This window comes from Pinus tabuliformis, chromosome 4_1, assembly GCF_031772625.1.
Source record: "Pinus tabuliformis cultivar Carrire ecotype Pingquan chromosome 4_1, CPIR1, whole genome shotgun sequence".
NCBI classification, from domain to species: Eukaryota; Viridiplantae; Streptophyta; class Pinopsida; order Pinales; family Pinaceae; genus Pinus; species Pinus tabuliformis.
Window position 1 is genome coordinate 323,491,499 of NC_142303.1, and position 72,089 is coordinate 323,563,587.

The window sequence follows — 72,089 nt, forward strand, 5'->3', positions numbered from 1 at the left end:
AATATAAACAATATTAGTTAATCATATTTCTTAATTTTTCGTGATGGCATTCAACAATACAATATTTTATTAGTTGTTTTATTTTCATGTTTATTGTTTTTTAGTTTAATTAAGCTATATTTAAACCAAGCGACGCGTACTAGCTACTATGTAAGCCCCTTTTAAATGTGTATTTTATAACTATTTTATAATATATAGGAATATTTCTTTTATTGAAAGGTTAGGAGTTCCCCTAATCGGGGTGTGATGGGAGAAGGGATCCGAAAGTGGATCGTTGACATGGGAGAAGGAAAAATGGACAGGGTACATGGGCAGCCCATCCAAGGACCCCACACAAGTGCGACAGGAGGTACCGGGAGAGATAGGCAGGTGGAGGCAGCCTCGAGAAAACAAAAGGGTAGGTTGGTAAGTTTTCAAGGCAGAAAGGTGGTGAGGGCAGTTAGTGCATGCATGCAAGGATGGAGGAGGAAACAAGTGGTAGGTGACGAGACTGGAAGCCAAGAGGAGAACCAGGCCTGCGGGAGAAGGGATTGTCCTCTGCACCTGGAAATCACCTTCAACAACTTGGAAGGAGACTGATATGTAATTCAAGCCTACCTAAGTCTAGATATGGAATCAATGTTGCGAGAATGGAGGCTGGTCTAGCATCGAATGGTGGTGGTTTCGAATGTTTCGAGAGAATTCTGGTTCAGTCTTCTGCTGTTGATGTCTGGTTTTTTATTTGCTGCAATATATGGAAGACTGCGAGAATTTTGGTTCAATCTTCTGTTGTTAATGTCTGGTTTTTTATTTGCTACAATTTATGGAAGGTTGTGGGGGAAAGAGGGGATCCATGGAGGGTTAGGAGGGACTCTCGGATCCTGGGGAATGAAATTGGTAATGGCCACCATGAAAGCCCACAGATTGGGATATAGAAGGGGTCGAAGCTCCCCTGAGAGCCTGTGGCAGTCTGGTAGTCTCCAGAACCAGCGAGGGGTGCAAGGGGGGTATGGGAAGTGGAAGATATGCTTAGTCTGGTTAGTCTGGTTAGTGGGAGACATGCAAACCCAAGGGGGTAGGAAAGGGGTGTTGGGGAACCTTAATTGTGGTAAGCTCGACCAATTGGTCTCAACGTGGCTCCTGGGTAATCCGAAGAAGCAACAAGGCATCTATAGGGAGGTGGGGTCTGGAACCCTAGTGCGGCTGGTAATTACTCCATGGCAAACAAAATCCGGTGGAAATGGCGGTATGTTTGGGTAAAGGCCCGTAAATCTAATCGAGGGGGAGCTCTAGGTATGCTCTTAACATCTCTCTCTATCATTTTGGTTCAAGTCGGATTGCAGGGTAGCGTCAAAATCCTCAGGGATAGGAGGGAGGAGTCGGGACATCACGACTCAAGTGGGCTTACAATTTCAGCTAGAATCAAGCCAAACTCCTACATGTCTTGTTTTGGTTAGCCCAAACCTTGCTTGTCAGCAACCCCGAGTGTCATTGGACCTCAGCCTGGAACCTAGTTGGCCGACTCCAAGGGGGGCATTAGCGGTGGAGAGAAGAGAATCTCTTACTGTTGCGCACAATGAGGAGGAAGGAAAGTTGGGAAGGGACTGGGGGTATTCGGGTCATCTCCTGCAAATTCGAATTTGTTATTCTGTAAAGGTGATTTACATGGAAAGGCTAAATGCCACGAATGAAATATGGACTAGTTATTATGATTGTACTTATGTTACTCTTATAGGTTTATCTAACTCTTATGTCACTTTAACTCCAACGCTTCGATACCAGGAGCAGGAAAGAATGAGGGAGGGTTGGGGGCTAGAAGAATTACATAAGGAAAATAAATTGGTGAAGGTGGAAGCGAGGTCGGGAAGAAAAGGGGGTCGTTAAGCCAGCAAACAGGCAAAAAATAAAATGAAGGTGCCGGTGGCTTCGGCGAGCAAGACCCAACGAAAAGGGGTAGGAAAAATGGAGAGAAAAGCATGCAGAACCTAATGCATGCGTACCATGGAGGAACTCCAGTTCGGGTTAAAACCATAATTCAAGATGGAAGGCAAAGCTAAATGCCAAGCTGCCACAGAAGCGCTTCCAACGGAGGAATGGGATCCCCTTCTCATAGATCTAGGGCACACCAGAGGCCGACAAACATTGTTTAGATAGACAGTCCAGTTATACTAGGTCATGAAGAACCTGCTGGACATGGCCATGAAAACACACAGGGATCGGGAAGAACCAATGCAAGCTCTTCAAGAGGATCTAAGCCTAAAGGACATCCAAAAGGAGATTCAGGGGTTGCAGGTACAATAATATCATCAGAATGTCTGTTTTGGTCGAATTGAGAAACAAATTCAAACCTTGTTGCATGATGAAGTGCTCAGGTCGAGTGCAAAGGACCCATCCCCTATTGAGTAATCTAGTGATTGACATAAAGTAGCAGAAAGCAATTTTTTGGTTTTATGTCAGATATCATTTACTTTAAAAGTCGAAGGATTAAGCATACAGTAGATACAGTAGTATATTTAGCATGGAAGGAAATTCTTAAACTATTTAAATTTTGGATGGTATATGATGTCGATCAGTGGCCAACAAACTTGGTTTCCCTCGGGCAGGTTGAGGCCACCAGACATATTTTTTGTTACCTGCCTATATATAATTAATAGAAAAAGGAAGCACAACTAAGCTTACACAAAAAAAAGGTTAGGAGTTTTTTTTTAAGTTATAAATGTTATTTATTTTTCCAAATTTCTTTACGAGCTTAATTAGTTTTAATGATTTAAAATGATTACCTCAAAAGTTAATATAAAGAGTGAAAATTTTGTTAATTTTTTTTAATTAAAATAAAGAAAAAAATTAATTATAAGGTGGTTGACTTAGGAATCATATTGAATTTTGAAAGAAAAATGGAAATTAATTTTACTTGAAAGTTTGAAATATCTACAAACAATTAAATTAAGATTTATACTCTTTTGTAAAGTCTTTTCCTCACACAAGAATTTAATATAAAATCTTTGATCATCACAATTAAAGTGTCACTATCAAATGGATGGTTATGAAATTAACTTTGTCATATAGTAGTCCCATTTTGATAATCACTCAAACTAATGAGATTAATGTAGATTTTCATGTAGATTCATAAGCTCGTGCGATTTACTAAAGCACAGGACAAGAATGTACTTCTACTTTCAACCAGCGGAAGCTAATAGATCGATGAAAACAATATGAACAAGAAGAAGACAAATCAATGGCACATAACACAATAAGTTTTTCTGGGGAATCCACTTCTCAGAACCCCACCTATCTGTATTGCATTAATCAGAAATATGAGTGAAGATACAAAGCTTGTTCTCACTAGAATAATTCTGCACAAGTATGCTCAACTCATTGCCTCACAAACCGGCGCTTAGCCAACACTTATCCAATTTCAATTGCATGTCAAGCCCCTATTTCCTTGCACAATTCCTGGGATGATTAGCCTATGTTTAAAGGGAATTCATGCATCCAAAATTGCACAATCCTAATTAGGTCCTATTCTTGATTGCATGCATGATATTTACAACTCAGTAAATCATACAAATGATAGTACATTTTCCCTTCACTCTAGTCTCAACTGGGTCTTTCTTAGAACTGACATGCATAAGTTTCCAATGAGAGAATCTTCAGTTATCTGGAGTAGCACTTGTGGATGCACCAGTGCACTAACTGACTGCTAATCCTCTACTAGTTCAACAAACAGTTAGAACTAGTTTAACTAACTATAACTCAGTAAACTGAGTTATCTAATTACAAGTCAATGTAAACTCATACTGGACCCCTAAAATTTAGGGAGAACATGTACATGATTTCCAAAAGACTTCCGACTCAAAATTCCTTAGTTAATTAAGTTAATTAAAATTAATTAACTATTTATAAGTTTCTATGAGAATAGAATTCAATTTTAATTCACAGTTTAATTCAAGGACAAATTAAACTGGAATTTCTTGTTGTCATTTCTCAACACTCCCTCTCAACAAGAGAGAGATTATCTACTACCCTGATCCTGTCTATATGAAACTCGAATTTGCATCTTGATAATGCCTTTGTCAAAATGTCAGCATTTTTCTCCTCCGTGGGAATGTACTCTAACAACATGATTCACTTCAATACATAATCTCGTAGATGATGTGTTGAAGCCTCGAAAATTATTGCTACAACATGGGGGAAAACCACCCGGTCCGGGCCTTGGTTGGCAGCTCCTTTTCTGTTTGGTGTAGTGGCTTCAACTAGGGATAATGGGACCAGTTTCCCAAAAAGATATTTTGATAGTGTTGATGGGTTGATATATGATATATCGGGGGGATGATTAAACTAAGTGTAATCTAATATAAACTATTTGAACACATGCATATATCATAGTTTAAACACTAGTAAACTATAACTATGCCTGGGAATAAAATAAGGTATGCGATCTACAATAATTTCCTATATCAATTGGTAATAAAGATCATTCAACATAAGAAGTGAAATCATTTTAACAATAATCGTTTTGGATAAATAGTTAGCCAAAACGATTGTGAAAGATATATTGCATATAGAATCGTTCATATATTCAGTAGGAAATTAAAGCCAACACCATACAAAAGTGCAATAATGCTAACTGGAATTCAAACTTTCATACATAAAGAAATTGAAGAAAAGTTATTGCATGATACATAAATAAAACAAAATCACAAGATAAAATTACCATCTGTAATAAGTTCTGCTCATGTGTTTCAGCAATATCGATCTAATTCCAACCAATCCAACATCATCTAAGAGTGAAAAAGTGCAATTTTAGTAGAACGTGTCAGATATAAAAGAAAATAGATCATGTTCCATTCATTCCATCAGAACCTCCTCAAAGGTACAGAAGTGCATGTTTTGAAGAATGTTTCTAATAAAATTTATGGACCCCTCTCTAAATGCATGAGAGGGGTTTAAATACTAAAACTATAGGTCCTAAAATAGATTATTACAAAAATAGTTGAGGAGGTTTAAACGACCTTCCTCAGATTATGCGAAATGAAACTAAAATAGAAATAAAACAAGGTGACTAACTCCTTTGCATTTGATCCTTAAGATCGCAGATATCCGTCATTGGTTTGAGCTGTGTCGGTTGGCCGATCATAGATTTCAACTGTCCAGTAAATACGACATCCGTCAGTGCTGGCACCATTTTCTGTGTGGAAGTGGTTAGGCATCGCAGGGTCATCCACTAGTTGTATGGCTTGACTAAGAATTTCCAGTATGTTTCCCAATTCATCTTACTCGTTTGTCTAATCACATCCTCCCTTTCCTTTGTTGCTTGTCTCCATTGTTGCTACAGTTGATTGGCGTTTGGAAGAAATCATGGTATAGATTCTGCAACGAGGTTGGCGCCATGTATATTTTCGTTAATGGATTCAATGATGTTGTTTGTTGCTGTTGCCATGACTATTGTTGCCCTTTCTGCTTGCTTGAGCTGAGAATCTCAGTCTGCAAATAGAATTTCTTTATGTGATTCCTCTAGTTTTGGCAAATCAACCTTTCTCCCATCTTCTGATTCTTGCCAGGTGATAAAGTTAGAAATCCTTTTATGGATTTCGTCATACTCAAGCCTCATGTCGACAACTTGGCTTGTTAGCTTATCACTGATCTCACAATAAGGATTTATTTGCGAGATTTCCTGGCACAAAAGTTCCTTTTGTTGCATTAGTTGGGCGTTAAGGCTGAGTTCTTATTTTACGAACTAATCAATTTGTGGATTGTCTTTATACTTCTTTGTCATATCTTGAATCCATGCATCCTTTTCTGCTAGGCTGGCTTGATGTTGTATTTGCATCTGTTCAAACTCCTGCTGTAGTTTGGAAATTTGTAACTCTGCTTGTTGGTTAGATTTTTCTTGCTCTAATTGTTGTTCCAACAGCAGGATCCTTTGTTCCTTTTCTCTTAGCAGTATTTGGACCTCTGTTGCTTTATCAATAGTTGTTGTAGCATAGGCTCCTGCAAATTGCGACAGTCTCGTAAGGTTCTCAGATGGGTCCATGGGCGAATCTTTCTAGACAATATCCATTGGTTCATTGTCGGGAGTGGTAACAGCTGCAACATCCAACTTTCTTTTCTTCCTCTGCCTCTTGACGACAACTTTGTGGGTAGGGCTATAAAACACATCTAAGGGAGGAATTTCCTCAATTCTCAAAACAATTTTAGAAGTGGGGGTGGCAGGAATGAGCTCTACATCTTGAGTGCTTACAGTTTTCTCCACTGTAACTTCTTGAGTTGATCTGTGTTGTGGAGTCTGTACTTCAGATGTTTGTTCTTCTGTATGGATATTTTTATTAAAATGCTCCCATTCTTTTTCTAAATCAATAACTGGAGGTTTTGCCGACTGGGTGGAGGTAGAGTGAATTTCAGCCTGTTTCTGTTGAAAATAGCAACAAGAAATGTTAAAAATAGAAGTGATAAAAATAGCATTGCTATAAATAGCATATCGGGATACATTCCAATTTTAGTTAGTCCCTAAACTGAAATTGAGAATCAAAATTTGAATTTGATCTTAGCAGTTGTTTGTAAAATAATTAATTAATTCATCTTGAGTTAATTAGTTGGAGAAAATCAAACATGAAGTCTATGTGAAGACATGCAATAGTTTTCCCTTTGATTGAGGAAGTTATCCCTTGATTAAAGTAATCAGGATGCGTTGTACTTTGAGTTGTAATTAGTTAGCTCAGTTAACTAAGTTAAGTCCAGTTAGATTAGTTCCAACAGTTTGTTGAACTGATTGTGAGTTCAGTTAGTTAATGCATGCATGCATGTAACTGTTGCACTTCAGATAATTGAATATTCTCTCATAAATAACTCATGCATGTCAGTTCAGTCAGAGACCCAGTTGAGATCAGATGATGGGACAGTGTACTATCAGTTGCAGGAATATTCCATTGAGGATATCTCTTGCATGCAGAAGGAATTCATTCCTTGAGGATTGCGCAGTTATTTCTAAGTTTTGATGAGTGTGTGATGTGGGAATTCACACAGGTGGCAACATTGGACCCCAGGAAAAACTACGCAAGGAAATAGGAGGTTTGGAGGATTGGAGGAAGGCATGTGTTGTGTCTATTCAGTCTATGAGTTGTATTGAGGGATTGTACCGCGAGCTGGATAGCTTGTGAGCTAAAGCTTTGTGTAATCTGGACATATTTCCACTTGTATGATAATACAGAGATCAAAGTTTTTAGTTGAGGCTCTCCCCAGAGTATTCTTCTGTGCTTATGTGTGATTGATTTCTCATTCTCTATTATATGTGTTCTATTTGATCTTGCTCAAAATCGATTAAGATTTCGCAAGTTTATTTGTAGAAGTAGATCAAGTATTTTGCTTTAGTATATTGTATTATCAGGTGATCTACAGTGAGAATTTCTACAGTTTCTTCACCGAGGTTTGCTCGACTGCTTTCTCTGTAGTTCTGGTTGTGTCCCTTTCGGACTCTTTGTTTTTACTACCCCCATTTTAGGATTGTTGCTCTAAGTGCTTTGACTCATGGGTAGGCTTCTCCTGGGACTTTGCTCTGGAATTATATTTAGAATTTTCTCTGGAGCTTTCCTCTAAGCTTACACTGGGAGTTACCTCCCTTATTGGTTTAATATGTAGCAGGTCCAATGGGACCTGTAATAATCTCCTCTCTCTATATTCATGGAAGGCCTCAAGATCATCTAGGGAAAAAAGTAGTGATTCCATATGCTTTACTTCTGAGAATCTCTTTTTGTAGGAAGAGGTCATTGAATGCATCTTCCTCATGGGTGAATATTTTCACTTTCATCATAGTAGTGAAGTCTTTGGCGGTGCCATTTGGGTCATACTATCTTCCTAGGAATGTAGCCAATTTCAGAGATTTCATAATCTCTGCTTCCTTGCATGCATGTCCAAAATCGTGTAGTGCAAACGCACCACATTACAACGGAAATGTAGGCCAAATGGCCTTTTTCTGTTCCTTCAATCCTTTGCTCAGCCCACCTTCTCTTGTTGTTTGGTAGGCTATCTCCCTAGCCATTAACTTATCGAGGACATAGTATGGGAGGACATGCGGTGAAGCAATGCTCCCAAATACTCTAATATATGTAAATGTCTCCTCCCCAAACCATATGGCTATAGGTAGGATATCTACTTCAGCTTCTCTAGAAAACCTAGGGGCATTTTTGTTGTAGACTTGTTTATGGATAGGCAACATAACTCCATGACAAATTCTATAAAAATGGGGGTGAAACTGAGACTCCCACATATTCTTATGATATATATGAATGGGAAGTGGGTCTTTCACAGTCCACTTCCATCCCATGATAGGAAATTTGGAGCCAAAACAGATTGCATCCATTACATAGGCACTCATAAAAAATGGAGGGTAAACCCTTGAAGAGATACTCCTCTTTCTCCTATACTCCATTATAGCCTTCGCCAAATTATCAGACAAAATTTGGGCCCAATTCATTATTGTTGTGTTTACGGCTGCATCTATTAATGGCAACCATTCTGGGGAAAATTTGGTACTATCGGGCTTGCCAAACATTCTACATAGCATGGCTATTGCAAAACTATGAGGGGGAGATATAGATGTTGTAGAATACATACCCGTTTTATCCTTTTTTATCTTGCCTTCATTTTGCGTCCAAGTTCGCGTGACGTCTACTGGGTCTTCATTCTCCTTAGCAAATTTCTCAAGGAATGTTTGTTGTAGAACATCTGTGGCTCTGGCAAATTGTACATAAGCCGCAGGTTGTCTGGTGAAAAAGATCCCATAACCTCCTGCCTGTTATTCTTAAATTCTTTGTCTGAGACATCCACCTGATCAATTATCCACTTGACCATATCTGTATATGGAATTATCTTTGGTCTTGCGGCTATGCGGTGCAGAAATGAGCACGTCGTCTCGAAGATGGAGGTGTCTGAGGAAGCATGACCATCGGCTGTGGCCTTTGTTACTAGAGTTCTTGGTTCCTCTTCTTCTAATAAATCATGCATGGTTTCCCACGTAGAAGTCCCTCCATCTCTGTTGCATGTAGTATCAAAGAATAAAGGAGTCATTTCTGATTTCTCAGACACGGCTACCTTGCCCCTCTTTTAAATTGCTCCCAATGATTCTTTCTGTGGATTTTTCTGAAAATGGAGCAAAACAAAATGGAGCAAAACAAAAGCTATCAGATATATAGATATAATAATGAACATAAGCATGAATGATGCAGATAACTTTGAAAAGGTTACAAGAAAGGATTTTTTATTTGAACGCAAGTGAGAAGATATCGTATCACGTTGAATTTCCTTCCTTATCCTTAGCTTTATTGGTCATTAATGCTCTGCATCGTAAGTCGGGGAAGAAACTTTTTAGGGTGGTGAGCCTTTAAATTGCGAAAATTCTGATTTTGCGATTGCCATGCAATATCGCATTATCACATTATGGTTATGCGCTTTCTTTAACGTATCTTTAGTTTCTGCGGGATGCAAAATGTTGGCCGCTCATTATCGTTTTCAAAGCATATCTTATTTGTTGGGATTTTCTATGTAAATCCCTTTTTCTTAAGTAGTGGACTTGAGTGCTTGTTTATAACATATTTCCGAATCAGGTCCGGGTCTTCAATCGCATTTCGCAATCTCACATGGTGATAAGGTTCCAGGCTTCTCTTAAGTGTTCTTAATGTGATGCGATAAGGGAGATTGTGTCATTGCAATCTCGCATATCGCATGGTATAACATACTTTGTTAAGGTGCGCCCCTTGTAAGTGGTGATTTACGATGCAGGCCTTATTTTAATAAGAAATGCCTTAGAACTTAGTTGACATGGGAAACCTAATAGTTTTGAGGTTTAGCGCGATGTTCTCTTTTGATCGTTTTTCACTAGTTTTGATGGATAACAAGGCTTTTGACGCGCTTGATCGTGAGATATGAGAAAAGGTGAACATTTGCTATTTTTTTCAAAAGGTTTTATCTTGATATCTTGCTTTATTCCAAAAATTAACAAGAAAAATGCCTAAATGCTAAACTTATTTTTGGAAGGATTTTTTAAAGGGTCCCCATAATATTGACTATCACTATTAATAAATGGGGGCTTGTTGAATAGCACAACATGATGATACCAAATATCAATTTGCTTGGACCTATCATGAAAAACTGGATTTTCAAAGAGTTTGATACAACTTTGATTATTGCAGTAAATCACTGTCGGATCCATCTGCTGACCAAACAGACCAACCAGATCTTCCTCATCCAGATGGCCTCACATGCTGCCTGACTTGCAGCCATGTACTCTGTCGAACTAAGTGCAACCGATCTTTGTTTCCTTTGTACCAAGAAACACTGACCCAATACTGAAAATCCCTCCTAATGTGCTTTTCCAATTGGATGGACTCCCCGCCCAATCTTCATCCATGAAGCCTTGAAGCTTCGCTCCCTCTATCAGTCTGTACCATATTTCGTATTGAGTAGTGCCCCTGAGGTATCTCAATACATGCTTTGACGCCTTACAATACATCTTGGTAGGCCTAACCATCGCTTGACTCACTTGGTTAACTTCATAGCATAAATTCGGTCATGTGTTCACCAAGTACATGAGTGAGCCCACAAGCTTCCTGTAAACAGTAACTTCCACTACCTATCCCAAAGGAGCATCCTCCTTCCTCCAGTTACCAACTAGAGGAGTCTCCATAGGCTTACAGCTCTCCATGTGGAAACTCCTGAGTATCTCGTTGGCATACTTGTCTTAAGACACAAACAGTTCCCCATCACCCTACTATACTTCCATGCCTAGAAAGTAATGCATGAGCCCCAAGTCCTTCATCTCAAACTCTCTTGCAAGGTCCTCCTTACAATATTTGATCAGTTGATCATCACCTGTCAATATGAGATCATCAACATAAAGTACAATGATCAACAATTTACCTTCCACCACTATGTGGTACAGGTTCGCATCTGCTTCACTTTTCATGAAGCCGAACCTAGTGAAGTAACTATCTATCCTAGTGTACCAAGCATTAGGTGTTTGCTTAAGCCCATACAACGCTCTCTTGAGCCAACACACATGCGACTCACGGTCGAAGGTTTCAAAACCTTCAGGCTGCTCTATGTACACCTCTTCCTCAATTGTGCCATTAAGGAAGGTTGTCTTCACATCCATCTAATGTATCTTCCAACCCATCTGCACTGATAGTGCCAATATAGATCTGATCGACGAGTACCTTGCAACATGAGAAAAGGTATCATCATAGTCAATCCCCTCTACCTATGAAAAGCCATAGGCCACAAATCTAGCCTTGTGCTACTCCACACTATCTTCTGCAGCTTACTTTACCTTGTAAAGCCAGCAGGAGCTCACCACGGACTTATCCTCCGGTCTTGGAACCACATCCCAAACATTGTTACGAACTATGAAGTCATACTCCTCCACCATGGCATCAACCCAAATCGGTTGTTATACTGCTTCCTTAAAGGAAGATGGCTCTTTCACAACACATATGCTCATAAGAGCCATGTATCTAGTGTACCTGTCAGGTGACCTCCTCCGTCTGCATTGTGATGTGGGTGCTCCCACATTCTCTATAGCATCCGACAACAATCTATACACCTCTTTAGTGTGCTTTCTCCCATCTCTGGAATACTTTCCCTAAGTTGATGTCTCCACTCATGGGTCCTCTACATGTGGCTGTTACACATCAATCTGAGGTTCCTCAACCTTAGGAGCTAAAATCTCCTCAACCACATGTAGTTGAAGCTCCCTCTCAAGGTAAAATCACATGGCCTTCTCCTCATCAAATCTAACATCCCTGCGAACCATTTTCATCCTATTGGTCGACAAGTACACCCGATAGTTGTGAGATGTATCAGTGTACCCCACAAATATCCCCAACTCTATTGTTGGATCTATAGAAAATCTTGTAGATTCACAAGCTCATGTAATCTACTAAAACAAGAGACAAGAATCTACTTCTACTCTTTACAACGGAAGCCCATAAAGATCAAAGAAAACAATAATCGACAAGAGGAAGAACATCAATGGCACGTAACACAATAAATATCTGGGGAACGCCACAACTCAAAACCCCACTATCTGTATTGCATTAATCAAAAATCCAAGATGATAATACAATGCTTGTTCTCTCAAGAACAATCCCATCACTCAGTAAAATCAATCTCCAACTCACAAGCAAACTCTTGACCAACACTTAGCCAATTCTACAACTCTCCAAGTCCCTATTTCCTTTCACCCTTGGTCAAAGAATTTGGATGACTACAATATGCTTTGCTCAACCTTGAGCTTAACCTGCACAAGTATTTCCTATCCTCTGCTTGATGACTTCCTTTGGCCAATACTTAGCCAAATTTCCAAGCCACCAAGCTTCTAATTCTTTGCACAATTCCTGAGAGAATTAGCCTATATTTAAAGGGAAATTCCTCATCCATAATTGCACAATCCATTCTAGGTTCAGTTCCTGATTGCATGCACCATCTGTACAACTCAAAAAATTATACAACAAATAGTACATTGTCCCTGCACTCTAGTCTCAACTGGGTCTTTCTCATAATATACATGAATTAGTTTCTGATGATGGAATCTTCAGTTAACTAGAGTAGCACTAGTTGAGTGCACTAATGCATCAACTCACTGTTAACTCACTATTAGTTCCTTAAACAGTTTGGAACTAATTTAACTGGACTTAACTCAGTAAACTAAGTTAACTAATTACCACTCATACTTAACTCATCCTGGACCCCTATAATATAGGGAGAACATATACATGACTTTAGAAAGACTTCCAACTCAAAATTCCTAAGTTAACTAAGTCAACTCACTCTAATTAGCTATTATAAGTTACTATGAGAATAAAATTCGATTTTAATTCTCAATTTAATTCAAGGACAAATTAAATTGGAATTTCTGGATTCTATTTTTATCATTTCTTGCTGATATTTTCAACGCTCCCTCTCAACAAGAAAGGAATTCAACTCAATCCTGATCCTGAACCTTTGGAATGTTATGCATGCACACTTCTCTCTAGTCTCTGACTACAATTACCTCTGTCGACTGGAAACTTTGTGCCTTTGTTGACTCTGCCTTTCTGCACTATTGTCAACCCTCTCTACGCTCTTCAATATCTGACTACTCTAGCCTCTGTCACTTTGATCTCTGACTGCATCAATCCCACTGATTCCTCCCACTACTATGTACTTTGGGCTCCCATAGCAAGGTACAATCCATGAGATAAAACCACTCAAAAGACCTTGCCCAATTTCAGCCCTCTTGGGACTATCACTTCAAATCACCCCACCTCACACTTGGAAGTATGGTTGCATGTGATCCCTCTGCCCACTTGGCTCGAAATTCCCCCCTACTAGAGGTCTCTGCACGACTGGATGCCTCCACTCAGTCTCCTCTTGGCTTATCCAATTTTGGCTGCTCCATAATTGTCTGAGACTGCTTCTTCTCTGCTTGAGTGGATCTTTCCACTCGGTCTCCTTTCAGCTTCTCTAGTTGTGGAGCAGGTTGTGGCTGCTCCACAACTTCCTGAAGTTGCTTCAGAGGCTTCTTTTGGAGTTGCATGTTGATAGGTAATTTATTCTCCCTCTCAACCACAAAGTCTCTAACCTTTGCCTTGATCCTCAAGGATTGCATGCATCTTGAAACTCAAGAGCATACAAGTTCTTGGCTAGCATACCAATCTGTTTCATCTGTCCTGTTGTCACAAAATTTTCTAGAAAAAGAGTTGATTTTAAATCAACGATATCTCCCTCTGGTTTTTTTTTTAATTTGGGTATTTTTTCACAAAGAATCCAAATCTGCTATTTGTTTCTGAAAAAATTTCACAAAAAAATTTAGACCTTCTCTGCAAACTTGCGACCCAAAACTCAAAACTTCGAAATCTCCTCTAGTATATTGTTCTCGGCTCCAATACCATGTATAAAATCCTATAGATTCACAAGCTCATGTAATCTACTAAAATAAGAGACAAGAATATACTTCTACTCTTTACAGTGGAAGCCCATAAATATCGATAAAAACAATAATCGACAAGAGGAAGAACATCAATGGCACATAACACAATAAATATATGGGGAAAACCACAGCTCAAAACCCCACTATCTGTATTGCATTAATCAGAAATCCAAGATGATAATACAATGCTTGTTCTCACAAGAACAATCCCATCACTTAGTAAAATCAATCTCCAACTCACAAGCAAACTCTTGGCCAACACTTAGCCAATTCTGCAGCTCTCCAAGTCCCTATTTCCTTGCGCCCTTGGTCAAAGAATTTGGATGAATACAATATGCTTTGCTCAACCTTGAGCTTAACCTACGCAAGTATTTCCTATCCTCCGCCTGATGACTTCCTTTGGCCAATATTTATCCAAATTTCCAAGCATCCAAGCTTCTAATTATTTTCACAATTCCTAAGGGAATTAGCCCATTTTTGAAGGGAAATTCCTCATCCATAATTGTGCAATCCCTTTTAGGTTCAGTTCCTGATTACAAGCACCATCTGTACAACTCAAAAAATTATACAACAAATAATACATTGTCCCTGCACTCTAGTCTCAATTGGGTCTTTCTCAGAATCGACATGCATGAGTTTCTGATGAGGGAATCTTTAGTTAACTGGAGTAGCACTAGTTGAGTGCACTAATGCATCAACTGATTGTTAACTCACTATTAGTTCCTCAAATAGTTTGGAACTAATTTAACTGGACTTAACTCAGTAAACTGAGTTAACTAATTACCACTCATACTTAACTCATCTTGGACCCCTATAATATAGGGAGAACATATACATGACTTCAGAAAGACTTCCAACTCAAAATTCCTAAGTTAACTAAGTCAACTCACTCTAGTTAACTATTACAAGTTGCTATGAGAATAAAATTCGATTTTAATTCTCAATTTAATTCAAAGACAAATTAAACTGGAATTTCTGGATTCTATTTTTATCATTTCTTGTTGTTATTTTCAATAGGTCAAGCTTCTTCCATGCATCTTTGGTCACATGGCAATATACCGATGACCCAAAAATCTTGAAGTGACCAACATCTAGCCTCTTACTGGAGTAAGCCTCCTCTGGTGTCTTCATCCCAAGTATCCGATTTGGGCTACGATTTTGAACATAAATCGATGTGTTGCATGCCTTAGCCCACAAGTGTAGTGGGAGACCCTAATCATGCAACATCGCCCTCATTGCCCCTACTATGTTTTTGTTCTTCCTCTCGGCCACCCCATTTTGCTGAGGGTTATGGGGTGTCGCCAACTCCTGTTTAAGCCCTTATGTTGCACAAAAGTTCTTAAACACATTTGAGACATACTCAACATCATTATCACTCCATAGAGCTTTAACCTTCTTACCCGAATCTTTCTCCACTAATGCTTTAAACTCAAAAAACTTTGTGAAGGTTTGATCATTTTTTTTGCATGAAAAATATCTAGCATTTTCGAGAAAAGTCATCAACAAATATAACATAATACCTGTGTTTGGTTGTGGATGTTGTCGAGAATGGTCCACACACATCTGAATGGACTCACTCTAAAATATCCTTTTCTCGACTGTCTCTGTAGTGAAAGGAAAATTTGGTGTATTTACCCAAAGTACACCCCTTGCATGTATCAACTTGCTCTAGCATACCTTTGGGAAAATCGGTGGAGGTCTGTTGCATGATCTTCAAAGCCACATGATGCAAGTGGCCCAATCGCCTACGCCACAACTCGCCAACATCTCGGCTCTTCATCATCTCTACTTTCATTCTCAAAGCAGCACAATCCTCTACCTCCAACTTATAGAGATTATTCACCCGAATCCCTCTCTTCTTTACTTGACCCGTGGATATGTGTTGAAGGAACGCCTTTCCTTTCGAGAAGATCACATCATAGCCTCTATCCTCCAGCATGGCAATGGATACCAAGTTCTTCTTCAGCCCGGGCACATACACAATATTCTTTAAGGTGAGTGGAGCCCTATGCTCCCTCTGAAAAGTAATTGTGCCCAATCCAGTGGCACTATACCTCTTGTTGTCACCCATCTCGATATGCATATGGAGATCTTTCTCCTCCAGGTCATTGAATAACTCCTTGTCGCGAGTCATGTGGAATGAAGCTCCATTGTCTAAGTACCATGCACCTCCCATCATTGATGACACCATGCATGCAATGAGGGAAAAGTCCAATTCGAATTAAGAGGCCAAAGCCTCACCCACCGCTCCTCTTGAGGACTTCTTCTTGGACTTCTTAAGTGGAAAATTTGTAGCAAAATGGCTCAACCCATGAACATCGCTAATCGCTAAGGCACAATTCTCTTCATCATCAGTCTTTGATGAAGAGACATCCCTGGTGTTCCTCCTAATATCCTCCCGCATCAAATCCGACCATATTCGTTCCCAATCTGGCAGCTTCTCCCGACCATTGACAGAGCCCTGATAACTATGCCAACTCTTTGGTAGTCCCAGAAGAGAAAGACTCACCATATCATCCTCGCCAACTGTGATTCCAACACTTCCATGTTCATCATGACATTGAGTGAACTTGGTTAATTATTTTGGAATAGTCTCGCCTTTCTCCATTTTTATTTTTATCAGTTTATCCTTCAGTGCTAATTTCCTTTGGTCACTATTGTTCTCATACAAGTTTGTCAATGCTTTCCACATAGGATACATAGTTTCGTTGCCATGGAGACTCGAGACAATGTGGTCTTGAACTCCCTCAAGGATTATCCGCCTCTCCTTCCCCACACACTTCTTCCATTCAGCCAGATTATGTGCATCTGATGCTGCTGGCTTAGGAATGTCTTGATCAACGAATTCCTTCAAGCAATTATCCTCCAACACAACCTCCATTTTATGCTTCCAAGCTATATAATTTGAGCTATCATCCAAGGTATACTCGAGCCGCAAATAGTAGAACGCCATCTGCTGATCCTGAAGTATGTATTGCAAATTCAAATTTCACCTATAACCCAAAACTCAAAACTTTGAAATCTCCTCTATTATATTGTCTTGAGCTCCGATATCATGTAGATTCACAAGCTCGTGCAATTTACTAAAGCACGGGACAAGAATCTACTTCTGCTTTCAACCAACGGAAGCCAATAGATCGATGAAAACAATATGAACAAGAAGAAGACAAATAAATGGCACATAACACAATAAGTTTTTCTAGGGAAAGCCACTGCTCAAAACCCCACCTATCTATATTGCATTAATCAGAAATATGAGTGAAATTATGAGTATGTTCTCACTAGAACAATTATGCACAAGTATGCTCAACACACTGTCTCACAAGCCAACTCTTAGCCAACACTTAGCTAATTTCCACTGCCTGCCAAGCCTCTATTTCCTTACCCAATTCCTAGGATTTATAGCTCGTATTTAAAGGGAATTCATGCTTCCAAAATTGCGCAATCCTAATTAGGTCCTCTTCCTGATTGCATGCATGATATTTACAACTCAGTAAATCATACAACTAATAGTACATTGTCCCTACACTCTAGTCTCAACTGGGTCTTTCTTAGAACTGACATGCATGAGTTTTCGATGAGTGAATCTTCAGTTATCTGGAGTAGCACTTGTGGATGCACCAGTGCACTAACTGACTGTTAATCCTCTACTAGTTCAACAAACAGTTAGAACTAGTTTAACTGACTATAACTCAGTAAACTGAGTTATCTAATTACAACTCAATCTAAACTCATACTGGACCCCTAAAATTTAGGGAGAACATATACATGACTTCCAAAAGACTTCCAACTCAAAATTCCTAAGCTAATTAAGTTAATTAAACTTAATTAACTATTTACAAGTTGCTATGAGAATAGAATTCGATTTTAATTCACAGTTTAATTCAAGGACAAATTAAACTGGAATTTCTTGTTGTCGTTTCTCAACGATTAATAATATAAACATGGTCTTATACTTTTACGTTTTGAGATACTTTGAATTTCAAGCCAACTTGTTAGCTAATGAGTCCACCTCTCCCAATCAAATGGTCTTGAGAACAAATAGGGGATGATTTCATTATTTGATCTCTTGAGCAACCATGGGTTGTGATGTGTAGCAATGTTCCATCTCCATTAATTAACACATGTTTTATCATCTCTCATATCAATATTCAAGTTCCAAAAGGGGATATGCAAGGACACAACCCCATCTCATTTGCATGTGGGAATTAACCATTATCTATTCTTTGAGAATGCAAACTTTTGTGATTCATATTGTTTCCCACGACAGTTCTTCCAGTAAATCACATTTAAGATTAATGGGTCAACGTGTTTCAAACCACCAAGTATGGTTCATCATGAGGACTATGGTGAATGACTGATCAAACAAGTTGATATATACTTTAGAGATGCACAATAGTCTGAAAATGAACATTAGGGATAAATGAATAAAATAATCAAAATGAACGTTAGAGAATTTAGATTAGGTTATTGAGTTTAATAAAATTATTATTTAATGAGAAACTCTTAATATTGCCAAATAAGGAAAGAACTTCCCCTAACTACTTAAATATTTAATTAATAAAAATATTATTATTTTTCTATATTTATTATTATTAGAAGTAAATTCCAATGGAATGATGATTGAAAAAAGTCAATCATCATTCCATTGGAATTTACTTCTAATAATAATAAATATAGAAAAATAATAATATTTTTATTAATTAAATATTTAAGTAGTTAGGGGAAGTTCTTTCCTTATTTGGCAATATTAAGAGTTTCTCATTAAATAATATTTTTAGCAATATTTTATTAAACTCAGTAACCTAATCTAAATTCTCTAATGTTCATTTTAAGTATTTTATTCATTTATCTCCAACGTTCATTTTCGGACCGTTGTGAATCTCTATATAATATATCAGTTTGTATGACCAATCATTCATCATAGTCTTGATGATGAACCATACTTAGTGGTTTGAAACGTGTTGACCCATTAATCTGAAATGTGATTTACTAGAAGAACTGTCGTGGGAAACATTATCTATTCTCTTGAATTCTTGCTTATGGTTTCATGGTGGTGAGCTGGGACAATGAAGGAATCCTTTGGTGGAATTTGCAATGACTCCTAGACTCTCCTTAATCACACTCAACCCACTTAGTAAGAGTTATGCTTGATTTTTCCTTGTGATTTTTAGAAAATTGGTCTACAAGCTACATTTTTTGGTGCTTTTAGTGGATAATTTCTAGAGTGCTTTGGTTTTGGGATCACTTTTAAAATTTGGTATCTAGAATATGTCGTTGGGTTATGGTTCTAGTTCAAAGGAAGATTTCCATATAACATCATCTATTTGACTCTTTGGATTTCCCCAATACTTCGATGTTACTTTGTGCCCTAATCTTCAAATGTTTGAGATATGCTCTATTGATTTTACTTATGATTGGATGTGTTGTTATCATCAATTCAAATTTTAGAAATTTTAAGTAGTATAGTGTTATGGTTGTATTGCTTTTAGGATCATGTAGCAGAGGATTTTCTTTATGTGCTAGACATAGTTTTGATTAGAATAGTTCTAATTTGACTTGGTCATCTTTAGGCATCTTTGTTCTAGGTTCAAAAATCATGACATCCATTTCTTTGGCCCCATGAATCTCACAAATACTCGAATTTTGTTACTTTGTGCCTTGGTTTCAAATGTTTGGTGTATACCCTTGTGGTTTTACTTGTGATTAGATGTGTTGTTATCTTCAATTCAAATTTTAGAAATTTCAAGAAGTGTAGTGTTTAGTGTATTGGTTGTGTTGATTTTAGGATTACAAAGTAGATGATTTTCTTGGTCCAACAAAGGCAGAAAATGGATGTTTTCGAAGTTGAATGTAGTAAGATAAGGAACATGGTCGTTAACCTTAGCAAGGATTCTCACTCCAGAACTTTACATCATAGGTTATCAATCAACTCCATTCGTGTAGATCTCAAGGAGGAGATCGTACATTAGATGAAAGATGGCATGGACACTAGACATCATAATTCTCTTCCTTCTAATATAGGTTAGGAGGAGGTTAATAATCTCCACATGTTTTACTAATCCTCGTGTTTTTTTTAAGTAATTATAGTATCATATGTTTATTTGAAACAACATACTTGCGCAAGCAATTGGGATGCAATAATTGTAAACCTTTGCAAACTTTCTTTCATTGCTCATGAGCTTTGCCAATTTTGTAAGATACTCTGTAATAATATCACTTGCTTATTTGTTATTTAACTGTGCTATAACTTTTTTAATATAATATTTTCCAATTTCAATATTTATAAATAAAAATTAAAAAAGAAAAAAATATAATTAATTGAGAGGATTATCTAATATCTAAGATATTAGATATAACCATTACCACAAACATGAGAAAAAAGTAGGTGCAATTGCAACCGGATCTTATTAGATAATAATATAAGTAAGATCAATGCTCTAAGTCTAGGATACCATTCAAAAGTCGACTAAAATAATTTTGTTTGATTGAATTAGCCATACCATGAATAAAAACGAGGAAAATAATAAATAAACATTTCTAAACCAAAATCAAAGTGTAACATTGTTCATAAGGATAAAATATGGATTTTCGCAATTGCTAGATATCCTCTTTAGTTTTTCAATCAACAACAACTTTGTGATATACTAGGAACAAAATATATGGTAAAGCATGTGTTGGAATCAATAAATGAAATATTTATAACAATTATATTTGACAATTAAACATATGTATATATCAATCCATATATAATAGATTTTTTTGAGCAAATCCTCAATGATGGTATCGATAACCATTTTACACACTTGGGGATATTAGACCCATCATTGAGAGCATCACTGCATTGTAGATCGATCATTTTGTAGATTTATATAGATTCCCACCAAAAAAAAACCAAACTAAATATCTACTTATTTAATAACTTAGTACTTTTTTGAAAAGTAGTGTGTAGTAGTGAGAATGAAAATTTGTGTATATTTATGTTGATAGGCGTTTTCTTTATGGGCTAAGGGTGGGTAAACACTGTTCACCCCTGCCAATTCGAGAGCTTCATTTTCGTCCTCCTCGCCTATCCAAATTTGACATGTGGTTATTTTTCACTGTTCTTGTTTCTATTCGTCTTCTTCTCTCGCCCAAACCTGCTTGTTGCATTGACTTCAAGAATAAAGCCTATGTTAAATTCCATGGGCTTCCGCAACAGGCGATGTTGCACAACCTTCATGGATTGGGTGCCCCTTCCTTCACTCGACTGAGAAGGCAAGAAGACATGATCCTTGATGCTTGCATTGTTCTGGAACCTCTTGTCCAGATTTCAGAAAGGGAACCCGCCACCAGGGGGATGCCTGCGAGTTTGCTCACGATGTCTTTAAATTATGGCTTCATCTTACTCAATATCGGACCCAGAGGAGTTGTAAACGCAAATTCTGACCCATCCTTGTAAAGATGGGAGGAGTTATAAACACAGAGTCTGACCTTGGCTTGTAAAGATGAGAGGAGTTTTAAACACATAGTATGTTTCGTTGCTCATATTCTACAACAACTTTGCATGTTGTAAGGGTTTTGATCACCCAGCAACAATTCAAGAAGCAATATAGCATTGCATGTTGCCTCTACAATGAAAAACTATTCTATGTCGGCCTCAGCAGTAGCTTACGATGGATCGTCACTCTGACAGGCGCTGAAGGAGTCATGAGTTCAAATCATCCTGACAAATCTTTAATGTTTGCCCCAAATTAAACATTGGTGGGGAATTATCAGTCACCTCCCCCTCTGTCACCATCTACGCCTTCGCCTCTGTCCTTGAGCCTGGATTGTCTAATATGTACAAAGTCAGCCTTCAAAAGGTTTTTCTTAACAAACAAATCCCTGGATAACGTTGTTATGTAGTAATAATTCGTTCAATGCCCTCTAAAACCTCAATTGTTTTGGCAAGCCCAAGGCTTATGACTTTATCTGATACTATTGCTCAACAACAACCAATGGTGGAGATTATGAATTGCCTGCAAAATTTGAGGTTGAAGGAATCCTTTGTAGCTTCATGGGTGCAAATGCAATCCCAAATTGTCAATCAGGGTGATGGGCATGGATATCCAAGTGTTTCAAACCTGCGACATTATGTTGTTCAAAGCCTCCCCTACGCACCAACTCACTCAAATAACTTAGAAAACATTGATGATGGGGTGATTGGTTTGAAGAGCTTGTACAGTTGGGTGAATGAGCTTGTTGGTTTATGGATTCATGGTTGTAGGATCGTCTTTCGCATGTATTGATCCTATGATAAATTTGTAATTTTATTTTAATTATTTTTCATATTTGTATGATTTGGGGACTTCATTATAATTTCTATATTATCTAGCAATGGAAATAGTTTTGTCGAGTCGTCTAGCATCGTGCACAACTGTATGCCCAACAACAAAAACTCAAAATTCATCGATGCAAGCAACAAAGGCCTCTTCTCTATCTTCAGCCAACTCAGAGCTACTACCGGGTAGCGACTTCTCTTCTCTCAAGCTCTAGTGCCAAGGATGTCTGGAAATTCACATCTAGTTGTGTCTTGTCATGTGTGATAATTGAGATGTGCAGAGGGAGTTGGGAGATGGCACAATTGTGTTTAGCTTGAACAAAGGCATGGCCTTCAAAGTGGTATGCCATATTTATGATAAATATATTTATTTCTTTTTATTTTCATATGGTTACTTGTTTGATACAAATTTGAATTGGGTACCATTGAAATTTCAATTTAGATTTATTTTGATTGTATGTTTATTTGTTTCATTCAGAAGTGAATTGAGTACAAATGGAATTTCAATTTAGGATTTTCTTTATTAATTTTTTCTTTTATATTCATATATTGAATACGGATTAGATAGTACAATGGAGGAGATATAATTCCATAATCAGTGAATTCTTAGTCATTTAAGTTCTTCGTAGTCTTGCTTTCTCGTGATAGTACGATTATTCTTTTTCTCCCTAATTAATTTCCTTTACACTACAAATCTTGTGCTAAATATTTTGACAAAGTTTAGGGCTTAAATTTGTTGTGGGTTATGCAAAGGCGGAGATAGAGGCAATCAACAGAGTCAATGGTGATGTTTATTTAGCACGAAAGATCTATTTATTAATCTATTTGTTTATTTGTTACAATGAATGATTATTTCATTTGGGTTTATGGCCAATTTGATTTGGCCTCATATGAGCATTATTGTAATTTCAAATTGTGAATGGCATATTTATTTGTTATTTAAATATCCCAATACAATTTTCATAGAATGGCAAGGGATCACACATTGTTCATTTGATCATACTAACTGACACCCTTGTTTTCCAAGTAGCCAGGTACAGATCTAATGGTGCAGTAGCAAAAGCAATACTCTTGTTTCTATAGCAACTACCCGAAGAAAACAAAAATTGTCAAGCACCATTAGTGGTATTATGCAGGAGAATCCTAATAGATAGTAGCCATAAATTCCTAAGTTGCAATGCAACCAAATAGAGAGAACATAGTTTTGCCGACATAGAAGAATAACTATTTATATTTTATTAAGAACAACATATTTTGAGGAACTATTGAACTATTTTTTCTTATTAATAATAGTTAAGATATTTTCACCTATAGTAAAGAAAAATTCCTTAAACTACTACCCATAAATAAACAAGTACATGAGCATCATGGCCTTGGGAAAAAGAAACAGAGACAAATGAATCCTAATGAGGTTTGAGTTTGGATTGTATACAAGAAAAAGAGGGAGGCTATATCAAATTTTTTTCACTGTAACTCCGCAATTATTAGATACCTAATGGGCATGTAATCATACACATGAGTGGGAGTCATGGAAGTAAGAGTAGGTTACAAGGAGGCATAAAATTGTTTAGCATTGTCTTTTATATGATTTTCAGGAATGGGTTAAAGAATAGAAGTTTGAAGCTTGATTAACCAAGAAAATAGATTTGCGCATGATTAGATGCTTAGCTATATTTTTGTGTATGAAGTTTTTATTGTGAAAGAAAACAAGTAGGTATTGGAAAACAAAGAAGTCGCCATCAATGTTTATATATGAGAGTCACTACCAAGGCGATAAGTAGAGAAGTTGCCCATATATCAACATATCATTGGTGGTGTGGGTCAACTTTAAGAGGTGAGACCTTGTGAAGGGAGGTATCTATATATATTTTATTTTATTGTATGAGTTATCCTCAGTTGGTAATGTCTACTTGTTGCTTGTAGATTGTTAGGTTTTCGTCTGTGTTTCCATTTGGAATGCAAATGGAGACATGTCTTTTTTTAAGGTCATATTTAATTTGACTGTAAAGTCTGGAATATTTTATGTTTTTTATGGATATGATAAAAAAAATTAATTAATTTGATTGATGTATGTCAAATTACCAAAATATGGAATGTAATTAAACTTAAGTCCTTTTTAGTAATACACATGAACAATGAATGATTGATTATTATATTGGAAACTCCTAAAGAAAAACCCACGTGATGCATTAATGACTAACACATATAGACTCTTAAATCAAAACAATCACCAGAATAAAAGAAGTCTCGAGTAGAAATAAAATATTAGTTGAATGATCAAAACCAAGTCACAATAGATGTATTATTGAAGCATAGATCTTCAATTTAATATGCAGGGACACTGTAGAGTATGAATTATACTAAATAGATCCTCTTCCTGGATAAAACAAATCACAAACACATATTTGAAAAATCTAGGGTTTGCCTAGAGTGAAAAAACAATCATCTGAATTTTTCTTGATTATTGCCTTTTATACCCAATTTATTAAAATATTTGGTTATTGAGTGATTGCTCTCTTTGAGGCTGCCCTAATTTGAATGTAAGAAAGTATTTTTATTTTTGGGGATAAAGTTCTGCATATTTGTAACAATTGGGTTAGGGATGAATGATAGTGGTAGTTTTTGAAGAATCTATAATGTAGATGTCTATTCTATTGTGCATTGTTGCATTCCAGTTTTTATTAGAGAATAAAACAAGCTAGATAGATTGTGAATATGAACTCCATAACTTAATATAAATGTAATGTGCTACTCTTGTTGTTAAGAAAATTGTGATGCATGCATCACTCCCAAGATGTTAGGAGTGGTTACCATGAAATGTTTCCTACCATAAAATTTTAAGATGACAATACAAGACAAGAAATTGTGAACCAATATATTGTGTAAGTATATTTTGTATTCATGAACCAAACTTCTGCAATACTGGTAATTTTTTAGTTTGGGTTGTTTGAGAGATATATTCAATAAAACTTTTGAGGGTGAATATTTGTCCTTATGCATTGTTGCCTTCCATTATAAGCGTAGTCTAGACAATTTAGGAAGCTCTATTCCCTCACATTTTTCTTAAAAAGAAATTATCCAAATTTTAGTTGATTATTGCTTTCCACATTCCCCCACTCCTCCTATCGGCATTCCTTTGCACCTATCGGTGCAATTTCTAGTGTTTACTTTATTTTACACATAATGTTTAGGGAAGAGATGTCTAATGTTGTGCAAGGATCAATAGTTGTTATAGTACTAGTCCCACCATGCCACTAGAAATTGAGAGATTTGCAACCAATATTTAAACAAACAAAAAAATAACATTAAGTGCAAATATCTTTTAATTTATGTCCACAAATAGTCTTTTAAGTATCAAAAGTACAAATCATCTTGTCCCAACTAGAAAACAAATAAAACCATAAATCCTTCCAAATTGGTCTATTCCAGAAGTACAAAGTAGCAGTCACTTCAACCCCCATTGATTTGAACTGAAGTTATGTATCCCAAATGCATATTCATACCTGCACATAATAAAAGTTGATGTATGTCAACCATAACTACTATGTTATTCAACAATTAAACCCAATGTGCTCAATAAATGACACACAACCCATTAAATTCAATAAATGACACCCAACCCATTAAATTTCCCATTAAAACATATCAAAGCACATGGATCAACCATAACAAATTCCTAGCCATTGGATCACATCCAAATTAATCCAAATCACACATTCGAAATTGAGAGATTGGAATCCATGTCAATCCTTGCCACCAATTAAATTCAAGTGCAAAAAACTATAAAAGACGATCAACCTGTTATCACTCAGGTTGTCCCTGAAGGTTAAGAAAGGGATACGGCCGAGGTAACCACAAACCAACTTTGGACTGCAGGTTCTAGCCAACCTGCAATCAGAGAGGGCTCTCTCTTTTAGATTTAACTTTGTTTGAAGGGGGTGATTTTAGGCTAGATATGATGCACAGGGGTTTTGATTGAGTTTTGGTGGGAAAATTGATTCTTCAGGTGGAGAGGCAGTGCATAGTCTAAGTTTCTCGAACCATTGGGCGTGGAGTCAAGGAGGAGAAATGCTGTTATATTTCTTTAATCACAGTGAGGGAAGATGGAGCAAGATAGCTGAGGTCGAAGCAACTTTCAGGTTTTATGGACGGAAGAGGTGCCAAGCAATGAGAGGCAGTTAAGAATCTCCCAATCGGCTTAACAGAGGAGATGACAGAGCGCTACCTAGGGACAGTTAAGAATCCCTAGATATTGTTAAGAATCCCTAGATAATTGGCAAACACAGGTAAATTGGGGTAAATATGAGCCAGGAGGAATTCATATTCATAACCAATTCATTGAGATGAAAACACAGAGAAATAGCAGAAATTGAGCATAGAGAGTATTTAAACTAGTTCTAGGCTATTCCTTTTTTCTGCTATTTAGATAATGGAAAACACATAAACAGAGATAAGGGGCACTTGTTGCTTCAGGCCGCAGCGCAGGAATTCCATCCTCAACTCTTCAAAACATTCATCAACAACAGTCAGTTCATTCTCCGAGCTTTCAGCAATCTTTGATTATGGAAAAACTCAGGTACACAATGCGAGTCTCTAATGAAATTCTCAATTGACCAACCCTTAAAACTATACAGAGGGTGGTATATATAGGGCAAAACTCTCTGCAGAGTTCCTTTATTACATCTTGACCTAATTAGGTCATAAAAAATGACTACTTGACCTAATCCTATCCTAAAATAAATACAAAAAATATCTCGGGCCGTGCTCAGGGCCGATGTATCAAAACTGAATAAATGATGCTGTCCTTGGTGGCTTGCTGCAGTGTCCTCTGAAATAAATATGCATGGGTTCCTGTTCCTTGATGTCTGCCTGCATTTAAAGTTTAAGCTGTGATTTGAGTGTAGGAATGGGCTTTAGCTGCCTGATTTGACTTCCTGATGGGCTCATTAATTCTTAGCTGCTTCGAGCCACTAAAATATCTTCGGCTGATACTCTTTAGAGTTTTTTCCTTCTCTGATACTCTTTGACAAAATCTGGGCTGCTGATCTGATGTGCTGTGGGTCTAATCACAAATTAATGGCCGCTGTTCAGCCTCTGTACCTCTGAAATTGTTTTCTGATCCTTCCGGCATGCTCTATGAAGAAAACGGATCATTTCTGCGCCTTTTCGGGCTTCCTGGGGCCGTATGGTGTGAAGATTCCTTAAAGATTCCCTGAAGATTCTCCATTTCGGCCTAAAAATCCTGCGATGATCAAAAACTGCCTCAAAATTCGATTCCAGGGCTCCGAAGTGCGATTTTTGCGCCTCTGCGCCCAAAAAAGTGTTGATGACGTCAGCATTGTACGGCGGGTGACGTCAGCATGGCGACGTGGCGGGATGACGTCAGCATGACGTCATCACGTACGGTCGATGACGTGGCAGGTACGGTGGCGGGGACACGTGGCAGTGACGTGGCAGGAGGCCACGCAGGCAGGTGACTCATCGGGTGACTGGGCAGGGGGGTGACGTGGGCATGACTGTGCAGGGGGTGACGTGGGTGGTGACGTCACCGGGCGGGGCGGTAAGCGGTATGTGGCGCACCGCTTATGGGGGATGGCGGTTTCGGAGGGAGGGGCTCCACCACAGCCCTGCGCCTGACGCGTGGCGGGAGTACGGCTGCAAAACCGCCGAACTCCCGGACGTTAAAGGTCGGGCGCGTCGGGGATGAGGATGCCCGCCAGCCGTAGATCTGAGGGGCTATGGATCGGACGGCTGGCGGCGGACACGACGGGAGAGGGGGTTAACGGGCGGGAATATTTGCAGGAATATTCCGAATTTAATATGCGCGGCGGATGGGTTATGAACTTAGGAAAATGGGTTTACGGGGTTAAATAAAGGCGCGGGTTAATATTTATGCACAGGAACTTTGGGTTAGGGGCGGAATGTGGGTTTTTACAGCGGTGGGGTGAAATTTTACAAGGGGGAAAGGTGAAAACATGGGTTTTTTGGGGGTTTTTAGGGTTAAGGGAGAGGTTACTAGCTGACCAGATGTCAAACTAGTTCCTCAATGACTCGGATGGGCTAAAAACAGTCCCAGATGGACTGTGATTTCCCTGACTTAGTAGAATTATGGCTATAATGCCAGGGATGGGATATTTACATAGGGGAGTGTTATATACATGATTTTAATAGGGGAAAGGAAAACCGAAAGGGGGTTATATAATAAAGTTAAAAGTCAATATGGAGATGAAGAGAGGGTGCTAAGGTGTGAGACCTTATGCCATTTTTGGGAAAAGAAGGCTCACAGATGATGAGTGAGCAATCCTTGAGTGAAGGAGATCCTCACCAAGGCAAATGTCATGGGGATGAAGAAATTGAGAGGCTCAAGCAGATCTTGACCTCTTGGGGGATGTTAGTAAGTGACTTTGGGGGAAATGAGAAAAGGGGGATGTTAGAGAATTTCATCCTGAGTACCTTCATGAAACTGCAAAAACTGCCTAATAACAGTGATCAGAAGAGATAATACATTGTGGAATACAAAATTGATCACTAGTCATGATTCTGCCACACCAAAGCTACCTACCCAGCCTACTGTCCTAACATTTTTTCTTCTTTTTGTCTTGGGTGCACTTAGACTTGCACACCCGGATTCACAATTTTTCCTTTGAATTTTCCTATCTAGATCTGCACTTATTTCTGCCAGGGCCCAGATTAAACAGTTGGGTCCCTTTGATTCTCTACCTATCTACAAATCTGCCAAGATTAAACTGTTTGGACAGATGTCATTCTCTATATTCTAAAACAGGAAATTGAAACCTAGGGAAGCCAGGATTAGACTGTCTGGACCTCCCTTTAAGAACTTCTTCAAAACTGGTGGTTGAAGGGAAAGTACCCTAGGGTCCTTTGGGCTAAGACTCTACCAGACTGAAAATTGCTTATTCAAAGAAACACACACACACAGCCATCATTTTTACTTTTAAGCAAATGCTAACGTTAAGGGTACATACCTAAGGTCCTACGTTCGAGAAGACCTTAAGGGTCCAAACCCTTCTTGGAGTTCCCTTCTTCTTTCTTTGACCTGCAAGACAAACAAATCAAAGAACACAACAGTACATGTACAGATACTTATGTATAAATCATCTTTATGCTATAAATTTAGTTATAAAAAATCTTTAAGTAACCACTTTCATAAGAATTCAACACAAGAATCTCATACGCATAAAGAAAGATTATTCGGGAACAAAGACGTGTTTCTTTATATATAAAGGCAAATAAAGTACATATATCGGAAAGATATCACCTGAACACCTTCAGCAGGCTCCAAGCAAGCTTCCTCCCGGATTCGTTCCAGCCTCAAGCCTCCAACAAGAGCTCCTTCCAAGTCTTACTCAATGATGATATCAAGGATGAATGATCACCAATACACATGGAAACAAGGGTTTCCTATGCAAAAGGGGGAAAATGCAGAATGCACCAAGGACTTCAGACCTGGTCTAAGGGAAAAATCTCAGCATAATAATCTTGCTCTCCTCTCTCCCTCTCCTTGGCCTTCCCTTTGATGTCTTTTTATACCCTCTCCAAAGTAGTTTTTTAGTTAGGAGTTGGTTGGGAACAGTTGGGCCACGGGCACTAACAGGTGATCCAGCAGGTAAACCCGCGATCCCCACCCGAAAAAGAGGAATTTATTATTTTTTTAAGTGTTTTAATAGATACACGCGGGTTGGGTATAACAGACCCGCGTGTACACGCGTTTAACTCAGGGCAATGTCGCGTATAGGGAATAAAACACTGTTTTTTAAATTTTTGGACCAGGTCTGGAAGGAGGGGTTGCCCTAGGCCATAAGTGCAGCATCACAAACCATAAGAGTGAGATTTGGAGCTATAACATATGCCCCCTAATGTATGAGGTCAGAAGGGGAACATGATGGCCGAAATATATTAAGTAAGTACAAGGAAAGGAACTCTGCCGAAAAACCGAGGAGGACTTCACCAGAATTCAGCCTGCCAAGCCACCGAAAGGAGATCAGAAAGAAACACTGTTTGAGGCGGGCATACCCATGCTCAGGAAAAGTAAAGCATGTCCGCATATCAAGTACAAGCGGATCCACTAAGTATACAAGTATAAATGACTGGAAGATACATAATGGATCATCTGATCATAATGAGTAAGTACATGTCTGAATATCACATATAAAACTGTCAATGATGCTGAAAGATGCAACGGATCACTGATATCAAAGACTGATCCCAAAAAGGTACCAACTGAACATGATGGAATAGGATGGTACTACACTGCAAACTCAGGTGCCAGCATATAGAATGTCGCCGTGACTGACTGCAACATATAAGGTGGAGTGGTATCAACTAGCAGCAACAGGAGCAACTGTCAAGTGAACCAATGAATGCTGATACAACCTGAGGTCTTCACCGACTGCCGTGGTACATTTCTACACCATGGGAATAAATGATCTGAAGTCGACCATGTGAGAAATCGTTTGATTACCGGTCATTGATGTATACCGTTAACAAACGCGAGACTACTCACCGATAATGATAATGAGCGTCAAGGTACCCAGTACAATCTAACAAGTGTGAATAGATGAGCTGAAGTCGAACACCTGTAAGAATCTATCAATCAGGAGACAATGATGGTTTCCCACTGTCGATAGCGAGGAATCTGCCACCAATGACTGCAAACCCCAAGGTACTGCCAAATGGACTCTAGATCTTTGCCCAGAGCAATGAGTCGGAGTCGATAGGGAAAGATCTGCTAGAAGGAAGGCATTAAGGCATCCTTCATCAATCTAGCGCGAGTGTAACCCGTAGGCCAATAATGTGGAAGGAATCGGACGAAAAAGATGTAGTAACCCAACCGAAGTACGTTTCCGGCGTACACAAGATGTGGCTAGCGCACGGCAGAAACCCTCTGAACCAACCAATAATGAAAGCCGACACAGAGGCGAGGTATCCACCAATAGGGTCAAATGGAAACCAAGGTACTGCACGAATCCCAATGTGTGATAATGTATGCTGATGTCGAACACAAGGGAAACCACTCAGTCAAAGACCCATGATACTGATCGATGCTGAGCACAAGGTGACCTATCAATAATGAAAATAGGGCCAGGGTGCGGCTCTAGGCCGTCCTCAGAGCAAGGTGTCGTCGTCGATAAGGACAAGACCCGCCAGCAAGAAGTCAATGGGGACCTTCTCAAACCGGCACGAGTAAAGGACCAATATAACTGATGTGATGATATACATGACACTGACAACCAGGGATGGCCGACTGAAAAAAGAGTCAAGAGACACCGCAGAAAGGCCGACTCAGGCTAACTTCCCTTGAACAAAAGCACGACTCAATGTGACTATGTGGCAGCATATAATGAATCTGTATAAGTTCGTCATGTAGGAGGCATGAACGAACCCTCCATATGATTGGAAGAGATAACCAATCGGGGGAGGACTGACTCGATAAAAAGGTTATGGCATACCTAAGTCAAACTAAATCCCACCCACGCGGAGGAGACTTTGTTTTGAGTGCTTTGTTCAAGGGCGACACGACTGACTCTAGCTGCCAACAATAAATGGAAATAATGTCCCTGTTCCCGCTCTTTTTGGAATATTTAATTTTTTTTGTCTTTTTCTGATAAGCCGGAAAAAGAATAAAAGAATGCTATAGTACAGTGGAAAGAACGAGTGTCGGTGAAACAGATGATCTAGTTCCTGGGAAAGGAACGTTCCTATGCTCAATGCAGGGAGGTGAAAAACTGGTCAGTGACACTCAGAGGTAAGTTCCTTCCACGGATTTGGGTATGTCAAGCTGCAGAAGTCAAGGGTATGCAAGGTTGATTTTGCAGATGTCATGGTCAAAAGTTGGCTTAAACACGAGTCCAAGTGAAGCCGGCTATAGGCCAAAAGGTGCAAATGGTCAACATGCAATGCAGAAGTACAACTCAACACACATAGGAGCCTCTAGGGTATAAGGCCATAACGAAGCGAAGAAGCAAAGAAGAATGAGTCTTCAACGCATAAGTCATGGCGGGACTACAGAGGACTCCTGAACCTAAGGATGAAAAATCAGCATGAGTGCCAAGCGACAAAAAGGTACAAACTAGGGCACCCATGATAAGGTAGGCTCTACCACACAAGTCATGATACTTCTAAGTAATGAGAAGGTTTCGCACCATAACTTGGTGGGGTCGATCCTAAGGAAAAATGGGAAAGGAAACTGATAAATGCACAATGCAGGCGGAAAAACCTAACCTATATGCCAGTTTCGAGAACCAATACCCGTCAGAACGGACCAACCATAAACTTCCAAAGGAGAAATTTTCCAAGTTCTGTAAACATAAATAGGAACACTAGACACGAAGTTAATACATCCCACATATAAACTTCATATAAGATCTTTGTGTTATAGAATACAAAACTTGAAAATGCGTACCTCATATATACAATATGGTACAGGGAACCACGCAACCTTGCGGCTTACGCACAATAGTTCTGCTGGACAAACCCTTTGCAGGGATCGGACCAAGGACTCCTTTGGTAATCATAACTCATGGCTTCAAAGAGTTCCTCCTGTGAAGGCAAAACAAGATCTGAGAAATCATGAGAACTACAAGGATCAAAAGAGGGAATTAAAGGGTCCCATGTCCCTATAGGAAGAATCTCTCGGTCAACTGCCGGGACCAAGTCCCAAGAAGGAGAATAATAAGTCAAAGGATCCTTCTTAGAAGCAATTGAACATTGAGGATTCAACGCCACATAATTAACCCGTGGCGGGGTAGAGTCTACTTGAACACTTGGAACAAACCAAGGGGCATTCTGCAGTAAAGTCGAATTAGGGTGGTGATTATCAGATGCAAGATGATCAATAGTGACAATATTCCCGTTATGAGGAAAGCACATTACTCGAAAGAGTGAAGACACCACAGCATTCATAGCATAGACATAATCATGCCCAAGTAGCATATTAAATTCTAAAGGGCTATCAACCACCATCATATCGATTAAGACAGTCTTCCCACCTAAAGTGATAGGCAATTGAGGAAGAATACCCATAGATTCACCAGGCCTTCTATCATAAGCTAACAACTGACTCTGAGCTGTCAACAACTTTGGGGAACCCAAAGCTTTCCAAGTCAAAGAGGATATAATACTTGTAGAGGATCCTTCATCCACCATACATCGATAGACATTTGTGGAATTAACTCTGACCTTTATTTGGAAAGGTGCAGCGGAAGGAAGACGAGGCTCAACAAGACTATCCCAATCAAAGGAAACACTCTTAGAACTTGGAGGGGGAACATTTGAAGAAACCGGAATGCCCCCTATACTAGAAGACTCTGTACTAGAGATCAAACAGACTCTTTTGTTAGGCACTTCACCCCCCAAAAGAGGAGTGTAATCGGCCAGCGATTGCACTGGCTCTACCACATTTTCAACCAACGGTTGATGGGATTGATGAGAAACCATATCAGATCTAGGAGCAGAAGTACTTTCAGACTCGGACCATATCTTTTGAACCTCTGGAATACTAGGGCATAAATGAGTAAGATGGTCTCCCTTGCATATCTTACAAGGGAACTTAGGTTTAAAACTTCTACGTCCAGGTTTCTTATCAACCTCCATTCCGCCAACATGACTAGCAGTGGTTTGCGGAGAGTCCTGAACATGACTTGCAGAGGTCAGTGACTCTTTGCTAGTATGACTCGTAGTGACTAGACTCATGCCCCCAGCATGACTTGCAGCGTCTGAAGACTCATCTCCAACATGACTAGCAGAGGTTGAGGATGAAGTGCTAGTGTGACTTGCAGTGACTAGACTTGTGCCCCCAGCATGACTTGCAGCGGCTGAAGACTCATCTCCAACATGACTAGCAGAGGTTGAGGATGAAGTGCTAGTGTGACTTGCAGTGACTAGACTTGTGCCCCCAGCATGACTTGCAGCGGTTGAAGACTCATCTCCAACATGACTAGCAGAGGTTGAGGATGAAGTGCTAGAATTATTCTTCTTCTTTGACTTCCTCTTTCTCTTCTTTTTAGATTTCTTGTGACAAGAAGGAGGAGAAGAAGGAACCCCAGATTTCTCTTTGACAGAAGATGAACAATTAGCACCCATGTGATGCCCTTGAAATAAAGCATTCATCTGAGAAGCTTCAAAAGCATTTGGAATATTCGGAGTGGACCACAGCCAAACGGGTAGTCCAACATTCAACCCAGGAATATTCAAAGTGGCCATCAAGGGAGTACCAACGTTTCCAAAGAAAGGAAAAGCACAAGGATCCCCTTTTGGAAGGGTACCTTGGTTGGTTTCCCCAGGAATACTGGCCATATTAAATTGATCCAAACACCCTTTCCCTTGCGGGAATATAGAAATAACTCTTCAAAGAATATGGATAAGCAATCAAAACCTTTGCCCTTGAGGAGGCAACTCCACAACTTCCGAAAGAACGCCCTAAAGCCTTTCAAGATCGGTAGAGTGGTAAGCTAGTCACTCAAACCACAAAGTCCAAACGTGACTAGACAAAAATACCTAAAGCCAACTATATACAAGGAGCAAAGAGCACCCACTAGAAAGTCCCTAAAGATATCAGCCAGTCAAACAACTTCCAAGTATTTCCGCTCCGGGTGATGAGGACCGGACACCAAAATACAAGAAAGCGGAGTCAGGGGCCTTCCGAAGATAGTCTGGGATAATGACGGCCCAGTCCTATCAGCGAAGGTAACAGAGGAAGTTACGCTGACCTCCTAACAACAGCCTACGCCGGTGCAAGCCCCCAAGCTTCGCAAGGGTGCCCTCCAGTAGTACTGTCGAGAGTGATGCAACGTCAACCTCAGGTGCCACGAGATTCCCCTCCGCAGCCACCTATGTAGTTCCCTACGAAGAGCAACTATAGGTACCAACTCGTCGCAGAAGCCAGGCGGAACAGTCGTGAGGTAAGTTCGGACAAGTAGGAGAGGGGGTATCTCTCTTCCCTGTCTTCACAGACCCTCGTGCTTAACTCCCAGATCCGGAGCTTTCCTAGTCTTCCTAACGCTATTGGATTTACTCTCGTTAATCAGACTCTTATGTTTGACGTTTTATGTGGCCTTGGAGAGTTAACTCTCCACTCGCCTAATCCAAGGCCCTAAAATCCTAAACTTGTTGGTGTAATAACTAAAACAAAAAGTTCTAGTGGATTTTAATTAAGCGCTTGATTTTATTAGGCTGTTCTTTAAGTCAAAGGTAATGGAGGTGAAACTTGTGGTGTTTTTATGGACGCAAAAGAAATTAATAAAACTTAGCTACATGCACATGCACTTTTGTTTTCGATGAAGAGCAATTTCTATGAGGTTCAGAGGCACTTGTAATATAAACAATTTTTTTTCTTTTTTCTTTTCAGACTCCACACTCACAAAAACTAACAAAACTAAATATGCCTAAAAAGAGATGCAAATCTTACCCTAATGCAAGAACTATATGTGGATGCAAGATTCAAAGACTACTCTAAAAACAAAGAAGGAAAGTTGTTGTTTTACCAAATTTTGTCTTGCCACTAAAATGCTTAGATAGAAGATGATGTGTTACCAATCATTTCGTCCAAACAATAAAAACAAGTTTTAAGATAAAAACAAAGCACTTTCACTTCGCAAAAAGGAAATCAAATGAAAAGCAAGTTTGAGAAAGCGAAACTCAAAACTTTCAAAAGATTTTCTTTCAATCAAACCAAAAAGTCTTTTTCAAAGGAAAGCTCTCAAAAATACTGACACCAATGATTGATAAACAAGCAACCGAACACTTTTGTGAATTGACACCTTTTAACTGATGAAAACTCAACAAAAATAAAATGTGTTTGAAATCGCTTTTGACAATCAAAAGCAGCAATGAAAGTCCAAAATATCAAAAGACAAGTTTCAAGAAAATGGTAACAAACAAATTTCCCGAAACGAAGGAGCAAATGGTCATAAAAATGATTTCGTTAGGCAAACAAAAGTGTCATGAAAGCAAAAATGGACACAAAGATTGAACCCAATCTTCCCACTCTGCCGAAACAGAGCAATCAAGATTCTTAAACAGAAATCTTGTGTGTCAAAAATCAATGACGCTTGCAATCAACGAAAAACAAGACTAATACTCCTTATGACTAGGGAGAGTTCAGAACAAGATGCCCCCTGTTAAACAGAGAACTGTCACTAGGAATTGACTGCTTTAAACTGACCCAAACCACCAGACATACATTCAGCAAAAAGAAAAATTATAAATCTTGAAAATTATGGAATATACGCGCCTGCAATTATTTGCAGAATGCGTGTACACGCGACTGTAACTAAGGAAACTTGCGTATACGCGGGTTCACTTAGTGCAACTTGCGTATATACGCTTCTGTAATCCAGACAAAGAGCGTATCTGAAATCTTTCAAGAAAAATAAAAAAACACAGACTGAAAAACTGGAAAAGCTTGGATTTCAGGAAAAGATCAGACAGTCAGAGCCAACAAACAGAGGGGCTGAGCCTTGATTAGCTTGAGGACTACCCAAACTAGGAACAACAAGAGTGTTGTCCCCAGTGGAGTCGCCAATTCTGGTTGAAGGGAAAGTACCCCTAGGGTCCTTTGGGCTAAGACTCTACCAGACTGAAAATTGCTTATTCAAAGAAACACACACACACAGCCATCATTTTTACTTTTAAGCAAATGCTAACGTTAAGGGTACATACCTAAGGTCCTACGTTCGAGAAGACCTTAAGGGTCCAAACCCTTCTTGGAGTTCCCTTCTTCTTTCTTTGACCTGCAAGACAAATAAATCAAAGAACACAACAGTACATGTACAGATACTTATGTATAAATCATCTTTATGCTATAAATTTAGTTATAAAAAATCTTTAAGTAACCACTTTCATAAGAATTCAACACAAGAATCTCATACGCATAAAGAAAGATTATTCGGGAACAAAGACGTGTTTCTTTATATATAAAGGCAAATAAAGTACATATATTGGAAAGATATCACCTAAACACCTTCAGCAGGCTCCAAGCAAGCTTCCTCCCGGATTCGTTCCAGCCTCAAGCCTCCAACAAGAGCTCCTTCCAAGTCTTACTCAATGATGATATCAAGGATGAATGATCACCAATACACATGGAAACAAGGGTTTCCTATGCAAAAGGGGGAAAATGCAGAATGCACCAAGGACTTCAGACCTGGTCTAAGGGAAAAATCTCAGCATAATAATCTTGCTCTCCTCTCTCCCTCTCCTTGGCCTTCCCTTTGATGTCTTTTTATACCCTCTCCAAAGTAGTTTTTTAGTTAGGAGTTGGTTGGGAACAGTTGGGCCACGGGCACTAACAGGTGATCCAGCAGGTAAACCCGCGATCCCCGCCCGAAAAAGAGGAATTTATTATTTTTTTAAGTGTTTTAATAGATACACGCGGGTTGGGTATAACAGACCCGCGTGTACACGCGTTTAACTCAGGGCAATGTCGCGTATAGGGAATAAAACACTGTTTTTTAAATTTTTGGACCAGGTCTGGAAGGAGGGGTTGCCCTAGGCCATAAGTGCAGCATCACAAACCATAAGAGTGAGATTTGGAGCTATAACAACTAGAACAACTCATCAAAATTGGAAACAGCAGTGACATTTGAATTGGCACACTATGTTACTTCTTCTCTGGTTTTCTTCTCTGGAAATATGGAACCTTGTTGCAAGAAAGATGACATATTTGGCATGTAAAATGTCAATCATGAAAAATGATACCCTGTTGCAACAGGAGGCTAACAGTGGCTCCACTTGGGGATGGCTTTTCCTTGTGGAAAGTCAAGAACAGCAGGTCAGACTACCTTGATCTCTGTTGTCACTGTAAACTGAAAAACTTCTTTGCTCTGGCTGTGAGAAATATGAAACTTTGTGACAAAACGACCTTCTCCTCAATTGAATCCTTGTGAACTGCTCAGCAACGCCTGCTTTCTTCTGCGTGCTGGTATTATTATGTACAATGCTGTCTGAGAATATATCTTTGGAATCATGGATTGCAAATTGATGTATTTCCTTCAGATTTGGTGTGAAATAAATTGTTGAAATCTTTCTTCTTCTGTTAACCTTTTCTTGCCTGAAAATTGCAAGTGCAAAACAGCGTCTCTTTGACCCGAATTGCTGTTGTGACATTGTACCCTTGCTGCCTTGCTGAGATTGATACAGAGATAGGTCTTTAAAAACTGGACAATCAGCACCGGCTGTGCTTCCATGAATTTACTGTTGTTCCGTCAATGATCGGCCTACTTATCAAAATGAATTAGAAACAGTGCTCATATATACACAATATAACTGTACAAAGATATTTACAGGATTTTCATTGTTTTAACAACAAGGATCGTGATAATGTTTCAACATCCTGCCATTCACGGGGCCTTCTTCAACAGTATTGTCCTCCATAGATTTGAGAAAATAGGTGTTTTTTCCTTGAACAGTAGAAATAATAAATGGGCCTTTCCATAGGAAATCAAACTTTGCATGCTTGCCCTTGTCTTCTCTTCTTGAGTCCCACTTTAAAACTTTGTCATCAATTCTGAAGTCTTCAGCTTTAGCTCTCTTATCAAACATCTTTTTGAGCTTTTCTTGCAAAATCTGTGCTCTGTCATATACCTGTTCTCTGGTTTGCTGGAGATGGATCGTCTGATTAATTCTTCTTTGAATGTCATTTGGTTCCGCCTGAATCTCTTGTAACAGCTTGATGGTGGGAATGCCCAGGGATGAAGGAAATCTAGCCTCCATGCCATATACCAGCTCATAAGGGCTCATTCCAATTGATATTTTGCTTGAAAGTCTGTTTGCCCATAGGGCATTCACCAGCTTTTTGTGCCAGTTTTTCTTGTTTTCCTCTAGCATCTTCTTTATGATGTTGATGAGGCTCTTGTTAGATGATTCGGCCAATCCATTGCCTTGAGGGTAATATGCTGTAGAGTGGCCCAGGGTGATATGAAACTTATGGCAGAAACTGATCATCTTTTTGGACTTAAAGGCAACGGCATTATCAGTGATGATTTTCTCGAGGCAGCCAAATCTAGAGAGGATGTTGCATTCAAGGAATTGGATAATGATGGTATCATTGGCTTGTCTACAGGGAATGGCTTCAACACTTGGTGAAGTAATCGGTGGCTGTTAGGATCCATTTGTGTTGGCCTGAGGAAGAGGGATGGATTTCTCCAATGAAGTCAAGACCCCATTGTTGAAAAGGTTTTTCGGTGGAGATTGGTTTAAGGGGCGGGGGCAATAATTTTCTCTTTCCTTCGAAAATTTGGCACTTATGACATGTTGTGGAAAACTTTTTAACATCTGCAAAAAGAGTGGGCCAGTAGAAACCAGCCCTCAGGATTTTGTCTGCTGTGGACTTCCAGTAGAGATGTCCTCCACAATCACCTGCATGGAATTCTTTCATGACATTGTTGGTTTCATTCATGGTTAAGCAATTTAACAATATACCTTCATGATTTCTCCAAAATAATGCACCATCAACAACACAAAATCTCAACGCTTTCATTTTCAAAAATCTTTTCTTTGTTCTGGACAATCCTAGGGGAGCACACAGGTTTAACAATACAAAGCAAATATCAGTGTACCAGGGGCATTGCAGAAATATTTCACTGATCTGTGGAGTCGCCAGCTCCGGTTCATTGTCCAGCTGGTTAATGTCTAAGACCTGAAAGTTTGTTTCGGACATCAGTTTAGCTAAACCTTGTCCCTTTATCAGCTTGGTTGGTTTTATTTCAATGTCGTATTCGAGGATACTTGCAATCCACTTACCTATTTTGCCTTCTAATCCGTCTTGAGTCAGTATGTCTTTTATAGCAGCGTGTGGGACGTAGGCAATCACGTGTGAATAGAGTATGTACACTCTAAAATCCTTGATGGCCTTGATAAGCGCGTAGGCCTGTTTTTCCATTATCGGGTATTTCAATGGGGCGTCTCTTAAGGCTCGGCTGAAAAAAGCAATTGGATTTTCAGCTCCCTGTTCATCCTTCTGCAGCAGGACAGCAGCTATCGTATGCTCGGATGCAAACGAAAATATGATGAAATCTTTATCGAACTGTGGACTAGTTAGGACAGGGGTTTGAGTTAAGGCAGATTTGATACTCTCAAATGCTTGCTTGGCTTCCAGGGACCATCTTACCTTGGCATCTTTCTTTAACATGTTGCTTAACAATCTTATTAATTCGGCCAGATTTGGAATGAATCTTCTCAGGAAGTTGATTTTCCCAAGGAATGCCTGTAGCTCTTTTATGTTTCTGGGGTATGGAATTTGGAGGATGGCTTGTATTCTCTCAGGATTAGTTCTGATCCCATCTTTTGATATAATGTGGCCAAGTAATTTTCCTTCTTCAAGGCCAAATAAGGACTTCTTAGGATTTAAGGAAATTCCATATTTTCTGCATGTTATGAAAATTTGCCTAAGATGCTTGAGATGTTCTTCATCAGATTTGGAAAATGGGGTTAAATCATCGAGGTACACAACTAAAAAGTCGTGTATTTCTTTTGCAAACGCAATATCCATTGCTCGTTGAAAAGTAGCGCCAGCGTTTTTAAGTCCGAATGGCATTTTTACATACTTAAATGTTCCCCAGGGTGTGGTAAAAGCTGTTTTGTCTTGGTCATCTGGGTGAACAAGTATTTGGTTGAAACCTGAAAATCCATCTAATAAAGAGATTCTAGATGATCCCACTACTCTCTGCAATATGTGGTCCATTTTGGGCAAAGGGTAGTGGTCTTTTAAGGAGACTTGATTTAAATTTCTGAGGTCTACACAAAGTCTGATTTCTCCTGTCTTTTTTCTTGTAGGAACAAGATTGGACACCCACTCAGAGAATCTGATGGGGGCTATTATGCCTGCTTCCCACATCCTTTTTACTTCCTTTTCAATCGGGGGAAGCAACACAGGGTTGATTCTTCTCAATTTCTGTTTGAAGGGCTTCTGATTGGGCTTCAATGGGATTGTGTGCTGAATCACTGATGTATCATAGGACTTCAAATCCTCATAGCTCCAAGCAAATACATCTTGAAATTCTTTGAATAAGTCAATGTACTTGGGCTTTTGATTGGGTGGCAAGTTTTTGGACAGTTTGATCATTTTTGGATTCTCTGCCGTCCCAATGTTGTGTTCTTCAATTTCCGTGTTTATTGGTTGCAATTTTGGTTTTCTGGGAACGTCATTAGAGTCAAACATGTCTTCTAGTGGAGTTAGCCCAGCAGGTAGAAAATTATCCTTTAGGTCAATGATTTCTACTTCTGTTTTGTCTATTTCTTCTGCCTGTGTTTGTTTCAGCTGTTCAATGTTTTCATTGTCAAAAACGGTTGGCTTCAGAATCAGTTTGGCTGTTGCAGCATCTAAAGCTTGCTGACTTTCATTTCTCTGCTGTTCAGAATCTGTCATGGCATCCGTGTCAATGTGAATATTTGAGAATTCGTGCGCAAGGGTAAGGAAATTGTTAATCTGGGCATCATTCTCGAATACTTGCCAATCTCTTACATTATTTGGGACGGTGGGTCTATGTTTTATTTCGGCTGTGAAGTGATGATTCGGGTCAAAAGGGAGTTTACATGTACTCGCGAAGGTGGCTAGGCTGTGTGCATGAATGTTGTGATTTCTGGAAATCTTGTCAAGCTTGAATTCAGTGAATGACTGGAGTATGTCAGTAGCAGTTGTTCTGTAGGCTCTCATTCTATTATCGTTGGTAACAAAATTACCTTTCATCTGTTGTATAACTAGATCAGAATCCCCTAAGATAGACACTTTTACAGCACCTAGAGTTTCCAACAGTTTAAGGCCTAACAACAGAGCCTCATACTCTGCCATGTTATTTGTGCATTTGAAATTCAGTCTATAGGCATGTCCTTCTCCATGGTTATCATATGTATTGTAAATCCAGACACCTGCCCCTGCTCCTAACTTGTTAACAGAACCATCAAACGCTAAGAACCATGTGATTTCTTGCCTGTTGACAAAGCTAGGAGTGTTATCCGAATCGGGGTTGGGCAGATTTAAAATTTTTGTTTGGGCATGTTCTTGTAACATGCTGGTTGCAGTTACTGTTTTGACAATCTTTTCATTGTGGGTGACCGCTTCTTGACTGATGTGCACTTGTTGTTCTAGAGCGAAAGGCTCCTTATTGGTGGGCAGATCCAAATCATCATTAAATAAAATGAAAGAATCCATATCAGAATGGATCGAATAAATGGGAAAATTTTCAGGCTTGCTTTCACTACTCACTACATATTTCATGAGCGTTTCTCTGTACAGTCTCTTTGGTTGCCCAAAGACTGAAATGGTAGCATAGGAAAGGTCTAGTTGAAGGGATCCTTGAAGCTTCGCTCCCCATGATCTTGACAGGAGCATACCGTACTTGGGAGGAATATCAGCGACCACTACATCCATGAGAATGGTCTTGTTCGGATATTGAACTAGGGAAACACATAGATCTTTGATGAGACCTAGACATTTCACTTGACTTGAGTCAAATGAGTACAGATCTTTGTATGGTCTTGTAACATCAAGGTTCAGTTTTTCCATTACCGCTTTGGGCATAAGATTGTGTGATGCCCCTGAATCAAACATAGCGTTGTGCAACACTTTGTCATGTATATGCAGACTGATATAAAAGGGTGGGACAGGTCCATAGGTAGATTTTCCATTAACTTCTGGGCCAAATAGCAGTTCAGGGGAATCATCCAAAACATTTACATCATCTTTATTTTCTGGCATTTGCAATGATCTTTGAATTTGTTGCCTATACACATCGTGTTTAGCCAATCCTGCAAGAGGAATGGCTATCTTGAGTTTTCCGATCTCTGTTTCTAAACTAAAAGGCTTCTCCAGGGGAGTCTTGGTATTGGCATTGGTAGTTTTTCGCTTTTCATTTGAATTCCAAGCAACTTGCTCTTGTTTATCAATGCTATGGGATGCATTTGCTTGCGGTTTGGCAATTTTAGGAGTACTTTTTGGGACGCTGTTTGAGTTTTGTTTTGAGAAAGAAGGTGTCAAAGGCTGCTCGACAGCAGGCTGCGTGTATGTTATGTCCTCTACAGTCACTTGACTTGAGTTCGAGGCAGTCGTGTCAGCTGGTTGGGTTATAACAGCTGTGTTTTTAATCTTGTTGGGCTGTTTGGTTTCCTTTGTCTTGCTGGGCTCGGAGATGTCGATGGTCCTAGTTCTGAGCTTATACTGTCTGTGTACTTCGTATACAGCAGTATCATAACCTTGTTTAAAATCAAAAGATTCACCAGTTTTAGTTTGAAATTGACTACCATCATGTTCATTTTGGTCTTCTTGTGTCAGGAAAGTTTGATGCTCACCCTTTAGATCCATTACATTTATGTGATCGTCTTCTATAGGCTGACTGGATGTGGATCCTTCTACATAGTTATCTTGAAAAGGGGGCCTAATATCCTGGTCTTGGTTAGGCCTACCAGCATTTATGTTCTGTGTTTTCCTAAAATTCGGGTTTCTTATAGTGTTGGACTGCTGCCCTTCCCATGATGCTTTTCTCTCAACATGTTCTACTCTTTCTCCTAGTCTTTGCAGGCCATTAATGATAGCGTCAAGTTTCTGGTCAAAGGCTGAGGCTTCTTCATTAAAGGTGGTTCTCTTTTCCATTCTTGCTCTGTTTCTTTTGGCAATTAAGTTGGCTTCTACCGTGACAGCAACCTTTTGCGCGTCTTCAAGGGTGGTAGGGGCTCTTTCCTTTAACTGGTATGCCATATCAGGGTCAAAACCATTGGGAAATTTGCACAAGGCTAAATCGGGTGGAGGTCTTAAATTCTGTGGTTTCGCGTTATATACATTGTTGAATCTTGCTCAGTACTCCAAAACGGTCTCTTGAGGACCTCGTTTGATTGTATCATATTCAGCTAATATGTGCAAGGGATCTTTCTTTTTCTCCCATATGTTGATAAAGGCTAGGTAAAGCTCATCAGGAGTGGTTATGGAATTTGCAGCAAGTGATCTGAACCAAGTTCTTACATCACCTGTCAGGCTCTGAACAAAAATTCTCATTCTCACGCTGTCATCATCTATTTCATAGTTCTCAAAATGGTCTTGCATCTTTTTGGCATGCTGAATAGCTGAGAAAGGGCCAGTGGAATCAAAATATGTGATTTTGGATTGGTAATCTTGAGGTAAGGCTGCAGCGTTAGCAGGCAACTGCAGGGGTGCATATCTATTAGCCATATTGGTGGGGATAATAGGAACAACAGGGATTACCGGGACAACGGGAACGACTGGTACAACAGGGGTGAAAGGAACGGTAGAAACAACAGTGGTTGTAATGGGAATATGTGCAGTGAATGAAGGTGTGAAAGGAGGGCTTTGAGATGTAGATGATGAACTAGGGGAAGCAGGGGTAGACCGGAATAAAACCTTGACAGGAGTTGGAACAGAGCTAGGGTAAGCTGTTTCAGGACTCAGATCAGCAAAATTTTCCTGTCTTTGTTGCTTCCTAAGGACTTTAGGGATTATGTTAGGGTTTTCAAAAACAGCTGGAGGATCTGGGTCTGGGTTTGACCTTGTATATCGCGGATTTTTCTTGGGAGCCAGCTTCCGAACTTTTTTTTTTGGGTATATTTTTGGAATATTTTTGTATTTACTAGGGCCAGATAAGATTTTGAAATGGCTGTGTATATCTTAAAACTAGCATGAAGATTGACTGAAGCAGCTTTTATCTAAACCTGTTAATGTAAAACAAAAACAGTTTCAAAGGCTTCCTGGCTGACATTCAGGCTTCATCTGTAGTTTTAGGAAATATACAGCAATTAGAAAATCGATTTCTACAGGGATTTTTTAACCTTCTTCATGAAACTTTGTAAAATTAACTGAGGAAGTTCCCCAGTGGAGTCGCCATTATGTTATCACTCAGGTTGTCCCTGAAGGTTAAGAAAGGGATACGGCCGAGGTAACCACAAACCAACTTTGGACTGCAGGTTCTAGCCAACCTGCAATCAGAGAGGGCTCTCTCTTTTAGATTTAACTTTGTTTGAAGGGGGTGATTTTAGGCTAGATATGATGCACAGGGGTTTTGATTGAGTTTTGGTGGGAAAATTGATTCTTCAGGTGGAGAGGCAGTGCATAGTCTAAGTTTCTCGAACCATTGGGCGTGGAGTCAAGGAGGAGAAATGCTGTTATATTTCTTTAATCACAGTGAGGGAAGATGGAGCAAGATAGCTGAGGTCGAAGCAACTTTCAGGTTTTATGGACGGAAGAGGTGCCAAGCAATGAGAGGCAGTTAAGAATCTCTCAATCGGCTTAACAGAGGAGATGACAGAGCGCTACCTAGGGGCAGTTAAGAATCCCTAGATAATTGGCAAACACAGGTAAATTGGGGTAAATATGAGCCGGGAGGAATTCATATTCATAACCAATTCATTGAGATGAAAACACAGAGAAATAGCAGAAATTGAGCATAGAGAGTATTTAAACTAGTTCTAGGCTATTCCTTTTTTCTGCTATTTAGATAATGGCAAACACATAAACAGAGATAAGAGGCACTTATTGCTTCAGGCCGCAGCGCAGGAATTCCATCCTCAACTCTTCAAAACATTCATCAACAACAGACAGTTCGTTCTCCGAGCTTTCAGCAATCTTTGATTATGGAAAAACTCAGGTATACAATGCGAGTCTCTAATGAAATTCTCAATTGACCAACCCTTAAAACTATACAGAGGGTGGTATATATAGGGCAAAACTCTCTGCAGAGTTCCTTTATTACATCTTGACCTAATTAGGTCATAAAAAATGACTACTTGACCTAATCCTATCCTAAAATAAATACAAAAAATATCTCGGGCCGTGCTCAGGGCCGATGTATCAAAACTGAATAAATGATGCTGTCCTTGGTGGCTTGCTGCAGTGTCCTCTGAAATAAATATGCATGGGTTCCTGTTCCTTGATGTTTGCCTGCATTTAAAGTTTAAGCTGTGATTTGAGTGCAGGAATGGGATTTAGCTGCCTGATTTGACTTCCTGATGGGCTCATTAATTCTTAGCTGCTTCGAGCCACTAAAATATCTTCGACTGATACTCTTTAGAGTTTTTTCCTTCTCTGATACTCTTTGACAAAATCTGGGCTGCTGATCTGATGTGCTGCGGGTCTAATCACGAATTAATGGCCGTTGTTTGGCCTCTGTACCTCTGAAATTGTTTTCTGATCCTTCCGGCATGCTCTGTGAAGAAAACGGATCATTTCTGCGCCTTTTTGGGCTTCCTGGGGCCGTATGGTGCGAAGATTCCTTAAAGATTCCCTGAAGATTCTCCATTTCGACCTAAAAAATCCTGCGATGATCAAAAACTGCCTTAGAATTCGATTCCTGGGCTCCGAAGTGCGATTTTTGCGCCTCTGCGCCCAAAAAAGTGCTGATGACGCCAGCATGACGTCAGCATTGTACGGCGGGTGACGTCAGCATGGCGACGTGGCGGGATGACGTCAGCATGACGTCATCACGTACGGTCGATGACGTGGCAGGCACGGTGGCGAGGACACATGGCAGTGACGTGGCAGGAGGCCACGCAGGCAGGTGACTCATCGGGTGACTGGGCAGGGGGGTGACGTGGGCATGACTGTGCAGGGGGTGACGTGGGTGGTGACGTCACCGGGCGGGGCGGTAAGCGGTATGTGGCGCACCGCTTATGGGGGATGGCGGTTTCGGAGGGAGGGGCTCCGCCACAGCCCGGCGCCTGACGCGTGGCGGGAGTACGGCGGCAAAACCGCCGAACTCCCGGACGTTAAAGGCCGGGCGCGTCGGGGATGAGGATGCCCGCCAGCCGTAGATCTGCGGGGCTGTGGATCGGACGGCTGGCGGCGGACGCGACGGGATAGGGGGTTAACGGGCGGGAATATTCGCAGGAATATTCCGAATTTAATATGCGCGGCGGATGGGTTATAAACTTAGGAAAATGGGTTTACGGGGTTAAATAAAGGCGCGGGTTAATATTTATGCACAGGAACTTTGGGTTAGGGGCGGAATGTGGGTTTTTACAGCGGTGGGGTGAAATTTTACAAGGGGGAAAGGTGAAAACATGGGTTTTTTGGGGGTTTTTAGGGTTAAGGGAGAGGTTACTAGCTGACCAGATGTCAAACTAGTTCCTCAATGACTCGGATGGGCTAAAAACAGTGCCAGATGGACTGTGATTCCCCTGACTTAGTAGAATTATGGCTATAATGCCAGGGATGGGATATTTACATAGGGGAGTGTTATATACATGATTTTAATAGGGGAAAGGAAAACCGAAAGGGGGTTATATAATAAAGTTAAAAGTCAATATGGAGATGAAGAGAGGGTGCTAAGGTGTGAGACCTTATGCCATTTTTGGGAAAAGAAGGCTCACAGATGATGAGTGAGCAATCCTTGAGTGAAGGAGATCCTCACCAAGGCAAATGTCATGGGGATGAAGAAATTGAGAGGCTCAAGCAGATCTTGACCTCTTGGGGGATGTTAGTAAGTGACTTTGGGGGAAATGAGAAAAGGGGGATGTTAGAGAATTTCATCCTGAGTACCTTCATGAAACTGCAAAAAGTGCCTGATAACTGTGATCAGAAGAGATAATACATTGTGGAATACAAAATTGATCACTAGTCATGATTCTGCCACACCAAAGCTACCTACCCAGCCTACTGTCCTAACATTTTTTCTTCTTTTTGTCTTGGGTGCACTTAGACTTGCACACCCGGATTCACAATTTTTCCTTTGAATTTTCCTATCTAGATTTGCACTTATTTCTGCCAGGGCCCAGATTAAACAGTTGGGTCCCTTTGATTCTCTACCTATCTACAAATCTGCCAAGATTAAACTGTTTGGACAGATGTCATTCTCTATATTCTAAAACAGGAAATTGAAACCTAGGGAAGCCAAGATTAGACTGTCTGGACCTCCCTTTAAGAACTTCTTCAAAACTGGAACAACTCATCAAAATTGGAAACAGCAGTGACATTTGAATTGGCACACTTTGTTACTTCTTCTCTGGTTTTCTTCTCTGGAAATATGGAACCTTGCTGCAAGAAAGATGACATATTTGGCATGTAAAATGTCAATCACGAAAAATGATACCCTGTTGCAACAGGAGGCTAACACAACCATTGTTGAATTTGCATGTTTAACATTCAAACTATTCACCAACCCTGGAGACAATCCATCATAGAACATTTCACAGTATATTCAGGTTAGTTATTTCAGTTTTTGCACAGTTTAATTATAGTTTTATTTTCATTTCTCCATCACAAAACATTTCATAGTATATTCAGGTTATTTATTTCAATTTTTTTGCACAGTTTAATTAATTTGTGAAAATCTCTTTGCCACAATACATGCCTTAAGTTTGTCAATAAACTCATTTGCTACATTAGTGGGAAATCCATTGATATAATTCAAGGTCTTCCTAATGTTGAACAATTGTTAGAAGCCCCGTTCAGAAGTAATTTACTGAGCGAATTCATCAGATTGCCTTCTCTTTTATTTGGGTTATGCACCCATTTCTTCCTGCAACATTGATAGGGATACAAAATAAGATGTTAGGACCAGATAATATATATATATATATATATATATATATATATATATATATAGATATATATATATATATCTATATATATATATATATATATTGAGTATAGCTTTATGGTATGGCCACCTGGAACCTTTTCTTGCCATGGAACTAAGTGAGTGAGGTTTACCTAGTTGACTTCATTAATCGAACAAAATCAAGAAATTTATTAAGATAAGACGCAATTGACAATTTGACTCAACATCATATGCAAAGGTAGAAGCAACTAGAGTACGATTAGCTCGAATAGTAGCATAAGAAGCGGTTAAAGCAGTAGTGGTTTTAGGAGTTCCAGTTAATCCAATCCCAACAACATCCTCACCACTTTGAGAGTAACCACTTCACTTACTTTCTAATTCAAATACCTTAAATGGATGAGATAAGAGTCTATAATATTGAAACAATTTGTATTTTCTTGCCATATAACTAAGTGAGTGCATGGACTCTTGCTTGAACTCTTTTTGGCTAGGAAGACCTTACTTTCACTCCACAACTAAGAGTTTTGAGTGTGAAATACAGCCAGATACTCCCATGGTTTCATTTGTAGACCCATTTAGAATGAACCAAGTTTCATCCATTCGGAAGAGGAATGAAATCCATGTGAAATCCAAGGATACAAAAGGATACAAAATAGTGACAATCTAGGGATTACAAAACAATTAGATGATGGAGACAACATGATTCTCAACTATAGAATATAATTAGATAAGATCCCATATAATGAGAACAATTTATCAGCCACATTATAAAGAAAATGGAGCTCACAATGGGGATAAATAAATTAAAGGAGAAAATAGACTCATAATTATCAATTTAACATAAAGCAAATTGAGGCCAATTTGAATTAGAAAAAGTATTTCACTGAGAAGAATATAGTTACAACATTAACTTTGAGAAGATGGATTTGGAGCATGTCTAAAGAAGCAAAAATTTTCTAGTAGATCAACTAGTAATAATTATAAGAGCAAACAATTATTAGTATCCTATGGAGAAATGTAGTGGAGGAAGAAAGAGTAAACCTATTTTCCAGTAAGGAGTATTTTCTTTATTCTTAACAAGAATAGTAGAGTGAAACCACAATCTATTAAGATGGATATCCTTGACTCTATACTAGATAGATAGAGGAGTTAACTATAACTCATAGAACCAATCCAAGGTTTGGATACAATGGTGGGGATGGAATCCATAATTACAGATGGTTGAAGTGGTTTAGGAACTCAACTCAACTATTAGAAAACTAAAGCAATTGTGAAGGAAAAATGAATGTCCAAAAGGATCTAAGTAGTTGAATGCCAACCTCTTTGAGACCACCTTATAAAGAATTTCCCTTGTTGTAATGTCATTTCTAGTTATACGTATTTCATGGTCTTTGTCTATATAATATCCCTTTGAAAATAATTGATGTTAACGCCTTTAACAAAGTGTGAAAGGTGAAGGTGAGTGATTTGCATGATTTGGCACCTAAAATGATAACAAATGTCACCAATTATATTTCTTGGATAAAAAGAAAATTGACCCCTAAAGCAAGGGTGTCTTGTGAATGCAAGGGGAGGTACGTATATTGAATAGGTTTGTAAAAAATCTTTGTGTCAATACAGATCTAAGATCAAATCAAGACCTATCATGATGCCACTAATATGTAAGATAATTGTATCATTAATATATATAATCTATCATATCCTCATATGCCTTAACATGTTTCCCTCGATCTGGACAACATATCAGAGAAAGATTTCCCAAGTGTCCCCGGATTGAGACTAAGGCACAAATCCATATCTTGTGCGAACGCAAATAGATCCAAAGCAAGCACCGATAGATCGAGTCTCACCACCATAAGCACTACCAAATAATGTCATGAACAATAGGTGTGTATGAACAACCTATATAAGCACCTTACTCTCATGACAGTGCACCTTATTGGGTTTTTTTCCCTAAGACAACCTGTATAAAGTCAACCTATATGAGGCTCCACATTTTTAAAGGAAAATAGAATCTCAATCAAACCTTTACTAAGCAAACCTAGAGCTTCCTTCATGCCTGAAGAGTGTCATCTATAGGAATAACAATATTGGCAAACACATAACCATTCCCACAATAAGAGAATCACTAACCATTACAAAGGCAAGCCTAGAGCCTCTATTGAGTTGCTAAATTCCTTTAGCAAGGAAAGCCTACAGCTTCCTTCATGCCTAGAGATTGTGATGATTATGAATAACAATATTGACAAACATGAGGTTAAACAATTTATAAAAAAGAACTAGATCAAATCAACATCTTAACCAGAAAAGGAACCAGGTGTCATTTTTTTTAGTTGAAATTCCTCCAACGTCTACATCATTTTGTTATAACACATAAAACGTTTTATCCAAAATATATATTGATATAATTGAATACATACAACCAATTCTAGGTCAATTTCAACACACTGACAATACTTTTCCAAGTGCAAATACAGTCATGGTATTTTAAATATAAAAACAAGTTATCAAAAAAAACAATCATTGATATATTTGAATACATACAAAAAATTCCTTCTGTAGATTTGATTTTTCAAGGATACTGTCAAAAAGGCATATGTATGAAAATTTGTTAAGCTGCTACTAACATACATGTTGTTAATTGCCTGTAAGAAAGCATAAATACTATTAGCTTGTATGAAAGCATAATTTCAATTATTGTTAACTAAATGCATGCAATAAATCTGCAAGTAGTTGCATCTATGGAAAGAGTTAGTTATGTTGCTCATACAAGGAGAAGTGGTAGGCAAGTGACCATGGGTGCCCAACTACGATTCCCTTCATCAGATGAGGACAAGGAAGGTGATGTGAATGCCAACAATGCTCCAAGCAATGTTGTTGAGGATGACCATGCGACAACAGATGATGTTGTCACACCATCAACCACAGAGCCACCATCAACCACAGTCCAAGGGGAAGTTCAACTAAGAAGGTTAGTGCTATAAGAGGTTGGAAAAAAAGAAAAGAAAAGTTAGCTGCAACTGACGACATAGAGTTTAATGGATACTCAGTTCAGGCATCTGCAAAAAAACATGGTATTCCTCCCTCATCAATACATTATTGGATAAATGGGCTCACTCATACAAAATGTAGAGGGCATCTTACAGTTATGACTGAAGAGGAGGAGGTCAAGGTGGTTGAGTGGTGTAAGGATATGGTCCATTTGGGACATGGGATAGAGTTGATACAACTTAAATCCACAGTTTCCCAAATATGTCAGGGTAGGCCAAACCCATTCAAAGATGGGTTTCCTGGTAAATCACGGTGGTTTAGGTTTAAAAAAAGGCACCCATACCTTGTATTGTGTACAACTGAGGACCTTGACAGAGACAGAGCATTAAATTTGCACCCTACAATTGTATGTAAGTTTTATGACACTCTTCCTAGTGCATACGATAAGCATTCTTATGGTGCAGACCATATATGGAATTGTGATGAAACAGGTTTACAAGAAGGAAGGAATTGTGGCATGCAGGTAATTGCCAAGAGAGGGAGCTGAAATGTGCAAAATATTTTCCTAAGAGCAGGGAGTGGAAAACTATTCTATGTTGTGTCAATGTAATTGGTGCTTCAATCCCAGGATTTTAATTATTCTAAGGTAAAAATCAACTGAAAAAACTATATACAAAATTGTGAACCAGGTGCATGCATGGCTGCATATCCCCATGCATGGATGGCTAAATAACTCTTTTTTTTTTTTAATTGGCTTTATCACTTTGTTGCATTTGTACCAGGTGGTGTCTCACCTAATAACAGACACCTATTGATATTAGATGGCCATGGAAGCCATATTGTTGTGCAAGCAATTGAAGAAGCAAACAATTTGGGCATCAACTTATTAACATTGCCTGCTCATACCACTCATAGATTGCAACCCCTTTATTTCAGTGTGTTTGGCCCGTTAAAGAACTATTTCAGGTCAGAGCATGTTGCATGGATGGCAAAGAATCCAAGGGTTGAGGTGACAAGGTTCGAGCTAGAAGAGTTTGCAAGTAAAGTGTTTAGGAGGACTGGAATTTGGCCACTAAAGTATGGTGCTCTTATGCATGATATTGGTTGTAGTCAGGCGTTTCATGTGGATGGTCAATAAGAAGGGCATGTCCAAGCAGATGTTGAAGTGCAAGAAGAAGTAGATGAACAAGATGATGTGGTTGCAGCTGATAATATGATTTCCCTCTCTCAAGGACACTTCTATGGTGATGATGATGAACATGTAAGTGAAACACAATATAATCATGAACCAATTGACAGTAACATGTAGGTCATTCTACCAACTGAAGCACATGGAACTTCTATTGTCGATATTCTTAATGACTTTGTTGAAAATGCAGTTGACAATGACAATGTAGTTGAAAATGACATTGTTGATATTACACTAGGAAACAATAATGACCAATTGGCATTGCCAAGCCAAGTAATCTCATCACCATGGCTAGCAAAAGCCATGATTAATTTGAACAAACATAGTGTCTCAAGAACCAATGAACAAAGCATGAACATGCCTTCACAACCAACAAAATTGAACAATGAAATTGTTCATTTTTTTGTGGACAATATATCAATGGAAGAAGATAGTGCACATACTAAGGCATCAGATGAAGAGAACAATATAGTTCAATCATTTGTCTTGGATATTGAAAGGAAAGTGCCAAGCAATGACATGCAGGTGGGAGGGGTGGAGAAGTTACTTGGTCGGTTCCTAAAGTGACCAGTAGAGAAAGTGTCAATGAAAAAAAATTAAGGAACACCGAGTAGTCTTCATTTGGGGTAAATTTGACATTCATTTGCCTCTGAAGACTATAAACCTATTAGTTAAGTCTGGAAAAAACAAAAAAAGGATTTAGCCAAGGAGAATAAGGCAGAAAGGATTATTGTAGCAGCACGTCGAGCAGAGGAAAGGCTTGAAATAGAGCAAGTAAAGGCAAGAGAAGGACCATAAAAAACAAATGGAAAGACAGGAAAATGAAGCAAGAAAGGCTCAACAAATGCTTGAAAAGGAACATGAGATGACTAATACAGTTGACAACGATGCAAACACAGTTGATGAAACCGGGATTATGTCAAACACATTGGACAATATTGCAGATAATACACCATTATTCCAAGACCTCATAAACATTCAAGTCCCTCACTATCAAAATGGGGGTTTACCCACTTGCTTTATTCCTACCAATGTAGGTGTCAATTCTATGTATGCTCATCAGACACCTCCACTTAATGCAAGGGTTAGTAGTGCAAGTGTGAGGTATGGGTACTCAATTCCTCCATGGTTGGAAGGGGAAAATTGGACTCAATCATATGGAAGCAATCCATCACATCCTAATCAACCATTATTAGGTAGGCAACCTACTTGGCTCAAGAAGGCAACTCAACAAGTTTCGACACTGAAGATTCTCAAGGCCATAAAGAATAAGGGTATCATATGTTTTTGGTTGTAACCACATTATGATGTGGATTTTGGATGGATTGCCTCTTTTTCTTGTCACATGAAGATTTTGGCTTATAACCTAGGTTGTTTATTTCATACTATTTGCGGCATTGTAACCAAAATCCATTTTAGAAGGAACATTAATAGTCTATTATAATGGAGAAATCTTACCTAAGAATGCAAATGGGATTTTCTATTATGCCTCTACACACCAAATGATTTGCAACACATTTATATGTGAGTTGTTAATTAAATGACAAACGAGAGAATAATGAAGTCTTGAACAAGTCGCTTCTTTTAATATGAAAAATCCATAAAATAGTTAATAGTAAAAATGCCTAACCTTGCACCTCATATCAAACCTCATTTACTATAAGTTAACTTAGAAGACAAATAAAGTGCATGTGCAATGAGACTATTGTATCTAGGAAAACCTTCTAAGCAAAAAATGAGAACCTATTACAAAGGCCACCATGGGCAAGAGACCAAATAATATGATAACCTCAATTTCTAAAAAAATGATGGTGGAACAAATTGTGGTTGAATAGTAATGTTAAGTGAAACAATTACCAAAGTTCTTTACTAACTCTCTACCATTAAAATACATTGTTTCTTTTTTAAATTTTATTTACTGTAAATGACGATATTGGTGTTGTTCCTTGATATTTGGTATGAGTCAATAAAAGATTGGTATGTAGATTATGAAAATTCAGTTTAACTATGGAAATTATTAAAAAGCATTGAAAGTGTAACACCCTCCTCCCACATTTACCCAAGCTAACTGGTTCACCAGGCTAAACATCTGACCAATAATTACTATAATATGATTCAACTCCCTTAGTGCAGTTAAGGAAGTGGAACTGACGAACCAACACCTTACAAACCCCCCTCTGGTGCTACAAGAGCCCCAAGAGCTAATCTACCACTCCAGGTGCCCAACCCCTGAGTTAACCTAGCCTTTCAATGAATTAAACCCCAGTTTCTCCCATGACATGGGCATGAATGCGACTAGGACCCTCCAATCACTCCCACAATGCCTTCAAGGGAGAGACTACAGTCTTTTTCAATCAATTTTGTGCTAGAGATTGCAAGATTTAAGCCACTTTTTTAGGACTAGTCTCCAAACCACTACTCGAAATTTGATGAGACTTTCCAAGATAATAAATGACACCAAGAAAAAGCCTCTAACACAAAACTTAATCAAGGACTTGGCCTAACCATAATGGACATTTCGTCGAACACATTGTGCACACGTAATCTATAGGTCTGGGCATAGGGGTCTCATACTTATCTGATATTTGTAAGGAAGCATTGATACCTTGTCACATTAGCTGCATTATCATCTATTAGGTAATATATTAATTGTTTATTCATTTATCAACCAAAACAAGATGAGAGCCATACATCAACTATCATAAAACATGCTCATAACCAACATATAACAACCAAAAATAGCAAGGATACAACAACCATAAATACCGCATATGAACCAATACATTTACACATGAAATACCAAGGAGAAGGAACTCTTATTAATGAATGCATAAGCCAACCAGGTTTGAGACTTCCATGAACTACCTGACCATAGATTGGCAAAACCAAATCTTTCTTTCATTCAATCACCCTTGTGCCATATTCCAAGCATGCATTGTGGGACTCATAACCAAAACTCAACCAGGGCTTCCTGAGGCTACACCACCACACCTTCATCAATAGAATTGGGCTTTACTGCAATCCTCACTGAATCACTAGGCCAAAACTAGAATGGATGACACCGAATTTCTCCACTTGCATCATGAGCAATTTTCTTGTCTCCTAGTCTCTAGGATTTACCACAATCCACAGTCTGATCTAGGGATCACTAGGCCATAATTGAGACACCACCATCCACGATTTACTGCATATCCTTCCATTCACCTGCAAGGATTCCTAGGCCTAATCAAGGGCAACCACCACTAGGCTTTACTGTATATCCTTCCATTCATCAATCGTGAATTCCTAGGTCCACCAAGACACACAATACCTGGCTTTACCACAACCCACAATCTGGTTCAAGGGTCGCTAGGCCATTGGCTTTACCACAATCCATAGTCTGGTTTAGGGATCATTAGGCCATGTGTTCTTTCATTCAGGGATCCACCTCACTTAGTTTTGAATCCATTCGATAATCCAGCTCAACCAAAACATGAGAACCCCATCACACCATGGTTATCTGGAAATGGCAAGGCAAGGCTGAAGAACATTGTCACACCTGGCAAAACACATGCCTGTGATAGCAAGAGAACCAAGAACACACATTCATAACCATGCATGCTAAATCTAGCAAGGAAATCACACATGCAAATCGATACCTGCAAGTAAACCCATTGTAGCTACTTGATCATGCTCTGTCTTGCTTAATATTTTTGCTTCCTCTTTGCCTTCTTTTCCTTTCTTAATCCAATGCTGAAGTGCTCCAAGAAAATTCTGAGTGTCCAAGAGTTTGAGAGAGAGAATAGTGAGATAGCTCAAAAACTGAACTGACAAAAGGTTACCCACTAATCCTTAGAAGCCTTTTTATTAATGAGGCCTCTATTTTCTTCATTTTCCTCCTCACATGCAACCTGTGACCTTTCACCTCCCTTTTCTCCTGATTTCCATTATTTTCATAAATAAAATTCCAATTAATGCCATTTTTCCTTTCCAAAGGCTTTGCCATTTTCCTTTAGCCATAATAACTGAAATGAACACCCACTAGGATGTTTTGCCCAACATTTAGCTCGGAATACGTGTCCCATGACCATGGTCTTATATTTATTTTCTTTACATGGATTTTAATCAGGGCTGCTACAAAACCCTCCCCCTTGGGGGAACACCCTCCTCAGTGTTCAATGGCACCTACAACCATCAAATCGCTAAAAACAAAACATATTGCCTATGGAGCTTTGTAACACTACTTGTTGCAGTATTTACAATGACCATTGCTGAAAATATGACAAACATACTGTTTACTGGAGCTTTATAACATATCTCATTACAATATTTACAATAACAACCACATATACTCATGTGCATTTGCTTTAACCAACAAATAACCATACTGTCTATGGAGCTTTATAAATCCAGCTTGATACAATATTTACAACAATATACACATATGCACATTTTCTTAACCAAAAAATAAAAGGATACAATGCACGTATCAACAACAAGGGAATCCATAGGCTCACACCTCCACCCTCAAAGTAATACCAGGATCCAATTCCTTCCCTGGAAGTCAAGAATCCACTGCCAAAGTCAAAATTGCATCCAATGTCCAATGCTACAATCCTGCGCCACTTGTTCTCTCATTGAACAGTTACTGGCTCATTGTTCCAGGGCACACTCCCCATGCGCATCTGATTCCATTTGGCAATGTTAATGACCAAAACAAATCTATCCTTGACCTTCCTTTCTCTGCTACATAGTCCCTCGGCAATCTGGTCACCCCCTTCTGTGTAGTCACTCACCTTCTAAGTTCCTCGGCTTCCCTATCCCGGGTGATCCATCACTTGGCAAGGCTTCCTCGCATCGGAAGGTCAACAACCAAGGCATATACCTACCTCAAAACCATCATATCGATCATAGCATGCTCATGGAAATCAATGGACACTATTGGGCACCAGTGTCCCATAATGGCCCTGCTCCTGAAGTGCTTTACCAACATACTACTGCCTGTTTGAATTCCTTTTGTTGCTACTACTAATCCTTGCAGTCAGTTTCAACCACCCAATTGGGCATTTCCATGCTTCATGTACCAAGCACATAACTTCCATTAGATTTAAAATAAATTGAAATAAATTCACATCATACCTCATTAGTAGCTCATCAATAAGGTACACTTGCAATCTTGTTTACTTCCTGTCACAACAAGTCAAACTAGCATCTTTGATCAAATCATTATGTATAAACATATCACATCCGGTTAGCTCGAAACACAACCATCATAGATCAAAATCATGAATCACATGCAATCATCATAAACCATAATCATAGATCACATGTAACCATCATAAATCAGAATCATAGATCACATGCATAATAAAACTGGAATAAAATATTGATACTTATCCTTTAATCAATCCTTAACTTCTACCTTTATCCTTTGTCATTTCCGTACACACACTGGATCGGTTGCCACACCCAGTGCCTTTCATTTTACTCAATCATGTACACATACACAATGTACATCACAACACATACACCTACACTCGGTGTACAACATGACACATACACCTACACCCAATGTACAACACCACACAATACATGTACCTACACCTGGCATACAACACAACATAATACATGTACTACACATAGTACAACATAATGAATACACATGTCACGATACCACAACTACACAATACACATACATAGCTCGCAACACATTGTGTACGACATGCACACAATACCACATGTACACAGTACCACCTGTATACAACACCACCTGCACAACATGTGAACAACATCACATGTACACGGCACCACCTGCACAACATGTACACAATGCCACATGCACGACATGTACACATCACCACCTATACACAACACCACATGTGCAATCATGCACACAACACCATATGTATGTAGCACTGCATATACAACATGTACATAGCACCATATGTACAAGGCACCGTATATCCAACATGCACATAACACTGCATATCCATCATGCGCATAATACAATATGTACATAGCACCGCATATCCAACATGTACATAACACCATCTATACCCAGCACTGCATATGCAATATGCACACAACACCATATATACAACAGGCACACAACACCATAGGCACAATTATTGAATATATAATATGCACAACATAGACACAACAGTAGCACTGCACATCCAAAACCACATTGTCTCTACCAAGCAACCTTGCTTCCAGTGTCTCTCCACCATCCATGCTTATCCTAGCATGTCGCGGATCACGTTGTTTTCATTCATTGATGTATCTCTCAACATTACCTATCCATAACGTAAACATAGGCATAGTATAAATACATAATATCAACTCATATCCACATGATACTGACCTCATAAATTTGTTGAGGCTACTCTTCCCACTTGATTCCTTATAAGACCAAGAACCTCTTTCATGTCATTCACCTGCATAAGCAATCATTCCTCCACAAGAATGATCCCTGACAACCCTGTCAGACAGTGACATAGATAGATAGATACACGCACACACAAATATATAAACATTAGCATAAAACAATCATGATCCTATACAACAACATATATACATATAAACCTTAGCATAAAAACAATCGTGATCCATGATGATCGTGTTAGACATGACATACATACATACGTACATGTATACATATCTAGACATCATCACAATCATGATCACAACATAATTACCATATACCATAAGGTCAAGGTTAAGAGAACTCCCTTTGTCCATTCACAACATGCACAACTTTGAGAACAACGATTCCCAACATAGCGAAGGCATCTGATGCCTCAAATCCATTTACTTTACCTTTCATTTTACCTTTGTCATGTTTGTACTGCCACTGTCCATTTACCACAATGGACCCAACCAGTCCAACTGACTGTCATATTCTTACCTTCGACTGCCCTTACTCATGCACCGAGCTTCATCCAGGCCTTACATTACCTGTCAGGTATCACACAACTCTCCCCGAGCTCCATTAACTTCCTCCTTCCCAACCAATTCCCAATACTCTCAAAACATAAAAGGCAAGACTAAGAAGCAAACAAGAGAAAACCAAGAAAACAAATAGCAATATGACACCACAAAAAAAGTGCAAGGCCTTGCACTAGACGCAATCAAAACCCATAAATCAAACTCAAACAAATCACAAAATATTGAAGGCACGAAACTCCCAACAAACACCATGACTCAACCGCATGGGTTCCCAATGCCTCCAAGGGAAATTCAACTTGAGCCTTTTTCAATATTTCATGGCAACCTCTTTGCCATGCAAGTACTACATCATACTGCCATAAACACATAATTGTCAGTGTATAAATAAATATAGCAATATATTAGTTATTTTACCTTGATGTGTCAAGCATGTTGCCTTATAATATCCATGCTATCTCTCAAGGGACTCCAATTCCTTAACGAGTCCAACTATAACTATAAACTAGCTTATTTACCTGTCAAACACATGTTCATGAATATAGCATATATCCACATAATGTCGGACAAAATCAAGGTTAAAAAGATTTTTTGTGTTCAAAGAATTCATTCATTTGGAATTGCGGTTTCCAAACATATCCAAAGGAATCCTCACCCAATTCCCTTCTTTTACCTTTTTACCGTGTTGCAATCAAGTATTACTATGTACTGTCACATCACCCCACTGTTAGTTATATAAACAATTCAACTATTACCTTGTCATGTTAATACCAAGCATGTTGCCTTGCAACACATGTTAGTCACATGTTCTACAAATCAAGGCATCATGTATATGAATTTGAAATCAACCTTTACCAAGTCTAACGACCATGTCATACTCAATAATCAACTCACATTCATCAGTCATAATACATAATGCTACAACTATCACCTACTTACACTCAAGTACATATCAATTGTCTCAACACGTGCATTAGTACAACCATCTTAAAATAAGACCATTTTTTCATGACATCTTATAGACACATACTCATGTCATGCAATTAATCAAACATTCAAACAACAGATAAACGACATAATCAAACATTCAAGCACCAAGTAGACAACATAAGAAAAGTCATACCTTAATGTATCTCAAGGGAGGTTATCTTGTCTGCACAATCAATCTAGACTAGCAAGATATAACTTCATAACATATCAACTCAAACATAAATAAGGTCGTGATATCCATAACAGTAACTAGCTAACGTGTTCACATCATAAGCTTATAAACAATTATCATTCATGTATAACAATCACATATGCACAGACAGCCTAGATTAGTACAACACAATATCACAAATAGGTTGACTCATACCTGAATGTCATAACCAGAACCATCTGCATAGGCCAATCCAGATTAACATAATACATATAACATCAAGTTCTTAAATGCAATAACCCTAATCATTAAGTTAACTAACATATAACAACAACAATTTAACATCTAACATACTCATCAACTACATATAACATAATCATCAAGTTAACTAAAAAAAAAAAGTTACTACCATGCATGACTATCCAACACATGTTCATATGACTACATTGATCAACTAGCATCTACCATGCATGTAACCACAACAACAATAGAATGAAAAGTATATAAGTAACCCTAATTCTTATAACAACCATTAACCACATACCTGCATGCCCAACATACAAATCTATATGACGATCTGCTCTTACCCCGAAGTCTAGTGCTGCAACTTTGCTTTGATGATCTGCATCTCCTGCTCTATCTCAGCCAACACATTAGCATCATAACATACCAATAGAATCATGATGACCTAATTGCATACAATGACCTCACGATGCATCTCTAACCTACTATACATGCATAACCATAACCATGACAATGCATGCATAACAACATATAGACATTGACATGCATAACAAATGCATATACAACCGACATGCATTCATGACAAGCACATCCAAATATCCATGTCATTAACCTCTACATTACAACACAACTATAACAATGACCACTTCCATGCATACATAACAAGCACATATACAACCTACATGCATGCATGGCAAACAAATTCTGCCCATCCAGTCCAAGTGTTGAACCATGCTCTAATACTACTCTCTAACACCCTCCTCCCACATTTACCCAATATAGTTGGTCCACCGAGGTAAACATGTGATGAAGAGTTACTAGGATATGATTCAACTCCCTAAGTGTAGTTAAGAAACTGGAACTGGCGAACCAACAACTTACAAACCTCCCTCGGGTGTTATAGGACCCCCAAGAGCTAATCTACCACTCTAGGTGCCCAAACCCCGAGTTAACCTAGCCTTTCAATGAATTAAACCCTAGTCGCTCCCATGACATGGGCATGTATGTGACTGGGACCCTCCAATCACTCCCACAATGCCTGCAAGGGAGAGACTATAGTCTTTTTCAGCGAGTTTTGTCCTAGAGACAGCGAGATTAAAGCCACTTTTTTAGGACTAGTCTCCAAACCACTGCCTGAAACTTGATGAGACTTTCCAAGACAACAAATAACACCAAGACAAAACCTCTAACACAAAACTTAATCAAGGAATTGGTATAACCAAGCCTAACCATAATAAACATTTCGTCGAACACATTGTGCACATGTAATCTACAGGTCATAACAACCTATTTGAGCATAGGGGTCTCATACTTATCTGAGATCTGTAAGGAAGCATTGATGCCTTGTCACATTAGCTACATTATCATCTATTAGGTCATATATTTATTTTTCATTCATTTATCAACCAAAACATGATGAGATCCATGTATCATAATTATCATAAAACATGCTCATAACCAACATATAACCAACAAAAATAATAAGGATACAACAACATAAATACCGCACATGAACCAATACATTTACAAATGAAATACCAAGGAGAAGGAAATCTTATTAATGAATGCATAAGCCAACTAGGTTTGGGACTTCCACGAACCACCCGACCGTAGATTGGATGAACCAAACATTTCTTTCAACCATCACCCCTGTGCCATATTCCAAGCATGAATGTGGCACTCATAACCAAAACTCAGCCATGGCTTCCCGAGGCTACACCACCTCACCCTCATCAATAGAACCAGGCTATACTGCAATCTTCACCGGGTCACTAGGCCAAAACAAGAATGGATGCCATTGAATTTCTCCACCTACACCATGAGGAATTTTCCTGTTTCCTAGTATCTAGGCTTTATCGCAATCCACAATCTGATCCAAGGATCAATAGGCCATAATAAAGACACCACCCTCCAAATTTTACCGTATATCCCGCATTCACCAGCAAGGATTCCGTGGCCTGATCAAGGGCAACCACCTCTAGGATTTACGTATATCCTGCCATTCACCGGTCGAGGATTCCTAGGCCCACTAAGGCACACAATACTTGGCTTTACCACAACCCATAGTTTGGCTCAAGGGTCACTAGGCTAATGGCTTTACCACAATCCACAGTCTGGTTCAGGGATCACTAGGCCATGTGCTCTTTCATTCAGAGATCCACTTCACTCCACTTTGAATCCATCTAACAATCCAACTCAACCAAAACATGAGAACCCCATCACACCATGGCTATCCAGAAATGACAAGGCAAGGCTGAAGAACACTGTCACACCTGATAAAACCCATGCCCATGATAGCAAGAGAACCAAGAACACAAATGCATAACCCTGCATGCCAAATCTCGCGAGGAAATCACACATGCAAATTGATACATGCAAGTAAACTCATTGTTGTTGCTTAATCCTGCTCTGTCTTGCTTGATCTTTTACTTCCTCTTTGCCTTCTTTGCCTTTCTTGATCCAATGTTGAAGTGCTCCAAGAAAACTCTAAGTGTCCAAGAGTGTGTGAGAGAGAGAATAGAGAGAGAGCTCTAAAACTGAACTGACAAAAGGTTTTTTATTAATGAGGCCTTTATTTTCTTCATTTTCTATTATTTTCCTTCATTTTCCTCCTCATATGCAACCTCTGACCTTTCACCTCCCTTTTCTCCTATTTTCCATTATTTTCATAAATAAAATACCAATTAATGCTATTTTTCCTTTCCAAAGCCTTTTCCATTTCCTTTGTCATTTTCCTTTAGCCATAATAACCAAAATGAACACCCACTAGGATTTTTCACCCAACATTCATCTTGGAATACATGTCCCATGACCTTGGTCTTATATTTATTTTTTCATGGATTTTTAACCAGGGTTGTTACAGAAAGGATTAAAAAAGCCTCGAAACTAAGCTTCTCTTTCAGATGTAAGTCGCCTTGCATTTAATAATCTGAGCTAAAGATAGGATGTATGCTAGATTTGGATTTCTTAATGTTTTAATTAAACTTACAATTAAACTTGATTTAGTTGTGTCAAACCCGACTAGATCTTTGTTAAACATGTACTAGAGAACATCTTTTTAGGGACTTACTGTCGGTCTAACCATGTAAACTATAGTCCCTCTGATGTCCAAAATAGTGATAATGGAAAACTAAAGAAGGTTGCCCAATCATTATTTAAAAGCACTTCAGAACCAGAAACTTCCTCAAGCACTAAGTCTAACTCCAACAATAGATTGGGAGATGAACTTGAGACAAAATTGTTAAATGACAATGAAATTATGGTTAATGATATTCTTCATGACATAGATAGATCATTGGTTGATATTCTCTGTGGAATAAATAAAGGTTATGATAAAATTAAGGCACGAGATAAATCGACAATGGAAAAAGCTTTTTGGAATGGTGTTGAAGAGTCTCTTGCGCAGGATCATCCTGATCATAATTGGGTTGTCGAACTTGTGAAAGAAGTTGGGGATGAGCTTCTTTCATTAATTCCTGAAATTTGGAAACAAGAACTCCTTGAAAGCATCAATGTGGAGCTCTTGTCTCAGATATTGGAGTCAGGAAGCCAAGACATTGAGTATCTCAACAAGCTTATGGATTATTCATTAGGTGTTTTATTGAAGCTTGTTATTCCAAAAAAATGATAAGGAGTCAAAAGCAGCCCATGAAAAATTATTTCATGAATTATGTGAGTTAGTGTCTGTTAAAGGGACAACTAGAGGTCAAAATGTTGAAGGAAAAGAACTTTTAAGGTATCCAATATGTGTCTTTTTGTGTGCCTATATGATTTTAGGTCATTCTGAGGTTGTCTTTAGTGGTAGAGGAGACCGTGAAACTGCACTTGCAGAAGCGTCATCTAGGCTTATTCAGAGTTTGAATCCTTAATCACCATTATGTTAGATGAGCCTTCTTCTAGCTCTCTGTCAAGACCTTCTTCTCCAAATGTAGCAACCGATGATTGGGGTTTTGAAGAACCTCATACTTTAAGTCAACAATGCCCATTTGTAGCCCAACTGGCTGCATTTGATGTTTCCTGGTGCTCTTACTTATACCAATTTGTTCTGTGGAAAGTCAAGGATACACAATCCCTTGAAGAGGATTTAATTAGAGTGGCTTGCTAGCTTGAAGTTTCAATTTTACAGAAGTGCAAGATAACATCAGGAGATGAGTATGATGCTAATCATGACTCAAAGGCCATTTGCAAGTAGGTTCTCGAGGATCAAAAACTTTTGCGAGAAAGGGTTCTTCGTTTGAATGGTAGTGATGGAGCAATAAGGATGAAAATGGCACTATCAGATGCATGAGCTAAATTTATGGAATCAACGTAGAATGAATCATCAGAGCTATCAAAACAGTTAAGTGGAATTAATATGGGACTTTTTAGACATTGTTATTCCAAAAGTAAACAGTTAAGTTAAACAATTGGTCAAGCAACAACACATGCCATATTCTTAAATTTTCCATGCATGAACACAACATTTAACACAGGGTATTCAAGATATCAACAACTAGACAAACAAAGTGCATGTGCGGTGAGACCACTATAGCCAAGAAACTCTTGTAGCCCAACGAAGTCAAATGAAGCCAAATGAAGCCCAACTGGCAAAATCTAGTCATAACTAGTCATTTAACAACACATGCCATATTCTTAATTTTTCCATGCATGAACACAACAGTTAACATAGGGTATTCAAGATATCAGTAACCAGACAAATAAGATATATGTAACCAGACAAAACAAAGTGCATGTCCAGTGAGACCACTATAGCCAAGAAAACCCTTGCAAGCTCAATGAAGCCAAATGAATCCCAACTAGCAAAATATAGTCATAATTGGTCAATCGAAAACACATGCCATATTCTTAAATTTTCCATGCATGAACACAATGGTTAACACAGGGTATTCAAGATATCAATAACTAGAAAAACAAGATATTTGTAACTAGACAAACAAAGTGCATGTGCAGTGAGACCACTATATCCAGGAAAAACCTCACAACCAAATGAAGCCAAATGAAGCCCAACTGGAAAAATCTAGTCATACATAAACCCATGCATAATCCCAAATGGAAAGAACCCTACCCTAAACCATAGACCCACAATACAATAAGAGCTAAAATTCCCAACAGTAAGTTCAAAGTGTTGAAAAACACAAAGTTTAGCTGGTATGATTTAGAATCCTACCAGAGAGCCGCAAAAGCCACCACCATGGCCAAAAGTCGCCCCAAACCTTGCCATACCGCTTTTGCGACAACCATAGAAATTACCTACAACACAAACATAGAAAAATTAGCATTTTGGCACAAACCCAAAAAAAATTACAATAAAATCCCAACAAAACGCCATGAATATTACCACTCACCATAATGGACCTCGAAACCTACATGTCCACCACCAAACTAAATCGAATCTCCCACAGGCTCCTTCGCAAACAACAGGTCATGCAATCGAAGCAATAACAACCATATTGGTAAACCCCCCACAATCCAAAACAAAGAACCTCAAGCACACTCGTTAACCCCCCTTGAACCATGTAAAGCAACCACAAGCACAACCCTAAACGAACCACAAACATATCCAAACAACAATGCCCGATGAGTAGTATGGCAGTACAAGTGAACCAATACTAGAGCCCGAAGGAGCCATAGTTGGGGGAGCTTAATGCCCACACATCGGGCCCGAACAATAATGTATAGGGTGATGAAGTCATGGCAGAAAAAGAGTCGAAGGAAACCATAGATGGAGAGTTAAAGGGACAATTTAATGTGCTCACCAAACTAGACATATGGCGCAAGATGGTGGACAAGTGTCGTACAGGCACTGAGTTGATATCCACTTCGTTCACCATGGCGGAAGGGAGGGCGCACAACAAATGGCGTCCCTCCCTTATATCGATTATGAATATTTTGTACAATGAGCAAGAGCATGAGATAGTAGAGAGAAAGGTTACCTCTTTGCTAACTTACTTTTGTTCCATGATTCATACTATACATATAGCAGACAATTTTGTGAGATTCCTCCCTTTTTCTTATAATATCTAAAAGGAGTATGGCATCAATTGCTAATTACAATATTAAATACTAATATTGAAGGATTCAACCTAATTGGAAATTGTGTCATTCTCATTAACAACATTTCCTAAGAAGATGGCCCCATTAATTAAGTTAACCACCAAAACTTTATCCTTCATAACAATATACATATAATACACATATAGATGTATGGGGTTACAAGAATATTCATTTGATTGACTAAGATAATTTGCAAACAAAGTCACTGTTAGTCTTCTTAACATTATATCACACTTATAAAATCAATTAAACTTCATACCATTTTTTTCCTAGAGAGGAAAAACCCTGCATCTCCATTAAATAAAGCTGAGAAATTACATGATGGAAGGACTGATCAAACTTTCAAAAAAATGTCCATGTTTTCCTGAAGGACTAGAAATTATTAGAGAAGATTGTAGTGAGGACTTCATTTTCCGTGAGACTACATTTATATCAACATTTTCCAAAAAGATCATGATTTTCTGCAAGACTACAAATACATATAATCATTAACTAGTTGAATTATATCGATAGTAACTAAAAGAAAAACCCAGGGACAGCTGGATCATGGAAGATGATTTGATCAAACACTTCAGTCAAAATCAGCAAGAAGGAAAAAAGGAGTCATCATTTGGAGCACTGAGGAAGCCTGTATCTTTCAACTGCCAATTTCTATGTTGTGCCTTGGAGCTTGGAAACCCATGGATAAAGAGAAAAACCCAATGTTAATGATATGAGATCCGCTTAGTTCTTCAAAGAAGATGAACTCTTCTTCTGCTCCAAGGGCTCTCTTTGATAGATAGTTTTCCTTTTCGTTCCACTCCCTATGAATATGAAGGAAATTAAAAGACTGGAAGTTCTCTTTCAGGACAAAGATACAATCCATCCAATGCCTTAAATTGAGATTCTTCAAGGGGAGTTTACGTGAGGCCCAATCTATGATACATTTAAAATCTTTGAGGACTTTAAGAGAATAGAGGTGAAGGAAGGTTGCAAATGAAAGAAGGGTCCGACACACACAAATTTTAGCTTTAGTATTTGTGCCATTGCCAAAATTTTCCCATACTAAATAGGAGGAGGACCCCTATAGACGAATTAGAACACCTGGTCTGCATTGAATGTTTTGAGCAACCCCATTAAAGAAGCCTATAGAGAAATGGCTGGGTACGACAAGGAAACTAGGAAGGTGGGAAAATTTTTAGGCATGGGGACTCTCGTGATCACGAAATAAATTAGTGACCTAGGGAATGATAAATTGCCAGTTTAAAGTTAGTGCTAAAAAATAAATTTGTTCCCAGACTTCCATACACCCCATGCAATAAATATCAACAAGGATTTAAAGGGGCTAGTTTTTTTATCCTAGCTTAGGAGACAATTTGTAAAAGAGGAGAAAGGGTTGGAGTCCACTTGATTGAAATAGGAAAGGACCTCAGACCATAAGGATTTTGAGAAGGTACATTGAAAGAAAAGATGGTCTATAGATTCAAGCCCCTTGAGGCATAGGTAGCATGAATTTGGTCCACAAAAGCCCCTTCAAATCAAATTTTCCCAAGTTAAAACACGATTTTCCAACACAAGCCAAATGAAGCATTTAAGGTTTTGAGGAAGAGACCAATGCCACAATTTCTTATACCACCACTTGTTTTGCTCTAGAAAGGCTTTCTCGCAAATTAAATCATAGGTTAGTTTTGCAATAATTTGCCCTGAAGTGTTGTTCTGACCATACAAGAGAATTTGGAGCATTAGAAATAAAAATACCACTAGAAGAGAGAACCTTAATGAAATCATCCCATTTAATGGCCAAGGATCCCTACAAGTCGAGTTCTGAAGGTGATTCCCAATATCCATTATTTAGATCTAAAGATCTATCTCTCACTACCTGGCAAAGCTTTTGAATGCCTTTGGAATATAACGCAATTTTGAGGCTTGGAGATAAAAGTATGACAGATGGCTTGGCCAGAAAAGAGATCTTTCCCATAATAATGTTTTGACCGTTACCAACCTGCCAGGATAGTCCTTCAATCACCAACGAGACGACCGATATCAAGATTTTCCAGGAGATAGATCCTATAGAATATTTCAGAGAAATTCTGGACTACAACCACTCCACCAGTGTTCTATTTTTTTAAGTATTTACTACGAATAAGGCTGCCCCACAAACCTAAATCTGTGAATGCTCGCCAAAGGGTCTTCATAGTAAGAGCACACCCAAAAAAGAGGAGATTTTTAAACCCCTAGCCCCCCAGATGCTTTGGCATTGATAACAATTCCAATTTTAAGTATGGGGGATTTTCGCAGTGCATTATATTAGATATCATTTTTGGGATTCAACTGCGTTAAGTAAGTCATTCAAAGTATGACCATTTCCATGAGAGGTAGTCATAAAGTGACTAATTTCTCATGATTTTTGAATAGTTCACTTAGCACTCATTGCATCGGGTGATGCTCACAGGGGTGAAGAAGTGGGATTGAAACTAGTGAAATGTGGAGAACGAATCACATAGCATCAATCATCACTTCCGGGGCTTGCACCTGGTAACCAGGACTTCCCAGGAGGTCACCCATCCCAGAACTCCTCTGGCTCAAGCGCGCTTAACTGTGGAGTTTTTCCCCACAATCAAGCCCACTTAGCTTGCTACCCCATTTGCAAAACCTTAGCAAGTATTGTGCCTCATGAACCATTCAGGTAGAGATCCCTTGACTCTTTTTGAATTTAAGTAAATGCAACATAGCCTTTGATTTCTTCCCTATCCAAAGAAATTTGAAGTTGGCTTTGACGAATCATATGAACAATGGATTTAGGAATTTCAGAGAGTGTTAGTCAGTAAACTGGTATGCTCTCTAAGACAAACTTTAAAAGGATCATCCTACCACCAATCGAAAGCCATTGGTAACACCAGTGACTGATTCTCTTTTCCACCCTTTTGACAAGTGAAAGCCAGTCATGAACCCAGTAAGAATTTGGTTTAAGAGGGAACCCTAGATATGTTATTCCATCAACAAAGGGGCTCTTCTTATAAGGTAGAAACCTAGTCACATCAAATATAACTCAATCTCAAGTATTGTAATGAAAAAGGATGATTTATTACCATTGATCTCCATTTCACTCCCATAACAGAAATTATGGAATATTTTGCAATAAGGTTCCCATTCAGAGACTGTGCCTTTGTTGAAAATAAGAACATTATCCACATATAGAGGATGAGAGACAATAAAGGATTTTGAAATTTGACTCCTCTAATAGAACCTTTGTTCTTTTCCTGGTTGATCATCAAACTGAGGCTCTCAATGATCAACAAAAATAACAACGGGGATAATGGGCATCCTTGCCTTAGTCCCTTGGAGTCGAGAAAGAATTTCATGGGGGATGCATTAACCAAAACCATAAAATTTGCAGAGGTTACACAAGCCATAATCCAATTTGTCACCATTTCACCCAAGCCACTCTGAGAGAGAAAGAACTTGAGAAAATTCCATTTTACACGGTCATAGGGTTCGACTAAATCCAACTTGAGCACCATCACATTGAACTTCTTCATTTAATGGAATGAATAACTTCTTAGGTTACTCCAATTGCATCGTGGATCAGTCTACCTAGTAAGAACCCAAACTTCTCTAGAGATAGAATATTTGAAATCTTCTGTTTGAGTCGATTGGAAATAGTCTTTGCAATAATCTTGTATATCGTATTGCATAAAGAAGTGGGATGAAAGTCCTAGAAAGGGCTAGGTTTAGAACTGTTGGGAATAAGTGCAAAAAAGGTGGCATTGATAATCCTATGATTAGCCCCTTGATTCTAGATTGTTCAACAACGCTAAGGATGTCACCCCCATAAGATCGAAAAAGAACAAAAGAAGTTCCATTTCCTATCCATCTCGACCGATTATTTTATCCCTTGCAAAAGAGCTAAGCACCAATTTTAATTTATCTAGAGAGACTGGACAACCTAGTTAATTTGAGTCAGCTTCAAAGAAGAAGCGGGGGAAGATTGAATTCCCTTTAATTGATCAAACATATTAAGATTGTCGAGGTCCTTAAATAGATTGAAGAAGTGTCCCTTAGCGACAACTTTAATCTGATTTTGTGAGAAAAAAGAGTTCCCTCTACTGTCTTTGATTTCCCAAATAGAATTCTTTATCCTTTGATGATTTACAAAGTTATGGAAAAAATTAGTATTACAATCCCTTCTTCTATCCATAAAGCCTTTCTTTTAAGCCCCAACACTCTTCTTTAGTGTTAAGGATTTGGGCTTTCCTTTTAGACAAGGCCATGAGTTGTAGCTTATAAAAATTCTGAAAATATGTGGATAAAAAGAGATCATTTATAATTTTAATCGATCTCTCAATAACAGACAACTCATGTTTTTTCTCCAAGGTATAATCTATAACCCACTTCTTAACTTATTGTTTAAGGATGTACATGTTATACACCCATTTCTCCATAGCCAACATTGAGTTTTAAGCCAAACAAAATGAACCACATTGACAAAAGAAAACTCCTCTAGTGTGCAACGATTGATTTTAAAAGAAACTTCATACCATTACTAATGACAATTGACATTCCAAATAAACATACAAATCATCGATGTGTATAAGATTTAGCACTAAGTATGCATGGTGTTATCTATTCTCACTATTTTTATGACTTCAAATGCATAGTTTATTAAACAAAAATTACACTAGTTAAAAGAGACTAACAAAAATGATATTTTTTTTAATAACATTTGTAACATGTTTGTGGGTGAAACAATCTCCATACTCGAAGAAATTCATCTTTTAACAAGGGGTGTTGCTCAACAACAAATCCGTGCCGCA